At 40.7% G+C, this 72089-nt stretch overlaps 3 protein-coding genes and 3 long non-coding RNA genes across 8 annotated transcripts; 4 read left to right on the forward strand and 2 right to left on the reverse strand.

Annotated features, from left to right (window-relative positions):
* Nucleotides 1-3777: 3777 nt before the first annotated feature.
* Nucleotides 3778-23650, forward strand: hells (helicase, lymphoid specific). Of its 2 annotated transcripts, none has more exons than XM_030442337.1 (23): nucleotides 3778-4121; nucleotides 4632-4729; nucleotides 5177-5295; nucleotides 5529-5651; nucleotides 6910-6951; nucleotides 7047-7074; nucleotides 7590-7651; nucleotides 7740-7781; nucleotides 7967-8194; nucleotides 9040-9222; nucleotides 10180-10317; nucleotides 10572-10768; nucleotides 15447-15540; nucleotides 15757-15918; nucleotides 17451-17593; nucleotides 17685-17829; nucleotides 21021-21104; nucleotides 21540-21659; nucleotides 21903-22019; nucleotides 22119-22278; nucleotides 22453-22549; nucleotides 22680-22756; nucleotides 22922-23650. In XM_030442337.1, exons 1-23 carry the CDS (start codon nucleotides 4114-4116, stop codon nucleotides 23008-23010), a joined length of 2556 nt encoding a protein of 851 aa, XP_030298197.1. In that variant the 5' UTR covers nucleotides 3778-4113; the 3' UTR covers nucleotides 23011-23650. The 2 variants fall into 2 exon arrangements, with proteins under 2 accessions (XP_030298197.1, XP_030298198.1); XM_030442338.1 differs by having other exon boundaries at nucleotides 3780-4121; nucleotides 7593-7651.
* Nucleotides 23651-26309: 2659 nt separating this feature from the next.
* calhm3 (calcium homeostasis modulator 3) lies at nucleotides 26310-34087 on the forward strand. Of its 2 annotated transcripts, none has more exons than XM_030442444.1 (4): nucleotides 26310-26605; nucleotides 28123-28250; nucleotides 28356-28483; nucleotides 32899-34087. In XM_030442444.1, the coding sequence occupies exons 1-4, from the start codon at nucleotides 26319-26321 to the stop codon at nucleotides 33346-33348; spliced, it is 993 nt and encodes a 330-aa protein (XP_030298304.1). In that variant the 5' UTR covers nucleotides 26310-26318; the 3' UTR covers nucleotides 33349-34087. The 2 variants fall into 2 exon arrangements, with proteins under 2 accessions (XP_030298304.1, XP_030298305.1); XM_030442445.1 differs by having other exon boundaries at nucleotides 32995-34087.
* LOC115596948 (uncharacterized) lies at nucleotides 26482-31986 on the reverse strand. The gene is made up of 4 exons (XR_003986980.1): nucleotides 31918-31986; nucleotides 28127-28254; nucleotides 26696-26736; nucleotides 26482-26595 (listed from the first exon to the last, which is right to left on the reverse strand). It is a non-coding gene; the product is annotated as an uncharacterized LOC115596948 (long non-coding RNA).
* Nucleotides 34088-51632: 17545 nt separating the features above from the next.
* On the forward strand, nucleotides 51633-52560 carry LOC115596932 (uncharacterized). The gene is made up of 3 exons (XR_003986976.1): nucleotides 51633-52009; nucleotides 52080-52172; nucleotides 52426-52560. It is a non-coding gene; the product is annotated as an uncharacterized LOC115596932 (long non-coding RNA).
* Nucleotides 51731-52771, reverse strand: LOC115596933 (uncharacterized). The gene is made up of 2 exons (XR_003986977.1): nucleotides 52731-52771; nucleotides 51731-52650 (listed from the first exon to the last, which is right to left on the reverse strand). It is a non-coding gene; the product is annotated as an uncharacterized LOC115596933 (long non-coding RNA).
* A 3998-nt stretch (nucleotides 52772-56769) lies between these two features.
* LOC115596781 (zinc finger BED domain-containing protein 5-like) lies at nucleotides 56770-58068 on the forward strand. The gene has a single exon (XM_030442194.1). It carries the CDS (start codon nucleotides 56770-56772, stop codon nucleotides 58066-58068), a length of 1299 nt encoding a protein of 432 aa, XP_030298054.1.
* Nucleotides 58069-72089: the final 14021 nt, after the last annotated feature.

Raw genomic sequence — 72089 nt, forward strand, 5'->3', positions numbered from 1 at the left:
TGTGCGATCAGTTTGTTCTCCAACTTATATGGCTGCAGCTTCTCCAGCAGCAGTGTCTCGAGTCCCGCCGCAGTTCTGTCCACTAACGGGGAGAAAGTGAGGAATCTTTCCACCACCATGGAGGCTTCAGTGATGTACCTGAGCACAATCACGCACTGGTTTACACAGGCCACATCTGTTGTCTCGTCAGCTTGCACAGCCACAAAAGATGCCTGCGATATTTCAACCGCCAGTTTTTGTCCATAAATCTCTAACATACGCAACTCGTTTTGGCTGGTCTTGGATGTGTACTTTGCAACCTGTGTGTTTGACAGGTGATCGGCTAATTGGCTGTCTAAAAAAGAGAACTGGTCGACGAGGTCCAGAAACACGCCCCGCTGGAGTGAAGTGGGAGATTCGTCTGACCCCCACAGAGCAAGCTCGTGTCCCCTACAAAATTTAATACAGTCCACAATCCTTGACAGTGAATGTCTGTTTTTTTTTACCAGCTCATTGTGTCTCTGTACAGCGATGCGGTGACCCTCATTAAGCTGACAGGCGATGTTTACTTTCCCCAGCAATGACAACTTTACGGCATTTCCAATGTGGCTCGTGCTGCATACATGTTTCCTTATTTTGTCAGACAAATGTTTCAAATCCACAATTCCTTGTTGGGTCCAAGCCGTGTCTCCTCCAAACAGCAAACATGGGAAACAGAAAAGTGAATTTCTCGCTACACTTGCCGTTAGCCAGTCCGTTCGCTGAAACCATGTCACACAAAAGTTACGATTTTGCCGTTTGTCCTTTTGTGTTATTTTTACATCGTTTGGATGATGTGCTCCCAATCTCTTCACTTCTAACTTTTCCTCCAAAGACATTAAAGAAAACTGATTAGAAAGTGAATAATCCACTTCGTTCATGTTCATGCTAATGCCTGCCATATTTCAGTTGCTCTCTTCATGCTCTCCAACTTCTACTACGAACTAGAACTGCGCTGTGACAGGTTGAAGGTCACTGTACTGTTGCTACCCCGCTGTGATAGGTCGAAGGTCACTGTACTGTTGCTACCCCGCTGTGATAGGTCGAAGGTCACTGTACTGTTGCTACCCCGCTGTGATAGGTCGAAGGTCACTGTACTGTTACTACCGCGCTGTGATTGGCCGAAGGTCAGCCTTTGGGCTGAATTAATTTAGCCCAAATGGGCAGCATATTAAGGGGGCGTGGCAGGGCACCTGTCAATCAAACGTCAATGGAAGCTTACCCTACTGAGTTTGGGCTGAATGAATTTAGCCCAAATGGGGGCGTGTCACGACACCTGTCAATCAAAAGTGAATGGAAGCTTGCTACTGTGCTTGGGCTGAATACATTTAGCCCATTCACAGGAAAAAACCCAAGATATATCATATATCCTGGGTTTTTTCTGCCACTTTTTGGTGCTGTTGTTGCTTTAGGTTCAACCAAAATTTAAAACAAATATGTTCGAAGGTTTTTAATAATATTTTTTCATTTTTACTGTAGAAGGTAGGGAGGGCTTAGCCCTGTTAGCCCATACATACCAGCCGCCCCTGCATGGAGGAGATACCTGCAACTGGCTCCTGCAGCCAGACCGGAGTGGAGGTCCTTCTACAAGCCTCCACTCTCAAAAAGACATGCAGATATTCACTGGAGAGTCCTCCATGGGGTCATAGCAGTGAACTCCTTTGTGTCCACTATAAATCCGGCAGTAGAGGACAAGTGCCCCTATTGCGACCAAAGAGAGACTGTGTTTCACTGTTTTTATGAGTGTCTTCGTCTTTTACCCTTGTTTCTGTTTTTACAAACTGTTTTTACCAAATGTGGAGAGGTTTTTACCAAGCAGCTTTTTATTCTGGGTTTTAAATACACACTCCAACACAAGAACAAATGCCAGCTTTTAAACTTTGTTTTAGGGCAGGCCAAGATGGTGGTGTATTTTAGCCGGAGGAGAAAAGTGGAGGATGGTTTTATTGTTGAACCTGTCACTGTGTGTATCAATATGATGAAGTCCAGACTCCTCATTGATTTGAACTATTTCAAAGCAGCAGGAGATCTGGACTCTTTCCAGCAGGTTTGGTGTTTTAATCAGGCCCTGTGTTCTGTGGAAAACCACACACTGCAGTTTGGAGATGTGCTCATATGAATTAAGTATTTATTTATTCATTCATTCATTCATTCATTTATTTATTTACTCTAAAAGATGATGGAAATGTTTGAATATAATATATGCAGATGATTTTTTGAAAAAACAACGAAAAAATAAAGTTGATTAAAAAATCAAAAAAATCCCCCTCTCTCTCTCTCTCTCTGAGCGTTGGAGTGAGTGTGCTGTGAGCGTGAGCGGAGCGATCGATCAGCTGTTTAGCGATTTATGAATGAATGATACACCTTTTTTTAGGTTTACAGTGTACGTGTGTTACAAGTTTGTAGGTGCGTGTGTGTGTGTGTGTGCGCGCGCGTGTGTGTGTTTTCTCGGGTTGGTGCAGTCGGACTAACGCAGTTTCAGGGCGTTCCTGTAACCATGGTAACTCACGGTGCCAGAGGGGAGGGAGACACGCTGAGGCCGTTTACACAGATACACTGCAGACAAAGTCCAGACTATAGTTGTTATTTCACACATGTAGCACACAACAGGAGACTCTCTGTGTCAGACGAGTTCTCACGTGTTGACTAAACTCAAAAACTAATTGATAAAGTAGCAGCGTGACGAGTCCTTGCTAGCTAAGCAGCTAAACGTTAGCGCCGCTCCGTGTTTAGATCCCGCCCTGTGTGGGTCACTACACTGTCATTGGTCAGGCGGGCACACGCTGTTAACGATACCATTGGCTGTAGAGTGTGACAATCTGTCAATAAAGATCAGCCAACACTTGTTCTCCTCCGATCTACATCAATCTCAAAAGTCGTCTCTGTGAAGTTTGAATGACGGAAATCCGTCGTAGCGACGGAGAACTTTAATCCATGTGTCTTTGATGGGAACCTTTCTAGACTACAGAACAAAAACGGGACAAATTGTGTCCCGGGAGAGATTCATGTTTTCCCGGGACAGCTGATAAAAAAAGAGAACAATTCTGGGAAAAACGGGACGGGTGGCAACCCTAGTATGAGGCATGCTTTCAGAAAATGTGTCTAAACAATCGATAAAAACTGTAAAAGATTCCTTAAGGGATGGGAGGGATGCATTTTTGTTTATTCCTGTGGTGCATTTGCTTCATTACAAAATCTGGCTGACTAAAAACGTGCCTTATAAACGAATCCTAGTTTAGGATTAGGATATTCATTGCAATTCTAATGAAATATGACGACCCAATCCTACACATACAAATATGGTAAAACCTTTACCGTCAGCCTACATTCGCGGTAAATATCAGATTAGGGGTGGCACATGTTTCTACTCCCAGGGGTGGCCGTTTTATAAAAAATCCTTTTCTCTGTACAAGAAATGCTCTGCAGTCCGTAATAGTGTTCCTTTGCTTTAGCTTACATAATACTGCGAATCACTTCATATGTTGTGATGTTCTTATTATTTCTACAATAACGCAGTATATGCACTCTAATGATACATCACCATATTCCTAACGCAGTGGTTTCGTCCTAACTGGCGCGAACTCATTAACACCGCCCACAATCAAGCTCCCAGCTGCGTCAAGTGAACCGAATTCACGGAGGAAAACGGCCGACGTAGCGCGATACTGCCTTCAAAATAAAAGGTGATTTCGTCCTCATAAACCGGCTCTCGGGTGTAACGTTCGTTTAAGCCCTTTTAATTTGAAATGCATGTGTCGGCCATACACGTGTTGTGTGTCAGTACTTACCGTCGAGTGGGACACCCTGCCAGCAGCGAGAACTAGTGTGGAGTTGAAACTAGTCTCATTATTCACATTTGCACAGTTTTAGATTAGGCAATATTCGGGGATTTATTGCGATATCTGCTGTCCTTCATTCTCAGAGATTATCTTAATAACCAATAGCCACCTAGTTTGACCAGCTAACGTAAATTTTAGAGTCATAAGTCTGTTTTAATAACCCTTCCTTTGTAACGTTAACTCGTAACAAAAATACCTTTACTATTAACTTTGGTCATTCAAAGTACTCTTGTCGTCCGCTTCGCTGTTGACAACAATGAGCAGGTAAGTTAAACACAATGTTTTACATCACTAAGAAACTGTACGATTTTACAATTTACAATAACTAAATGCTCGACGGGTATCTGTTAGAGAATGGACCAGTATGATAACTCATATCTTAATTTCGATGTTTCATGTTTCATTCACTAACGTCATCTTTACTGTAAATCTATTTTCTGACACGGGCTCACGTTAAATAGGGAAAACCTTGCCCAATCATTGAATTTTAGCTTCACTATGAAAGTTGTCATATAACTTAAGTTCATTGTGTGATATAACATGCCCACCATGATCTCTACGTGTTTTCTGATTGTACAGTAGGCTAACTCTCCCAGGCACAAGACGGTTTAGGTCTTAGTCATGTTGTTGCTAAGTGAGAGCTTTCTAGACCATAACAGCCATCTTTGAAGTTTGAAACATGTGAATGGAGTCAGTCGAGCCTCCAGCAGAGCCAGCGACAAAAACCCACCCGGATTTCCTGGTTTTCCTCTGTATTCTTCCTCATGCTGACAGTGTGAAGGAAGAAACTCGAAGTGCCTCACCTCACTGCCCCAAGCCGGATGAGTCTGAGGAGCCACTGGGCACAGCCATGGAGACTGACGCTGCAAAGGGTCAGTCACAAAGGATCCCACTCCACAGCCCTCAGGGGTCCCAGAGTTTTACTGGGGATTGGCTTGAGCTAATCTGAATAAGATTAATGTTCTGATGCTATCGTGTCATTTAACGTTGAAATAGCGAGGGAATGATTTACGGGAAGATGGCATGTCAAAGGTCATGAAAGTTGATTTCATTTGAAAATACTACTGTTATTTATAGATAGATAGATAGATAGATAGATAGATAGATAGAATTACTTTAATGATCCCAGACAGGGAAATTATTTATGGCAGCACGAAACAGCAAAAAAATAAATCCTATTGAGGTCAGTTTAGCAAAGGTTGTGCATTTGGTATAATTAATCATCAGTGGGAATGTTAATTGTCGTATCACAATCTCCATTTTGACTGAAATTATAAAAAGTTGATTGTGTTGCTCGACTATGACTTATTTCTTTAAAGACGTCTGTGTGAAATCTGAGTATATGACGTCTGAAGTGGTCATCACTAAGGCGATGGAAGCGGAAGAGAAGCAGCTGATGGAGGAAGGGGAGAGGAAAGAAAAGGAGATGATGGAAAAGGTGTGTTGCCTATTAATGCCTCAGAATGTGTGTGTTCTTCTGCCCTTTCCCTTCAAAAAACTGTATTTGTAAAAAAAACTTTAAATTTGACAACTTTGGTGTCATTTGTTAAAAAAAGGGTTTTGTAGGACACCAGCTTCCTCAAATTTAGGGTTTGAAAAAGTGTAATTTCCTTATAGATACGATGAGTATAGTTATTATGTCATTAATATTTGATGTATGCTCACCACAAGGCTCGGGAATCATGGCAGAGGGATTCTCATGACATGCGCTTCAAGAGACTGCAGCATTTGCTTCAGAAGAGCAACATCTACTCTAAATTCCTGCTGACTAAAATGGAGCAACAACAGAAGGAGGTACGCTATGTTTGAACACCACACATAAGACAGTACCTGTGTTGTTTTTGTGATGGGCGATATGTTAAATTCTCAAAACGGCCACCATCAGCCCAACAATCTGCAATTGCTGATGTATTCACACAGGTGTGCACCACTATGTGCAGTGGGTGGGGAATACACCATTCTGCTGATTACAGTACGCTAATACCGAGAGACGCTTAGTTGTTTTGGCTGTTTTTATTATTATCAATAGCCTACGTGTTTTTGTGTACCAATTATTATTTATTTTATTTGAATACATTTCCCTTTACCTTACCCCCTGACATCAGCAGTCTTTAATTTGAAAAGATGATTTCACCTAAACATTATAGACCAAAGTTTAAAGGGATATTCGGGTGTAAGTTTAATCCATGGTCTAACACACCGTGAAACTGTGTTAGACTCCCTCTCGAGAGATAAAGTTTGCAGACCGCTAGCTAACGTAGTTTTAGCATCCTCAGAAACGACAGCACACAACAATACATTGCAGTGAATGGGTCCAAATATAAAACCACCATCAAAAAGCCACAAATAATGCTCAGAACAGCACCAAACTTCAGCAACATTAGAAACAGGGTCCCAGCACATATGTCGAGGCATCAAACATTTGCAATAGTTGCCGTATTTGTCGGCAAATATAAACAAAACTCACCACCCGAGAAGCCTTCCTTGTTGTGGGGAAGCCCTGTGAGTCGATTACCGAGTGCAGGAGAGTTCCGCAGCTCAATGATGATCATTACTGCGGGACTCTGCTGCACTCGGTAATCGACTCACAGGGCTTCCCCACAACAAGGAAGGCTTCTCGGGTGGTGAGATTTGTTTTATCTATTCCAACAAATCCGGCAACTATATCAAATGTTTGAATATCTGAATATCCCTTTAAGGCTACACTTCTAAATCTAAATAAATCCCCTTGAGATCTTTTTGAGCTGTTAGCTATGTTGCCAAGATAGCTTTTATATAAACCAATAGGTTTATACAGCAGTTTGGTTTAGTCAGCATTGACTGCCAACCTTTCTTAGCACTGATCAATTCTGTTCCTCCTCAACTCCTTTCTAATCACAGATTTGGCCCGTTCCTATTTTTGGTGCTTACAGGTTTATTCTTTATTGAGTGAATTTTTAAAGGAGGTGCACCATTAATTTAACAAAATAATCGAGGGTGAGTTGAGCTTATCTCTAAAAGAAGATGGCCCAACCCTAATCACTACTAAAGCTATTTCTGTTAACCATTTCAGGAGAAACTCAGGAAGGTGAAACTTGAAAAGAAAACCAAGAAGGTGAGGAAAATTTTACTGATGACACATTGTAGCTTAGTGTTAAACTACTATCTGAACCTTAATAACTCACCTATATGTATTCTTTTTACATGCAGAACGCACATTGTGCAGAGCCTGAGAAAGGTCAGTACATATTGTAATATTTGTTTTGATTCTACAGCATGAAAAGCTGTTAAAGGAGAACTTCGGAAGTTTTTAACCCATATTTCTGTTGATCGAGGTTACCGAGTGCTGTCATTAGGAAGATAACGAGAACATTTGTCATAATATTTACCAAGTATCAGAACGGCAGCTAAATCGAACACCGATGGGGGCAGACATAACCGATAGTGAAACTTAAGGATGTCTGCCCCCATAGTTTCTCTTTAGATGCCGTCCTGATATCTGGTTGATATTGTGCAAAAAATCCCGTTATTCTTCCTAGTGACAGCACTCGGTAACCTCGATCAACAGGGATATGAGGTAAAAACGGCCGAAGTTCTCCTTCAATAAAGTTTGTCATTATTCCAGTTATACTAACATTAACAAACCGTTTAATTGATTATGGTAAACTGTGGTGATGTAAACTTCAAATCCTAGTGTAGTATGTGTATATATGTATGTGTATGTGTGAAGTTTTTGACTATTTCGTGCTGAAGTAGATAAAAAGAAGAGGAGGAGAGATGACGACTACAAAATAGCAGATGTCATGTCAAAAGAAGTAAGCTCTTGTTTGACTTTTTGTCTGTTCAGCAGATTTCTCATTTACTGCAATGCTCACATTGGTTCTGCCTGATCTTGTCTTCCAGGAAATATTGTCACAGTCTAAGAAAGCAAAGGTGGAGGAAAAGGTAACAGTTCACTGCAGTTTGACTTTATCTCTTCTGAGTGGATGACATGTGAAGACATTTTTAATAATCTAGAAGGTGTAATGGAGGAATGTTTGGACACTTGGATAGATTTTAAATTGTTAGTAGATATTACTGGACATATAACACCTGATTTATACATGTGTATGTCAAACATTTGATTATAGAATGGGGTACTGACACAGAAGAAACTGGAAGCCGAGGATATTGAGAAGATGAGTGATTCTAACCAAGACATCAAGGACCGTCTGTCAGAGAGCGTGCGAGAAAACGCCAAGCATCTCCTGCATCTTCACAGGAAGGTGAATGGCCAGCCGGTCCCTGCCCAGCAGCCACAGCACTTCACTGGTGGGGTCATGAGGTGGTACCAGATCGAAGGCATCGAGTGGCTGAGGGTCAGTAGTGCTTCACCTGCATGGGACTGTGGGGAGAAATTTGTTTTTTTGACAATATGTGATTTGTTAGCTAATACAGCTCTTCAGAATCTTAACAGATTAAAAGTCAAGTTGAGTTTCAGAGATCATCTTGGCCTTTTTAAAATAGTAGTTGACAAAACAGACTCACCTCGAGCTCCATTCAGTAGCTGTTCAAGAGCTTTTGATGTAACAATATATGCATCCCCTCAATTGAGGGGAGTGAGGAACCGGTGATGCGTTGGGCAGTTTTCACCACCCTCTGCAGTGCTTTTCCGTCAGAAAGAGAGCAGTTGCCATACCGTACCGTTACATGGTTGGTGAGGATGCTCTCAATGGCGCAGTTCCTCAGGAAGAAGAGACGCTGGTGTGCCTTCTTGATCAGGGTGGAGGTTTTGAAGGTCCAGAGCTGGTGACACGCTCAACCTCCTGTTGATATGGATGCGGCTGTGTGTGCCATCATTTGACTTTTTGTAGTCCACAATAAGGCTGGGACGATATGGCCAAACGTGTTATCATAATATGTTTTTTTTTATATATTGATCGATGTCGATATTTATCACAATATATATTTAACAATAATAATTATATTGAATTTACAGATCCCAAACTAGAAGGTCAGGGCTCCAGACTACAACCGAATTTTACATTTAGATGGGCATGTGTGACCAGTGAATTTGCTGGTGTTTATTTTTTTTTTTTTTTACATTGGTACGTGGAAGGGGCGAATCTATAAATAGATCATAAAGATGATGATTAGAATATAATTAATGCCTGGCGTTGTTTAGTGTTGAAGTTGCTGCTGAGTTTGTTGTTCCCTCTGTCAGATGCTGTGGGAGAATGGCATCAATGGGATCCTGGCTGATGAGATGGGATTGGGAAAAACCATCCAGTGCATCGCTCATGTTGCCATGATGATAGAAAAGAAGGTGATGGGCCCCTTCCTGGTGGTGGCCCCTCTTTCCACTCTGCCCAACTGGATCAGTGAATTCAAACGCTTCACACCGGAGGTAAGAGAGAATGCATTACTGAGGTGACCTTATCTCATCAGACATGTGGAGGTCTGAATGTCTGACTGTTCTCTGTAACACGTACCAGTCGTTAGTAAAGACCACAGGAATGAAAAAGTTTAAAGCAAGTTTACAGCTGAGTTTCATTAAAGATTTGAAAGGATTTTATTGTTTAGAAAGATGGTCTCACATCAATTACAAATTGATATCTTATAAGGGTGCACTAATCTGGAATTTTGGGTTTTGCAAGAAGCAGTATTGGCCGATAAAGATCAGAAGACCGTTCCTTTACTTGGTCATCAATAGTTGTTAGTTATTAATGGCGTAGTAAAATTGGCATTAAAATGTTGAGAAAATCAATTATTATATTTATTTTATATTGGTTTAAAGAAAGTGGTGTAAAATAAAGTGTTTTGGAAAAATCTATGTCTCATTCTCAGTCTTCTCAGTCTTTGTGCCCTGAAGCCACTACTCCACCACTTGGTCACTGATGTAAAGTTTCTGTAACTCAAAACTCAAAGTACTTTTTCCCCTAAACTGTTCTCAGTTAAAGAACTTCAGTACATTTATTTACTGTAAACTTGTGTTTAAACTGCAGGTCACTGATAAACACTGCATTTCTCTTTAACAGAAACTCTCAATCCTGTGTTTAGCCTGCTGTGTAGTGTCTGCTCAATCAGTCGTTAGCCCAGTCAGCTGTTAGCTCTGTTAGCTCCTATGCTGCAGGGAATCCCAAGTGATAAATTGAACTGACTGCAATGGAGGGTGTGTGTCTATGCTGTTACCATAATTATCTGAAACTTTTTACAACATATATCCGACAATACAATCATGTTTGATCAATCGAAGCACCCTCACTAATACTCAGCTAACCAATTATTTGACCACTAATATCAAGTGTTAATATCTGCTGTAGTGAAGCAGTCTGAGCAGTGTCATGTGTCTTTTGTGTCCCAGGTGTCTGTGCTGCTTTACCACGGCCCAGAGAGAGCCAAACTACTGAAGCAGATCCGCAGGCCTCAGGGGCCCCTCAACATGTGTCCTGTAGTTGTCACCTCCTTTGAAATCGCCATGATTGACAGAAAATTTCTGCAGGTAGGAACCTCGCTCATCCTTTACTAAACAAAGAGATGCTTATTTTGGCCTGCATGTTTTACAGGGATTAGATTATTTGGTATGTGACATTGCAATTGTAGTTCTGTATTCATAGCTGTAGGTAGGGTTTGAAGAAAAAAAACTGCATGGATCGATTTTTTTGTTTTTGTTTGAATAAAGTCTTTTATTCACTCTCATATTCCTGTTCTCACATGTACTGTATAAGAAGCCAGGTGGTCTGCTTTCTGTTCCAGCGCTTCCAGTGGAAGTACCTGATAGTGGACGAAGGCCACAGGATCAAAAACCTCAACTGTCGGCTGGTACGGGAGCTGAAGATGCTGCCCACCGACAACAAGCTGCTGCTGACTGGTACACCACTGCAGAACAACTTGGCTGAGCTCTGGTCCCTCCTCAACTTCCTTCTGCCAGAGGTCTTTGATGACCTCAAGAGGTATGGCGCCATGTGTTCTCTGTACTTACTGATTACTGAGCGCTGATAACAGGACTGCTTCTGCTCCAACACACTGCACCGTCAAAATAATTTTATCTTTTATTTTCATTTATGGATCCAATTATGCACTGACAATCTGTACAGTAATACTAAAATAAGACTGATGATAATAAATGACAAATAGAAAAGTGTCACTCATGGGTCTTCTTTCAAAGGTTGTATCTAAGGGGGCGCTGCTGAGCTTTAATGGAGTAGGATGTGAGTTTGGAAGCTTCTGCCGATTTCGATTAAAAATGTAATTGAGCTGCGCTTTTTGGCCACATATTTAGTCCTGTTTCACTCCGCGGTACTTTTTTGGGAAACCTTAACTCTGGACTGCGTTACATGTCTGGAAAGAACTCTAAAGCTCGCAATACTATTCAGACACAACTGCTAGCAAATGATAAAGCTGCTTCCGATGCTACCATGTCCAAGCTAACAGGTGTGGACGGAGAGATAGCGCACGCACTCACTGAGTGCACCGATGACATCGCCAAGGTGAAAACTACTATCAAATGCCTCACAGCTAACATAGCCAAGCTGGAAAATAAATGTGAAGACTTGGAGTCTAGATGGCGGCATAACAACATTAGGATAGTGGGAGTACCAGAGGGTCCCGACACCAGTACCACTGCTGCTGTAGCCACCTTACTGAGGGAAGCGTTCAATCTGGTAAACGAGCCGCTGCTGGATCGGTCCCACCGGACCCTTCAACCCAAACCCAAGCCCGTTGATCATCCACAAGCCATTGTGTGCAGAATTCATTACCACAGTGACTGTGTTGACATTTTACGCCGCACCAGAGAGCTCCGACAGATTAAAGTCAGAGACATGAACATCTCAGTCTTACCTGACTACACTGCCAAGATGGCTCAGGCTGCATTCAGCGAGGTCATGCGCCAACTTCGTGGCATTGACGGTGCTCGGTATGGTCTGATTCATCCAGCGCGACTTCGCATCACATACAATGTTCAACACCATTGTGGACCACTTTTGGTTATTGTGGAAAACACTGCTGTCTCCTTTGTTCTGTGGTTATATGGGGACTTTGGGTGTATTTGTGTTTAGGGGTTTGTGTTATTTTTATTTAATTTAAATGGTTAATGGTGATATAGATCCAGATGGGTCAGACAGACCTCTCAGATTTATTAGTTGGAATATCAGAGCTATGGGTAATCGTGTTAAGAGATCTAAGGTTTTTACACAATTTTAAACTCTGATATAGTATTCTTACAGGAGACTCACCTTCGTATTAAAGATCACCACAGGTTACATTGCTCTTGGGTAAGTCAAGTCTTCCACTCAAACTTTAATTCAAAAGCTAGAGGAGTGGCCATTTTAATTAACAAAAAAGTCCAGTTCTCATCCATTGACGTTATCGCTGATAAGAATGGCAGATACCTCATAGTTGCTGGTACCCTAATTCCCAAAAAAGTTTTGTTGGTAAATGTATATGCCCCTAACTTCTATGATGTTGAATTTGCTAACAGATTGCTGAGTAACATTCCCTTCTTGAATACTCACCTCCCGATCCTCTGAGGGGATCTAAATTGTGTTTTTGACCAAATCTTGGATCGGTCTAATCATCGTAATCTAACTCAATCTGCTACATCTAAAACATTCTCTGATTTTATCAAACAGAATTGTCTTATTGATTCATGGAGATTTCGTAACCCCTCTATTAAAAAATTCTCTTTCTTCTCCCAGGTCACCATTCATATTCTAGGATTGATTATTTTTGTATTGACAGTACCCTTAATTCATGTGTAAATTCTTCTGACTATTTAGGTATTGTAATATCTGACCATTCACCTTTTTATTACTAGATATTCAACTTTCTACCTATAAACGTAGCCCACCACTTTGGAGATTTAACTCTCTTCTTTTGGTACCGCTACTTTTGTCTGTATTCACTGAATCCATAGAAAGTGGGTCATTACCACCAACTCTGACACAAGCCACTATTGCTCTCCTTCTTAAAAGGGACAAAGATCCAACCTCCTGTGGTTCCTACAGACCATTATCTCTACTTAAAGCTGATGTAAAGGTATTGGCTAAAGTAATTGCATCCCGTTTAAAGAATGTGCTTCCTCGTATTATATCTGAAGAGCAAAATGGTTTTATAAAGGGGCGAAATATAAATTATCGCTGTATGCGGATGATTTGTTATTGTATATAACCGATCCTACACTTTCTATTCCTGCTGTTTTAAGTATTCTGGAGAACTTCAGCAACTTTTGCGGTTATAAATATAATTTTGGGATAAGTGATTGTTTTCCCATTAATACTGCAGCATGTCATCTTCAACAGTCAGATTTACCTTTTCAATTTAGTCCATCAGGGATAAAATACTTAGGTGTTAACGTGACTCATTCTTTATCTAGCCTTGCATCTGCTAATTTCACTCCCCTTATCTCAAAGATTACATCCGATATTCAAAGATGGGGTAACCTCTCCCTTTCATTAATTGGCAAGATCAATGTTGTTTAAATGAATATTTTACCAAGATTTCTGTTTTCATTCCGGTCAATTCCTCTTTTTCTACCAAAACATTTCTTTGACTCATTGGATAAGATCATTTGGTCGTTTATTTGGGGTTGGAAATCACTTAGGGTTTGTAAAACTCCACTGCAGAGATGTAGACTTAGTGGAGGACATGCATTACCTAATTTTCTAACTTACTATTGGGCTGCTCACATCCATAAACTTTGCTACTGGTTAGAATCTCCGAATCCTCTTGGTGTAAATTGGAACTATCATCCTGTAGAGGATCTTCTATACCTGCTCTACTTTATTCCTCTTTACCTTTACCAAACCCTCTCTATATACTAATAATCAAGTGGTTCTTAACACACCCAAGATCTGGTAACTATTTAGACAAAATTTTCAATTTGTAGCTGCATCTTCCTTGGGTCTTTTTAAAACAACCATTTATTTCCTCCATCACTTTCGGACTTGACATTTTCAGTGTGGTATGACAAGGGTACTGCACAATTCAAATGTTTGTATGTAGATGATGTCTTTGATAGTTTTGCTAATTTGTCATCTCGCTATGGCCTCCCTGTTACTCATCTGTTTTGGTATTTTCAGACTCCCAATTTTGTTACTAAGTATTTCCCTAATTTCCCCTCTTTACCTCCAGAACAGCAATGGGAAACCATGCTGTCATTTGCTCCTCATCACAGAGGAATCATATCAAAGTTGTATGATATTATTTTGGCTTTTAGCAATCACTCAAATGCTAAACTTAAGTGAACATGGGAAGAGGAACTTGGAATGCAGATGCAGGAGTGGTCCTGGGAACAGGCCATAGCGAGGATACGATCTACCATCTCTTGCGCTTGTCTTTGTGACGACCCTCCCTGCTCTGTCTCCCTCTTCTGGCATCAGCAGGGTCGTCAGCAGCATTGGCACCACCTTAGCTGTGAGAGTCTGGGTGCTTGTAAATCTCTCCTGGAGCTCAGTAGCAGGCTTGCTCTTCCTTCCAGAGACGCTTTGTTTGGCATTTGGGTTTCTGTACATCCTTCTTACAACATTACACACATTTCTCCACTCATGCATTCACCTACACCACTGATTACATACGCCATGATTAGTTTAGGTTACTTTTTAAAGTTACTTTTTCTTCAATAAATAATTAATTGTCTCATTTGTGCATCTCCTTGCTTTGTCATGGCCGTGCAGCCCGGTTTGTGACAGTCTTGGACTTATCCAATTTAAGGTCTTATGCAGGGTGCATTTCTCTAAGTCTATACTGTCTAAGCTGTATCCAGAAGTGGAAGACAAATGTGATAAATGCCATGGCTCTCCTTGTCACCTTAGCCACATGTTTTTTCTTTGTCCTGACCTGAAAGGTTTCTGGGCAGGTTATTTTACTATAATATCCACTATTCTTAGGTTAAATCTTCAACCTTGTCCTCTAATTGCTATATTTGGAATTCCTGACCCCTCACTTGCACTTAACTCAACACAAAAGGACATTATAGCTTTCACATCTCTACTAGCAAGAGGTTCTTTATTGTTGCACTGGAATTCTGCTAAATATCTGCTGTCTCCCGGTGGCTTAAAGACCTCATGGTTTTTTTTTTAAACTTGAGAAAATTACACGTTGAGAGGATGTAAATTTTTTCCACAAATGGCAACCTTTTATTTCCTATTTCACTAATTTAGAGGTACTACCCGATTGAATGTGTGCCTGTTACTGTAGCACCTTTTGTATTGCATAAATAACCACTAATGTATGTGTTTGTCATGATGAGCTGAGTGGGGGCGTGGGTGAGGGGTTGTTCTTTGTTTATTACACTCTGTACTCTGAAATTTAATTTAATTATCTTGTACATTTTTCCTTGTGTTTTTATTTTGCTTTGTTTTTGTTTTTCAGTTATTATCGTGTTTTATGTGTGTATGTGACTGCACATATGCATATTTGTTTAAAAAAGGTAAAGTGTATCTCTGTGATTGGAAGTATCATACGGTATTTTCTCAATGAAAATATTTTGGGGGAAAAAAATAGGTTGTATTTAAATCAATGGCAGCAATACCACCTGTAGTAGCTACTAGTTGCTTTATGGAGTTTGATGTGGAATCTGTGTTGCTAAATGTTGAGCTTAAATTCATTGCTGACATGTCTTCTGTGCAGCTTTGAGTCATGGTTTGACATCGACACCCTGGGTGAAGCTGAGAATGTGGTGGCTGCTGAACGTGAGCAGAGCATCCTGAGCATGTTGCACCAGGTGAGTCCTCCAAACCATCAGCACACAGTATACTTCTGTATGTGTGTGTGTGTGTGTGTGTGCAGTCAAACATTGATTGATTGACCTCACAATTGTTTTCCTGTCGATCAGTGTGTTTCTTTACAATATAAAAAGACATGAGAAGTACTAGCTTAGTACACACTTGAATTAGCCTCCTGAGTTGAAGTTAATAAATGAACATTTTTCTTGTTTCAGATTCTGACTCCATTCTTGCTGAGGAGGCTGAAGTCAGATGTGACACTGGAGGTTCCTCCTAAGAAGGAGATCATTGTTTATGCTCCTCTGACAGCCAAGCAGGAGATCTTGTACACTGCTGTGGTCAACAAAACCATCGCCAAGGTGTTGGGAAAGGAAAAGGTAACAGCATGATCATCCCGATTTTAAAAAAGAGGGTCTGAGAGGGTCCTCAGAAGTAATGTGTGTGTGCCTTTCTACCAAATTTTGGTGGTCAGACAAGTCCATTTAGAAGTTATGCAGCTTTTTGTTCAGGGCCAATTCCACTGCCACACGCCTTTCAGCCAGCTGCCATGCACAGTTAATCAGCTGTACTTTGGCCCATGAACAAACTTTCCACATAATCTGTCTGTAATACACTATATTCCCAAAAGTATTCACTCACCCATCCAAATAATTGAAATCTGGTGTTCCAATCACTTCCATGGCCACAGGTGTATAAAAGCAAGCAGACTGTATTTTTATGTATGTGTGTGTATATGTATATCTATCTTTCTATCTCTCTCTATCTCTAACTCTATCTCTCTATCGCTCTCTCTCTCTGGCAAAAAATGCATCACATTGTATAAGAAGTATAAACAATAGACTGCACAAGACCGCATCCCAAATTACTTCCATATATATGCACCATCACCAGATGTTAACACGATATCACTTCACGCAGCCGCATTTAGCGTGTTTGTGCTGATAGAATCCCGTGTCTACTGCAGGGTCAATTGACCTGAATGTAAATGTCAGGGATATATATTCCCATTGCACTCAGAAACCGCATCCTTGTGGAAAAGGGGCATAGTAAACTGATACACATACAATCCTGCTCTTTAAACTACATTGTTACATAATCGCCATCAGTAAACGGGTCGCTGCCTGACTCTGTCACTTGCGGGACGGAGGCTGTTTTCTGGGGCAAAGTTTCCTAAGTCTCAGTGGGGAGGGCTGACGATCACGGTGATTTCTATCAACACAACCACTTGAGTGAGTTAAAGGTTTTTGCTGGTGACAGACGCTGTTTTTCGGGCGGAAATGTGACGAAGAGTTGGTAGGACAGGCGGGAGGACAGACGCTGCTCTGCCTACAACTGCGGTATTTTTTTCCTCATATAAGTTACCAATGACAGTTACAGTTACTACGTTACTTTTGTTTGGTCATGTAACGTTAAATGAATCGTAAGATTAGTTGACTGATTGAAAAAATAATTGCTAGATTAATCGTTTGAAAAATAATTGTTTGGGACAGCTCTAATATATATCAGCTATATCAGACTACTGCAGATGTATAGACCGGTGTATGGCTGTTATGTTTAAGTCCACTCTGCATTTCTTGGTAAAACTTTATCTTTATCTATCTTATCTTTTTCAAAAAGATTTTTTTTTTGTGGTTATGTCTCATTCGTAGTTACATCTCTTTCTATATTGCCTTGTTTTAATGTATTTCACTGGAAAAGCAAACACTCTTTGAATTGTGTTATTGAAAGGCGTGATGAGCTCTGCTCAGTGCAGACTTGTCCTCTCTGTGAACTTTCATCAGTGTCCATAGGCAAATAAAAGTCACATAAAGAAAATGACCCATACCATTATTAATTTACCAAATAGACTGTTTCATCACTGTAATAAAGTGCCATTAAAAGCCAAGTGATGGAACTGCTCTTTATTTAGACAGAGGCTCCTGCAGTCTTGACGTCAAGTGGCAGGCCGAAGCGTCGCACTCGAAAGGTGGTGAACTACACAGAAACAGCTGGAGATGCATCACTTGACCTGGAGAAATATCTTGAGATGGTCTACAAGGAGAATGAGCAAAGGTCAAGTGAAATAAACAATAAACAAATCTAAATCAAATATGTGGCTCCTACAGGCTGTGTCCATCTTAACTTTTCCTCATGTCTCCTCCAGCTCCCTTCCAGTGCAGAATATCCAGAGCCCGCTGGACACCCACATCAACCTGAAGCTCCAGAACATTCTCATGCTGCTAAAGAGATGCTGTAACCACCCCTACCTGGTGGAGTACCCCCTCGATCCTGCCACACAGGAGTTCAAGGTAACTTAGTCATCTGTATTTCTAGGCGCTGTTTAACTGTAGAGTTCCCAGTGCTTGTGTTTTTCAGCTGTTATTTGGAGTAGGACTGTTTCAATGTGTTGATTAGGTTTTGGCAGTATCTAGGTGTTACAGTATACCAAGGTAAATAGGAATCTAGAAAGGTTCTTCTTTCTAATGCTGCTTTTCTACCAGAGTGAGCAGGTCTACACAGGTTTTTTGTCAACCCGCTAAAAATTGCCTACTGACCCCATTTCAGCTTCCCAGAGGCAAGACAGCTCGTCTGTGATTGTTTCTTTATGTGATGCATTTCGCATCACATAAAGAAATGCATCACATTGTATAAGAAGTAAAAACAATTGACTGCACAGGACCGCATCCCAAATTACTTCCATATATATGCACCATCACCAGATGTTAACACGATATCACTTTACACAGCCGAATTTAGCGTGTTTGTGCTGATAGAATCCCGTGTCTACTGCAGAGTCAATTGACCTGAACGTAAATGTCAGGCATATAAATTCCTATTGCACTCAGAAACCGTACCAAATTTATGTCATCAGGATCTTTTAATCTGAGATCCAAAGTAATTTGACGAAGAAAATTGTTTTTTCAACTTGCATATTGTAATTTCAAAGAAGAAACAGAAAAACAGCATGCGCAGCAATAATGGCACCCCTCTTTAATATTTGGTTGCTCACCCTTTGGCAGTGATGACAGCCTCCAAACGTTTCTTGCACTTCTCAGCTGGGATTTTCTCCCACTCTTTCTTTGCAAATTGTTCAAGCTCTTGGACGTTTGCAGGTTTCTTTTCCCCAATGGCAGATTTCAGCTCTTACCAAAGATTTTCAATCGGATTGAGATCAGGACTCATTCTTGGCCATTTCTAAAACAGTCCATCTTTTCCTTTTCAACCATTCCTGAGGCTTTTGGATGTTTGCTTTGGGTCTTTGTCTTGCTGGAGGACCCATGATCTTCGACTCAAACTCAGTTTTCTTACACTGGGTAGGACATTTCGCTCTAAAATCTCTTGATAATTCTCAGATTTCATGATTCCTGTGATACGGTCAAGGCCTCCAGTACCAAATGCAGCAAAGCAGCCCCACAACATTATGTATCCTCCACCTTGTTGGTAGCTAGTCCTTTTCTTTGTAGGATTCATTGCGCCGTCTCCAAACAAACTGTTGGTATGCATTGCCAAAAAACTCTGTTTTTGTTTCATCTGTCCACAGAACATTTTCCCAGAAGGATTGCTGATTGTCCAGCTACTCTTTGGCAAAGATTAGTCATTCCTTTTTTGTCTTTTCCTCAGCAATGGTGTCTTCCTTGGCCTTCGCCCATGACGCACTGTTTGGTTTAGTGTGTGGCGTATGGTAGTTGTTGAAACCATGACCCCAGACTGTTCCAGGTTGGCCGTCAGGTCTTTGGATGTTTGACGTGGTGTTTTTTCCACCATTCGCACCAACCTTCGAAGACTTCTCTCATCAATTTTTCTCTTCCCCCCCACCTCCAGGGAGGTTTTTGACAGTTCCATGCTTGGCAAACTTCTTAATAACATTATGCACTGTTGAAACAGGGATACCAAGGTCTTTGGAGATGGCCTTATACCCTTTGGAGGTCTTGTGTTTGCTAATTATCGCACTTCTGATGTCCTCAGAGAGCTCCTTTGTCTTCGCCATTGTGACAAAGGAACAGGGATAACACATAACTTGATAAAACACGGAAGTCATGATTCATTGGCTAATTCATGTCACATGGGCACAGACAATTTATCACAGGTGATTCTCTTTTGTGATTTACCACAGGTGAGTCACAATGTGGCTCCACTCTGATTTACAGCAAAGGGTGCCAATACCAGTTACACAGCAAGCTTTAAGTTTTTCTATTTTTTCCTCCCATTGTTTATTAGTGTGAATGCCTTTAGCATTCACACTATTTACTAGTGTGAATGTTAAAGGCATTCACACTATTGTTCTTCTCGTTTATTATTATTATTCCATACGTTTTTTATGGCACGCTTCTTCTCCTACAAATCTTGAGCTATTGAAACCATTCAAATATCAATATGTTCAGCTTTTCAAGGACATGATGGCGTCTATTTTTCTCGTTTCTATCCATTATACTTTCTGAAATATTCAGCTTTTTCACCCAAAATTTTAACATTGAGGTAAATGGGAAAATCTTCAAATCATCTGCAAAACTCATCGCCTTTCAACCTCTTCTTGTCCCTCATGCTTTGAGCTAGAGACAGTTTTTTAAAATCTTTTATGGTTTTGAAATAATCAGTTTTAGTTTTAAGGGGTTTTAGCCTGTCTTCTCATTTTATAATGGGTGTGTATTGTGTCAGCTAGAGTGTGTGACATCATCGCTAGAGTGGGGAGCAGCTTAAAAAACTGGAGAAAAAATTCTCTTCAGCTTGATTTTTAAGGGGTAGGGTTAGGGTTACTTTATCACATCTTTAACTTGACATAGACAATATATGCATAGAAATGTAGGAAATCTTGATGGCTTTCTGCTGATGGTCTTATTTCAGATGTAGGACTTAGTTTTGGATTTAGAAGTCGAGAGGGACAAGAACTCGAGCAGCTCCCCCATGAGCTGCAATGTTAATTTTGAGGCAAAATTTCTGGAGGAGAGCAGACAGTACCTGATTTATCTCTCGCTTTTCTGCCCTCATTTCTCATTCTAAAGAAATAAACACGATATGAGTACGTTCAGCCATGTCTCCTGGGCTGACAGCAATAAGTGCATTTTTGGTGAAGGGGACATACAATGAATTAACTTGTCACAAGAAAAAAAAAAGACAAACTACAAAATTAACTCAAAATCATGGCAGAAGTAAGTAACTGCGGTGTTCCTTGTGATCTAACCAGCCTATTTTACTCTCTACCCATCTGAATTCAGAGAACAGTCAGTTTGAGATAGCACTGAGGATGATGGAACTGTTGTATGAGTAAGTGAAATTGACAGTCTTGAGAAACTAGCAACTTACTACGAATTTTCTATGAAAAAGTTTGACTGCCTCAGGCAAATGTTGATTTATAATAAAACAGAAGGAAGTTATATTTGAGATTTGGGAATGTTTTTTAGTAGTGGTAGTGATATTAAAGCAGCACGGTTGACATCATGTGAATTGTGTTTTTCGTCTTTTTTCCGTTCCCGTCTTCACAAACTGCGTGTCCTCCTTGCAGATTGATGAGCAGCTGGTGCAGAGCTCTGGGAAGTTTCTCATACTGGACAGCCTGCTGCCTGCACTGAAGGAAAGGGGACATAAGGTGAAACAGCATTCAGAGCCAGAAGTTGAAATTCATCAGCAATGAAAAAGGATTAATTAGGTCTTTTGAAATAACCAGTAGCCACGTTTACTCAGGACTGGGGATCAACCTGACGGCTGCTGACACATTTCTGCTGGTTCAATTGGTTGCGTGTGATGTTGACTATGATAGAAGTCAGTTAATGGCGTGTACGGTTACCTGCTGTTAACACCCATAAAGTATATCCTATGTCATGTTTTGGCTGACTTCAACAATGCTTTTGTCTGATGATGAAACGCTTAACCTATCTCTAACCAACAAATATGGGGGCGCATGAATTTATAACCTGATTGTCAATAGTCCTCTGTACATGCTGTTTGTTGCCTTTGGTTTATTCCATACTAGTATGTTTCTGATGTTTCTGATTTCTATGTGTGGTTGATTGTTGCGGTCCAGGTTCTGATCTTCAGTCAGATGACGTCCATCTTGGATATTTTAATGGATTACTGCTATCTGCGGGGCTTCCAGTACAGCAGACTGGATGGCAGCATGTCATACGCCGACAGGGATGAAAATGTGAGTTAACAAAATGTTTTACATCTAATATATTGTTCAGCATACTGAGCCGGTGACTGTCGGATGGCTGTGTATGTATCAGCTCATTAACAGTGATAGAATGGAGTGTGTGGCTCTCGGGCCTATCTAGAATTAGCAAATAACAAAATGCTGCCTTCAGGGTATTTCTCTGCAGTTTTTCTAATTTGTAATAACTGTGACAAGTCCATGCTGCGGCATCACCAGCTTCTTCTTGTCCCATAGATGACCAAGTTTTCCAAAGATCCAGAGGTGTTCCTGTTCCTGCTGAGCACCAGAGCAGGCGGACTGGGGATCAACCTGACAGCTGCTGATACTGTCATCATCTTCGACAGTGACTGGGTGGGATAACAAACTGAAACCATGTTACCATTCGAGGTGCTTTTCTCTGTGTATTACATTTAGTCAATGTGGTGTCCACCACCCCCACCCCCTTCTCAGAACCCTCAAGCAGACCTGCAGGCCCAGGACCGCTGTCACCGAATCGGGCAAACCAAGCCAGTGGTGGTGTACCGCCTGGTTACAGCAAACACCATCGACCAGAAGATCCTTGAGAGGGCTACAGCCAAAAGGAAGCTAGAGCAGATGGTCATCCACAAGAGTGAGTGGCTGCACTTTCATGGCATACCCTCAGATTCATACACCACAGCAGAAGATTAATACAAACCTGTTTGATCTAATCAGGCACCACAGTTTATAAGCATTAGAGCATGGGTAGTTTGAAATCTGTGCTTAGTGTGAACTTGGAAGATTGCTTCTTTTCTTTCATCCACAGATAAGTTCAAAGGTGGGAGAGCAGAGCTGAACCAAAGTAAAAGCTGCATTGATCTGGATGAGCTGATGGAGCTTCTCAAAGCTAGAGGCACTGAGAAGTAAGAAAGCATCTGCTACTAATACATTTAAATGTTTAGAGAAAATACACGAAAAGTGCAAATTGGTAGGAACTGAACTTGTCGACTGAAATGGAGGGTAACGTTTGGCTCTAACTTTTGTGACTCTCAGGGAAGTGAAAGCATCAAGGGGGAAGGTGATCAGTGAAATGGACCTGGAAGTTTTGCTGGATCGCAGTGACTTAATGGGTGAGAAGACACACAACTCTGCAGCTTTCAGAAGGTCATATAAAAATATATTGTTGTGGGAGACTACATTCTTAGCTGCAAAATGATTGAATGCTGAAGTTGCAATGGTTTTATTTTTAGATTAGTTTTTAGTGTGCTGAAGTGAAGTGTTGTCTGTGTTTTCAGACAAAGGAAGTGAGAGCACGAAGAAAGAGAAGGTGGGCGTCTTCAGGGTGATCGATGACAGAGAGTCATCAGAGGTCACGTTGACCTGAGAGCACTTGAAATCTTCTTTTGAACTTGAGACCAGTTTTCTGCTGCACCGACTGTAGATGGCTTATAACAGCTGTCACTTGTAGTAGATAGTGAAGCTTCCAGTAAGTACTCTGAAACTGCTGTTTGTAGACTGAAAAGTGTATTTTTGTCTTTTACTTTCTTTACTGACATGATAGTCCTGTTGATGAAGCGTTTTGTGTTAAAAATAGTCTGTGTACCCTGTTTAAGATTCAACCTCCATTGGGGTTCTAAAATCTGTCAGTGTCATTGATCATTTTAATGCCAAAAGATAAGGGGGGGAAAAGGATTCAGTTTGTCCAGATGGGTTAGTTCATTTTCTCCTTGCCAGTGGCATTGACATGGTGACTGGGCACTAGAACCTTCCAGCAATACCCAAAACACATTATCTTTATTTCCAATTGTCCTCTGACTGTTAACATGCACATGTATGTGCATCTGTTTAACAAGAAAAAGCTATAGTGACATGATGTAATCGAGTTAGTCCTCTTCAAATTTAAATGTCCATTCGAAACAGATGATCTTTAAATATGTTGTTATCAAAGCACTTTCATGCAGGTTAAGCATTTATTTTCTTTCATGTCTTTTTTTATCTAAATAAACTATGGCCTCATAACTGTATGTTTTTCCCCAGTTTTTTCTAGTTCTCCACTTTCCCTGTGAGCCCATAGTAGGTTCCTGTCAACTTGTTAGTTACTACTGCCTTTGCCAGTTCACTTTGAATTGCATTGGTTCCTTTTGCCAAGATGCAGGTAATTAAGTGTACTCTGATTTTGAAGTGTCCAGTCTTTAGAGCGTGCATGCCAGTTTATATAGTGCAATTAATATGCCGGTCCTTATGTTGCTAACTTGATCCAATTTGACATACTTGTACCCTCAAAAGTAGAATGGTGTCACATTTTGACTGGTTCGATTTACATAATACTTTTTGTTTTGACACATACTGTACAGGTACATAATAACTTTCTGGATGACTCCCAATGATAAAAAAGCCCAAACCTTACTATGAAAATACAACTAGCCCATCACTTGAAAGCAGAGGAGCTGTTTCTTGTACAGGAGCATCCCTTCCCTGAAGTCAAACTACCAGGTTATGAGGGGTGATTGACCTTTGGTAGAATAAAATGACTTGAATAGCCCTGGCTCCATGCATGTGCAGTTAAACTCTGAGTGATTATGCAGACAGTTTGAAGTTAATAACTTTTTTTTCTAATAAAAAATTTGAAGTCCACAGTGCTGATGGCTGCCATCCAGTAATGTGGATTTAAATTCATCCAACATCTGTTCTATTAACCTTATATGACACCCTCAGATTTCTAGCTCTTGCCCAAGATGAAGAATAGTGCTCAGATGTTGCCATTTTTACATTATCCCCGCTGGACAACTTTCTAGAGGTCCACAACACTGACTGCTACAGAGAAGGGATAGAAACCTTGGATCTGCAATCTGCTGGATAAAGTGTATAAATGTAGGAGAGGAACACAGTAATGTGTTAGGTTTGCTTGAGTTGACACCTACCTTCGGCCTGGAACTTTTCAAACACCCATCATACAACAAAAATGCATCCAGTTTCACACTATCTTACTTCCAATTTATTCTGGTGTCAATATGGCCACAAGGGTAAATACACACCTCCTCCTAAACCACACATACTGTACAAGGTGCTCCATCTATGCACTTTTTATTCTGTCTGTATTGGGGCATCATGCAAAAATTATGCATTGCCCTGCCCTGGTTCCTTTTTCTTGCCTTAACACCTCCCTGGAGACATGGCAAATTACAACCTACTTTAAAACCTCCACCATCATCCCTGCCCCCCAAAAAATACAGACCACAGGACATACTATGACATACCTTGCAAATTTTTTTTTTAAATGTTCAACTACAATTAAAGCTGGTTTGTATGTGATAAAGCTACATTTTGGTTATATTTGCTAAAATTGTCATTATGATCTGACGGTAGAATAAGATACAGGTCAGCTGTGTAAAAATCCACTGTCTGTGGCTCCACCCAGTGACCCTAATTTAATTTGCAATAATCCACTGCTCCCAGGTCAATACAACCAATCAGAGCCAAGGGTAGTGTCTGAGAAGTGTCAATCATTGGGCGCATTGAAGTTGAACTCCAGCTGACCTCCTGCAACAGCGAGATCTGCTGGCGACTGCAGGGGTGGGGATACAAACACTGCTATGAAGTTGGACACTCTATACTCCCCGGAGACATGACAAAACATGGCTGTTCTTCCCTTATGATAAGGAAGAGGGAGAAGAGGGAGACTTTTTACTGTGATACTCTGAGTACATTTCAGAGGCTGTACTTTATTACTTTATACTGGAGTAAAGAAGTTAAAACAGTACTTCTAATTTTACTTTTTTTTAAATTTTGTTTATTCATTTATTTTCACCCTTGAGTAAAGAGCCTATTCCTTACTGTAGAAAACATTTTTAATTTCAAAAGTTTAATTGTAGGGCACAAGAGGCCCCCTACTTCACTGTCAAGTCCATTTTCTAGAATTGGCTTCCAACTCTTTGTGATGTCACAAAAACAGATTTTCACTGAGCACAGAGGAACACTTTGCGTAATGAATGAAAAAACAGCTCTCTCGTGTCTAACTGCACATACATCATTCCACAGAATGAAGCTTAAACATTCAACTGTAGGAACAAGAGGAAAAACACAGTACTGACAGTTTGAGCTAATTTGATGATTGTGACAATGTGAAAATCTAGCATCATTAAAAAGTCTGACGGGACACCTATACTCATCAGACAGAATGGGAACAAATCAACAGGTTTGTAAAACTGACTTACCCCTTTGAATCTAATGTTGGCTCATTGAATCTGTCTGAACAACAGTGGTTGTTGATTTATTGTACAGTCTGGTATGCTTGAAAGTTGAGTTTCAGGTCCAGTAATGACACTATACAGCTTAACAGCTCCTTTTCTCTCTGTGAGCCTTTTATGTGAGTGCTGCTTTAACAATGAGGCAGGGTGTGGTCCCCCACGCAGGTGCATTCATACATTCTCATACTCTCCCTGGATCACTGCAGGACTCACTCCAGTACTAGTATCTTCCCACCAAGATGCAGATTGTTGACTGATGCTGCTTCAATTGTTACTTTGTGAGGTAAGGTGAATTGTCTGGATATCAGACTTTATCTGCAGATTTTTTTTCTTAATAGCAGATTTTCACAGAAGCTAAATTTTACTGGCTATCTCCCTAGCAGCAGTTGGATCATCTTGCTGTTTCTACCTCTGCCCTGAACATTACCTACATTCTATTTAAGATATGGAGCGTCTGAAGTTAGTCCTGCAGTACTTCCAGTCCAACTCTGAGTCAATCTCCAATGGGATCTGTATCATCCTGGCCTTGGTCAGTGTCAAGCTCTACACCAGCTTTGACTTTAACTGCCCGTGCCTTCCTCAGTATAACAAACTGTACTCTCTGGGAGTGATGATCGTCCCGCCCATCATTCTGTTCTTCCTGGGGGTCTTGATTAATCGGCATACAGGCGTCATGATGGATGAGTGGATGAGACCCATTGGTAACAGATCCAAAAATCCTGCTGTGGTTAAGTGAGTCAAATATTTACTTACTGTTTCATACAACCATATGAAGAATAATAAATTATCTTTTTTGGATTACATTATGAGTAAATATAGTACCTGTGATGATCAATGGGCACTGCAGGTGAGGCAGGTATAGCCTGTGGGCACAATTATTAATCAATTATTAATTAGTATTTTGACCATATCATCATTTTTATGCATATTTTCTAACTCCAAGCTGTACAAACTTGAGTGCTTAATGGAATTAAGCGTAGCAGGTGATGTGTATCTGTGTAATGAGGGGGGTGCGCCTTAGGAGGTCAACACCCTATATCAAGGTGTGCATAATTATAATGCAGCTTCTTTTCCTCAGGCAAAATGGGCCAAAAAAGAGATTTAACTGACTCTAAAAGTAAAAAAGGGATGCAGAGGAAAAAAGACTAAAATTAACTACCAAGGATTTGAAAAGAATCCAGTGTGCAGCTACCAGGAACCCATTATCTTCCAGGTCTGTCATATTCCATAAATGCAACCTACCTGGGGTACCCAGAAGTACAAGATGTTCAGTGCTCAGAGACATGGCCAAGGTAAGGATGGCTGAAACCCAACCACCACTGAACAAGATACATGAGCTGAAGCGTCTAGACTGGGCCAAGAAATATCTGAAGACAGATTTTTTTTTTAAGGTTTTATGGACTGATGAAATGAGAGTGACTCCTGACGGACCAGATGGATGGGTCCGTGACTAGCCAGTCCTGTCCAGTCCAGTAACGAGCACAGAGCTCCACTTCAAGTCAGACGCCAGCAAGGTGGATGTGGGGTACCTGTATGGGCTGGCATTATTAAAGATGAACTGGTTGGACCTTTTCGACTCAAAAGCAACTGCCAAACCGACTGCCAGTTTTTGGAAGACATTTTCTTCAAGCAGTGGTACAGGAAGAAGTCTGCATCTTTCAAAAAGACAATGATTTTAATGCAAGACAATACTCCATCACATGCATCCAAGTACTCCTCTGTGTGGTTAGCCAGTAAAGGCCTTAAAGATGAAAAAAATACGACATGGCCCCCTTCCTCACCAGACCTTAACCCAATTGAGAACTTGCGGGCCCTTCTTAAACGGGAGATTTACAGTGAAGGAAAACATAACACCTCTTTAAACAGTGTCTGGGAGGCTGTGGTTGCTGCACAAAAAGTTGATCATCAACAGATCAAGAAAGTTTGAGGTTTATTAACATTCTGGATTAACCAAGAGCACTGTAGTTGTTCATTAATAAAAATAATCCTCAAAAATAAGACTTGCCTAATAATCGTGCACACAGTGTAGTATGTAATTAGTCTGACTCACCAGATGTAAGTTCCTTTGCAGGGATTGTTCCACTCTATTGATAGATCTCGCCTCCCCACATATAAAACGATATATACACTGTAACTCCAGTATATACAACACATACGTTGCAGTGATGCCCTCAGTGAGCAGGAGAATGTGATAGACCTAAATATGATGTTTGCGGGTGAAGCTGTATAGTCCCAATATCTTCCTGCAGGTACCTGTTCTCTGCCATGATCCAGAGGGCTCTGCTGGCACCAATGGTGTGGATCCTGGTCACGTTGTTGGATGGAAAGATCTTCATTTGTGCTTTCAGTGTTAGTGTAGACCCTGCACTCTTCTCAGGTATCTGGAAACATAAAAAAAGAAGAAATACATATTCAATGAGTGTTCTAAATACAGTCTACATATGGCAGTATAGTCTATATGATGGATTATGTGTTTTGTCAGGTTTGCCCAACAATACAGGTCTGGATGTGATTAAAATCATGGCCAAAGTGCCCTGCAAGGAGGATATCATCTTCAGGAACAGCTCTTTCCGCAAAGCAGTCTCTCGCTATGTTCGCTGCTATTCACAAGTAAGCTGTTTACTTCAGCATGCATACACATAAAAAACACACAAACATCTATCACAGTTTACTCACTCTCTGCTTCAACTCAACCAATTGTACTTATGCTAGATGTTTGTGTGTATGTATGTATGTATATATGAACGATTGGCATAAGCTTTAAAATGCCTATGGTGACAAAAGTATCATGATTCATCAATTCTGCAATAATCGATGGGTTGAACACTTACGGAAGAAATACAAAATACCCCTTATTTATTTTTTTTAATTAATTATTTATTTACTGCATTGTTGTATGGACTGAGATGAAACAATGGAAAAAAGGGAAGATATAACTCGCTAAAATATTTTCAATCTGTGTAAGTTAAGTAACCAGTGGCGTATCCAGGACATTTTTTACTGGGGTGGCCAAGATGGGACACAAAGCTAGTCTGGGTTGGCCATGGCATTGCGAAGTTTAATGCCATGTACGCAGCCGACCGAGAAAAGATCTTGTAATAATGAGATCCGGATCTCGTAATTATATTAGGATCTCATAATTATGAGATCATACTTTTACAGTAAATACTCCCAGTAATAAACTGAAGGTATCACGAAGGTATCCGGATTTCAAATTAAAGGACGACATGAGAAAAAACAACAACAAAAAACATTGTTTCCATAAGTAGTTCAATATTCATAAACTGCTGGACTTAGCACTTCCTAGACTGCTTGCATGCAAAACATGGAGTACTTTTACTGTGTACTTTTCGCATAATCCTGTGTCAAAGTCCTTAACAGAGAAAAAGAATAAGGATATTTCGCCCAACTTTTATGTGTCATTAAAAAAACTTATTTTCCATAAGTAGACCAAGATTCATATATTGCTGAACTAAGTACTTCCTAGAATACTTGTGTAACTATAATGAAGTACTTCTACTGTGTACTATTTAGGTAATCCTCTGTCAAAATCCTTATCCTCATATGCTTCATGGGTCTGACTGCGAGACTGCAGTCTGACCCACACAGTCACTACCAGCAGCTCTTCAGAGCGGCTTCAGTACGATTACCGTAAATGTTATTAGATTTCGCGCACTAGAAAAAAACGGTGCGGCTGATTTGACCAAGCAAACGCGAACCACGGCTGGCTTGACCACAGTCAATGAGTCCTTTCCTCATCTCATAATTATGAGATACTTTCTTGTAATTACGAGACCCTTTCTCATACTTACGAGATCCTGATCTCGTAATTACGAGATAAGGTGTGTAATTCTTTTAAATCCAGTGAATAGAATGCGATTCCGTATCACTGTGTCTGTCCTCCTATTTCATTAACGACCGTTGGCTGACCATTACTGTGTTAGCTAAAAATGTTAAACTGGCCCTAATACAGCTGATCAGCTATCATCAGTAATTAACAGCATTTCTCCTGTTTGACGAACTTGACCAACTACCTATCAGATCTGGGGTGGCCAATGAGTTTCAGGGGTGTTGTTGAAGTTCAATTACATTTCTTTGGTCAATTCGAACCTGATCCAGCTGCTCCTTTACCACTTTTGATGAGCATTTGGGATCATTGTTCTATTGGAACACCCAACTGCACCCAAGAGCCAATCATCTGGCGGATGACTTTAGGTTTTCCTGAAAACATTAAGATAATCCTCCTTCTTCATTATTCCATTTACTTTGTTTAGAGCAGCAGATCCACTGGCAGCAAATCAGCCCCACAGTATAATACTGCACTATGCCTGACAGTAGGTATGGTGTTCATTGGGTTAAAGGCCTCACTTTCTCTTTCCAAAACCGGTTGCTGCTCATTGTGGCCAAACAACAACATTTTTTGTTTCATGTGATCAGAGTTTTTCTCCAGATGGTATTTTCTTTGTCCATGTGATCAGCAGCAAACATCGGTGGAGCTTTAAGGTGCCCTGTCTCGACCAAAGGGTTTTTTCTTGCACTGCAGCCTCCAGCTCATGTTGATGTCAAACACACTTGAGTGTGGACACTGACAGCTGTCTTCAAGCAGCTTCTAATTCATTACAGACTTGCTTTTTAGTGACATCTTGAGCATCCTGACCAGTTTTCTCACAGTAGCAGGTGAAAGTTCGTGTTTAGTTTATACTTGCAAACAGTTGTTTGTACAGTTGATCTTGGGACCTGTAACTACTTTGAAATGGCTCCAAGTGACTTTCCTGACTTGCTCAAATCAATAATGAACTCTTTCAGATCAATGCTGAGCTCCTTTCACTTTCCCATTGTAGTGTCTCTAATGGCTCGATGTAATTGGTGTATCAAACATGCCCTATTTAATGGGCCCAGAAAAGTCACCAGCTGTTATCAATCAGAATTACTCTGAAGACATTAAAGCCATTCTACAAAGAGAATTTGATTGTTCATGTTACCTTTCATCCAGCAGATATGGTCACATTTTCAGAAGTCCTTCAACTTCACCATCAAAAGTCATGACTGTTTTTTGTCAAGGTAGTTTGTGTTCCATCACAGGAAATGAGAGTTGTAGAAATCATTGGAAATCAAGACTGCCATGATGTAAATGTTTTTTCCAAATGTGTGTAAACTTTTGACCATGATGTTGTTATGCTTTGTGAAAAGGTTAGGACCCAAATGCAGAAACACATGGGAGGCAGGCAGGATTATGAAACAAAAAGTGAGCTTCAATTACTAAAACTGAAATAACCCAAAGAAAGCAAGAAGCCCCCCGATTGCCTTTGAGTGCCCTCCTGTGATGTTTTCTGGTTTTTATTCATGGCGTTGTGTTTCTACTTTATTCCTTGTGTTCTTCCTTTTTTAAGGTTGCTTGTGTAATAGTGAATCATTAATATTTACTGCCCTGCCTTGGCCACACAATGAAAGAAAAATCAAGCTTTTGATAACTTTTTATTTGCAAATTGTTAAGATTTTCATGACAAAATTTGAAGTCATTCAGGTAAGAGCTATAGGAAGATGCACATGCAAATCAGCAAAAATGAGCAGAGAACTTCAAAATAGCTGCATTCCTGTCATGACATCAAGAAAGATTTTTGTAGATGTAAGTGTGATAATTTTTACTGTACTGTTACTGTGCCACCACAGCCAGGCCCTTCAATGAAAAACTCAAAATGTGAGTGTCATCAACGTCTTAAAGCGAAACTCTCGCCAAAAAGCAACTGAGGCTTTATTTGGGATTGAATATGAGTCAAACCTTCATGTGAAAGCATAATTAGGACGAAAGAGGCACTTTTAAGATTTACCGTAGTTTCGGTTTTGGGCACGTTAATTTTGAACGGGAGTGCATGGGGCAGGACATGCTAGCATCAAAATCGCTATTTTTAGAACACTAAGAAGGCTCGATACAACATGAAACTTTGCTCGTAGCATCACTAGGGTCTCTACTCATGAACTAGAGCATTGAGAACATTGTTTGTGTACACAGAGTTTATGAAAAAGAAGGTTTTTGAACTACTCACGTAAGCTGATTCAGCTCCTGCGCATTGCCGTCATGGCAGGCAAAAAGTGTCGATCCCCTGAGTGCGGCCTGACAGGCAGGCTGAGGAGCGGTTCACCATTACTCTCCTGCCTGTCAGGTCGCACTTTCACATGAAGGGTTGACTCATATTCGATCCCAAAGAAAGCCTTGGTTGCTTTTTGGCGAGAGTTTCACTTTAAGTCTGATTTCACTATGTTTGAGGCAGATTTTGTCATCTTGCCAGGAAAAGTACATCCCTACTTAAAAAAAGGTGATGTAAATGCTATGACTGTAACAAAATATTGGCATGTAAATGTTTTTAGGCCAGGACTCTTACCAAATCTGTGAAATTTCAGGCAGGTTCAACCATGTACAGTGGAATTCTGCAAATTTCTTTTTCTTGGTGAACTATCAACATTTGTTGCGCTGCCACGGCCACGCCTTTTAATGAACACTTTTAATAATGGAAAGTCATTGCAAAGGTGTTTAGATTGCCGTGACAAAATCTGGTAAAATTTCGATCTGGTAAAAGCTCTAGGAGGATTTTGTGTAAGTACAATATCTGCAAGTATGAACACTAAATACAAATTGACTGACTTCCTGTTTTGGTGACAGGTTAAGGCCATGGCAAAAACTGACTTTTTAGAAGGTCATGTGCAATACACAAATGTACCAAATTTCCCACAAGTCGGTGAAACTTGCCCTCAGGAATGCTCTTTAGGGGTACATCCCTGGGCACAGGCTCTTAATAAACTGTACCAAGGGTCTACATTCACTTTCACATTAAATGGCTCAGACTGCATTATTAGAGTTATTCCTAATGGAACTGCTGTTAGACTGGTCAGCCGATCACCCATCCTCCACATGTGGGGGTATCAGCAACAGTTTGTGTTATTGAATTATAGCTGCAGGCTTGTCACTGCACCAAATGACTGATAGCTTTTGTTGTTTTTGTGTGGCTAAATTTCCTCGTCCTGTCTAGGCAGTCGGTTGGTCCATCCTCCTCTTCCTGATTGTACTAGGAGCAATAGGACGTCTCATCAAGCCCTGTTTTGATGATCATGCCACCTTCTTGCAGACTCGTTACTGGAGTAACTACCTCGACGTGGAACAGAAGCTCTTCGATGAAACTTGTGTCCTGCATGCCCGTGATTTTGCCCGCAAATGTGTGGTGCAGTTCTTTGAAGACATGAGAGAGGATACTGTACTCCATCTTCCCCACCCACCTTTCATCGCAAACTCCCGAGAGGCATGGGAGGAAGAAGAAGAGGAGCGACTACATGGGATATCAAAGCAGGACCAGATGGACCAGTTGCTCAATAAGTGGTACTACAGTAAACCTGAACTGGATGTCACCAGGATCGCCCACAGACCTAGGACATGTGTGACCTGGGAGGACCGTGATGGGAAGACTTTGTACTCTGATGTCTAGGACACTCAGTAGTGTATAGCTGTGAGATAAATTATGTAATGATTATCTGTTCACTGACATTAAGTAAAAGCAGCATGTCAGATTCTGGTTACCTCAGTGTAGCAGTAAACTTGGCTAAAGCTAGACTGATGTCTGTTCTCAAAGGTCCCGTTTCTAAAGATTCTGAACTTTTAATTGCATCTTCTAATCTTCATGCAGCAAATGGAGAAATAAATGTCACCACAAGACCTAATTATGAACTTTTGGTGAACAGTTGCTTGTATATCAGTGAAGACAGTAACCCCGGTCTCTGTTCACAGATGGTCGCTCGTTTCAGATGTGATTGATCTTCTTAACCTTTCTCTAAAAGTCTCCCAACTCCTGCATGTTGACCTTTGACCTCTTCTCAGAGGATGCTGTGAGCAGTATTTATGTTTAGTTGTCTATTCTTAATGTCTCTGGCTGTTTCACTGATGTATTTTTTTGCTAACCCTATTACCACACAGGATCATGATAAGGCAAGCTGTCTGTGGACCAAGACCAAAGCCAGTTATATATGGCCTAGGAAGGGATCATAGGTCATCAGCACCACTCAACCAAGCCTCTAGGGAGGGTGCCATGCTTTAATACATATCCTGTGATGCAATGCAGCTGAAGGAGACTTTTTCTTTAAGCTTACATTGTGAAAGTAGCATTTGTTATACACTGTATACATTTTTTTGATCATCATTCGGTCTAATAAAAATTGGTACGTTCAGAAGAGCTGCATGATTAAATCATTTTGTCTCTATTCAAGTTAGCCGTGTGTTTAACCAGAAGTTAGCCGACTTTGGTGCACATGCTCTATGGGCTGCACAACATGGACGATCCACGTACTTCCATACCTGGAGAATCAAGCTTCTTTTTGGCTTCATGTGTCTTTTAACACAGACAGTGGTGGTGATGACTACATTTCCTACACTGAATGTTTAAGAGATGGGAAACTCACGACACAACTTGACATATTTCATACCAGTAAATATGCACAGATGTGTTTTATGTGCATATATGTGTGTGTTAAGAGCAGCATGCACATTTTGTATCCAGTACAGATAAACTGAAGTGTCTAAATCACTATACTCTTTAAGTTTCCATGATGATGGAGCTTTTTTGCTTGATTCTCTTCAGCCCCTAAGTTGGTCTTAGGGGCAGTTTATGTTGCAAGGGTCATTTGACTATGTTGGGGTTTTGGCCAGCTGGTTTTGCATACAGGTTGTTGACATGGAGATCACCTACACAGAACGATGGAAACATGCAAATAGTCATTTAGATATACTAGGTGTTCCTCATAGTAACAAACACACAGACAGTGACGGACTGGGAACAAAAAACGGCCCTGGCATTTTCACCCACCAGCGGCCCACTAGTAACAACAATCATGGCGATCAATCATTACATCATCTGTAACGCTGCAGTTTCTCGTCGGGCATCAATGAAGTATTTCTGATTCTGAATCATATATTATGAAGTCAGTTATTTAAACTTAAATTTAATTAAACAAGTTGACAGTGTGGTAAAAAGATGTCACATTTACGTATCAGGATGTGGTTATAGACACAGATTAAATATTTAACTGCCATGTATCATCACAGTAACAGCGTAACATACATTAGCAGCTATAAACACTCGTAAAAACATTATAAAAATACATATTGTGGTTTGGTGCGGACCTGTACACTGAACATATAAGGAGTAGTTTATAGTGATCAGAGAACGTTACAGATGTTGTTTTTGGTTCCTATCTGTTTCCTGAATATATCCTTGTGTGTGAATGTTTAAATGAGAGGCATTAACTTATGGCACTTTGTAGAAGTGAGCTTTATCATGTTCACTTCATTGACTCGTATTAGTTCATGGGGCTGGCCTGCCTCCTCCAATATAGCGGCGACGTTGACGTACGGTCCAGCGCTCAATGAGGCGTCTATGTATATATGTCTATATATGTCTATGGTGCGACCCACAGCCGGGGAGTTTCCAAACCAGGAAACAGCTGATCACAGCAGTCAGTCCATCATTTCATACGCAGACATTAAGATGAGCAGCTGGACAGCTGCTGAGATCCAGGAGATGCTAGCATCTCCTCGGTCTCTGTAGCTGTTTGGTTGTGTTAGCGTTTTGTTGTAGAAGCAAGCTAGGATCGGTCGCTACTTTCAAATTAAAAGCCCACCCCTAAGGAAACAGTTCTAAACTCCAATGTGGTGCAATGTAAAGCTCTTATTTTGAAGACAAATTTGTTGTCCTTGTTCACAGACCAACTTCGAGCTTCATGTCACGTCACCTGTTTACGCCTACCTCAGAGGCAGCTTTTGGAAAATGAGAAATATTAAGTTACGCCTCTGTTTTAGAAGGACAGGTCGGCACATTGCCGCCCTTGACTTGGAGCATATGTGCCACCTTTTCTATCGAAAAAGGGCAATTGACAGGTGGCTGTGTGTGTAACGTTAGATCGTGCTGCACTGCTCGATGCTAGGCTCGGTTTAGCATCGATGCTAGGCTTGGTTTGGCGTCTGTTCCCGTACAAGTTACGAGATTACACAGACCCTAAACCTATCGTAAACAGTTCAGAAGTAATGTAATGTTCTGTAAAACACGTTTGAGAGGGTGCAGGCATTGAAACAGTACGAGGCCTAGTCGGACATTGTTTGTCCTTGCCTCATGTCGCCTGTGAGCTAACTCTCGGCTCATTAGTCCATTTAGCTCGAAGCTATCATACCTGTCGCTACAAAAGCCTGAAATACTAAAAAAGAAGACCGGCTACAACAGATATTCCAAAAGGTCACTGCACAATGCACGGGAAAAGGCTTTTGGACACATGGCTGGTTCACACAGAAGCTAACTTCGGTTGCTAGCCGCCGCTCGGTTACGAATAAAAGCAAAGACCAGCTATCTGTAACAATACACGATGCAGCGACAAAATCAAATGTTTAACATGCAATTGATAAACGTATAATGTCTCACCAAACACAGTTTCATATTAAATTAGAGTACTTTTCGTAACTGACCTTTTACACGTGTCTGACTCCGTCTCTCGTCCTCGTCAACTGCCACTGCCAAGTTTTCTCTTGCGCATGCGTGGGAAACCACTAGGTGCGTTAACTATGCGAGGAAAAATAGTTCCTACATGGATGCTAGAATCACAAACATTTCAGCCCACATTGCCAATATACATGATACTACATTGTTTTCTTTAATTCACAAACATATTTCCATAATTTCGAATACACTTTAACATTCGCGTGCGTTAATATGTTGGTCATTTCAGCCCCTCAGATAGACGTCAAATCAACCTGCTGGACCGACGTTGATTAGACGTGAAACAGACGTCGAAATGTTTGCTGGGAAACGTCCCGACATGACTGGATATCTTCATCTTGACACAGCAGTAGGTAGAGGAAATAATTCTTGACAGTGTTTTTTAGAGATCGTATTCCCCCTAATGTTATCATGTCGAAAAACAGTCGAATTAAAGTCACAACATGACGCGACGTCGATTAGACGTCTTCATCTAGACGCAGGTCGAGAAAAAAATTTCTGGCAGTATTTATTTAGTTAAACCGCTCTAAAATGCATATTTATGTAGTTCATATTTGCCCTGATATTATTTTATCATGTTGAAAAACAGTCGAATTAAAGTCACGACGTGACACGACGTCGATTGGACGTCTTCATCTCGACGCAGGTCGAGAAAATGTTTGCTGGGAAAGAACAGGCACTTTTGATAGCCCTGGTGATAGTAAACGTAAATTCCCAAGCTATAAACAACTACACCCCAATACATAAAACACATTAATAAATCATCAGAGCCAGCCGCTCCATAATACAAACGTGTCTTACCGTCACGCAGTCATCCATGTCTACCTCTTCATCCTCCTCTTGCTCATATTCCTCACTGTCTTGTCTTACTCCCTGGTGTGCTGGTGCTAGCAGTATTAGCGCTAGTGTTAGCTGAAGCTGCACTTGATTTTAAAAACAAATCAGTCGGTTTCGATTCAGTCTTGAAATTCCCAGAAGGCATTGCTTCATTTTAACTTTTGCAAACAACTATTCAAATAAAAAAATGCAGGTAGATTTGTTTTATTTCAAACCATGCACGTTTTTGAACATCTGAATAAGACATTTCGCTACAAAACAATACAGAATGATATAAAAGTTTGTGACTGTAGAAGGTAACCGTGACTGTGATATAGAGACTCGTATGTGGCATATAAATACTGATTAGATCATATAATATTTAGTATATTGGATTAAAAGAAGTTTGGTTTCCCTCTGACTTTAAAACTTTATTGACGCTCGAAACTGCTGGGAGAAATGAGCTTGGGACCATTCTGTGACTTATCGGCTGGCCCGAATGGCATATGAGCGTCCCTGGCCATTCATTTGTGGCCGCCCCGCTATATTCATTTATTTAGCCTATTTATTCATTTGCGGCCGCGGCCGCCTATTGATGCAGCCGCTCCGCTTTATATTTATTCATTTATTTGTTTATTTGTGACCAGGCGGCCGCAGTGGCATTTGCCCACATTGCCCAATGGCCAGTCCGTCCCTGGGCGGAAGCCTCTAGTGCCCTTGCAAATGCACAAGTCCTCCTCTACCACATTATCTTTCTTACACCTTTCCCATCAGATGTAACAAGTTCTCTGATTGGTAACTGTGATCTGGCATGTCATACATCTACAGATGACTTACCAGATGAAAATAACCAATCAGAGAGCTTGTTACATCCCAGGGCTAATTTGCATTGTTTTACCTTGTTTTACCAGCTCAATGTTCAAAGTGTCACAGAGAGGCTAAAAGGAGAGGCTAAATGACTTAGCAAATGGAATTGCTAATAGGAAAAGGAAAAGCAGCGGGTAAATGGAAATTCAGATAGAAAAAGGAAATCAACCCTAACCTTATTCCATCATATATTTATGAATTCATTCAAATATTTTTAATTAATGTACTTATTAACTGGTTAATGTTGTTTTTGTAAATCCCTTTTAATTGGAACTTTGTCTGGATGGATTAATATTTCATCTGAAAATTCCATTTAAAATCCATCTTTTTATTACCCATTAAAATATCAAAAAATTAATTACTCTGTAATTTAGTTTGTTTCTTAAAGCGAAACTCTCGCCAAAAAGCAACCAAGGCTTTATTTGGGATTGAATATGAGTCAAACCTTTGTGTAAAAGCATAATTACGGCGAAAGAGGCACTTTTAAGATTTACCGTAGTTTCGGTTTTGGGCCCGTTAATTTTGAACGGGAGAGCTAGGGGCATGACAGGCTAGCATCAAAATCGCTATTTTTAGAACACTAAGAAGGCTAGACACAACATGAAACTTTGCTCCTAGTATCACCAGGGTCTCTACTCATGAACACGAGCATTGAGAACATTGTTTGTGTACACAGAGATTATGAAAAAGAAGGTTTTTGAACTACTCACGTTAGCTGCTGCACCTCCTTCTTAGAGCCTTCTTAGTATTCTAAAAATAGCGATTTTGATGCTAGCGTGTCATGCCCCTAGCTCTCCCGTTCAAAATTAACGTGCCCAAAACCAAAACTACGGTAAATCTTAAAAGTGCCTCTTTCAATCCCAAATAAAGCCTCGGTTGCTTTTTGGCGAGAGTTTCGCTTTAATAATGAATAGGGTGGCTGTAGCTTAGCAGGTAGAGCAGGTCGGCTAGTGATCGGAAGGTTGCTGGTTGAAATCCCGGCTCCTCCGGGCTGAACCAAGCTGCTTGCGAAGTGTCCTTGAGCAAGATATTGAACCCCAAATTGCTCCTGATGTGCAGTTGCCATCAGTGAGGCCTGCGGTGAGCTGGTGACTTGTTCAGGGTGTAAACAGCTTCGCCAAGAGACAGCTGGGATTGGCTCCATGCAACAAACCCTGCGACCCCTTGCAAAAGGGATAAAGCAGTTACAGATGATGACATGACATAATTAATACATGAATTGATAAACTAATTTATTTATGCCTATTTGTATCATACAATTAGTTATGCTTTATTTATATTTTGTGACATTTGTGGTCCTCTACACTAGATAAGCCTTTGAGTCCTCTAAGTAAAGCAGTAAGTAAGAATTGATGCTGCATGCTGCACATCAGGAGAACTGAAGAGTAAGGACCAAAGATCTTATAGCTCAGGAGGATGTTACATGTCAATTGTTAATGATGGTAGCCGGGTTCTGGTAGTTGCTGGAACAGTGATGTTTGCTGGATACAGGTAGGTGGAGGGGCAGTGATGCTGGCTTTGTCCTGAAACACTTTCAGCTCTTCTGGGGTTGCTTGATGTTGAACCTATAGGCCACTGTTCTTTTTCACCTTGTTGGTTTGGCTCTTGCTTCCAAGATGGCCATCTATTAAGTGTTGTTTTTTTCCTGTCATTTTGTTTTTTTTTTTTTTTTTTATTCAATCCGCAACCTCAACCTAATAGCTTTGGAAGCTCTATGAGGGAGGAACCAGTTTTTGTCGTAAACAGTTCCTCGATGTGGTGAATGACATCACAGGCTTCTTGGGAGGGGTGGCAACTTGACTTCTCTTGGTTTTTGCATTGTTTTTCCTGTTCTGTTCTCTGGTTTTAATTTAAAAAATCTTAAACTTCCCAGTGGTGTGGTATTTGAAAGTGCAAATGTACTGTTTGAATATGATTACCTCACATATTTTTTTGTTATCAAAATCTTTGTAGGTGGTTAAATTGCTCCTTCTGAATTTAGAATAGAATAGAATAGAACAGAATTACTTTATTGATCCCAATTTAGCCACCCATGCTTTTCTCCTGTCTCTGTCTTTGGGGAAGCCATACATGCACACGCCTTTCTCCCAGTGATCAGAGCATCCCCATGCAGCACAGCACACCTGGTGAAGACTGTATTCAAGGACAACACAGCAGGAAGGACACAAACAGCTTGACGTGCTGATCTGTTTGACTGTGGAGCCAGAGCGGTGACTTTAAAATTTGGCATCCAAAAAAAAAATTGGCATTGAAAACAAAACAGTACTGAAAAAGGAAACATTGTCATTGAAACATTTGATTTGAAAACAGTTGTATTGGCACTGAAACAAGTATTGGCACTGAAAAAAGAAAGTAATTCAAATAATTCAATTAATTTTTTACAATGTCAGTTTTTTTTCAGTGTCACTGATTTTCAGTTTCAACTTTCTGTCACTGTTTTGGCGTCGAGAGGGAGGGGCCTGAGGGGAGGGGCAAGTAGAGCGTGGTTTGCATATCATTTGAGAAGGTAATGGCAGCAGCCTGCGGGAAGGTGGGGCTGGACGGTCCAGCCATAAGACACCATGTACGATCCGTGTGCCGGCCGTCTCTGGGCAACACAGAGTCCAACTACCTCGCAGACTTTTCTTCAAGCTCTCTCCTGATGTGTCCAAGTCTCTGTGTATCTGGTTCTGTCCCGCAGCTCCCGAGCTCCGGTCTCTATGCGTATGGAGTGTGGTGGTAGTACCGGGGCGCCGAGCACAGAGCATTAGCCACAGTTAGCACAACAGTAGAACAGCCTGTTGCTCCTGAGCCGGGGCTGCAGCGCCGACAGCAGCGCTCTGGTCTGCTCCCCGAGCTCTGTGCCACCGCACACAAGTGACAAGTGAAGAAAAAATCTGAAGATTGTCATTGAAAAATACAAAAAAATCCCAATAAAATGATAAGATTTTCGGATTTGAATTATTTGAATTACTTTATTTTTTCAGTGCCAATGCTTGTTTCAATGCCAATACAACTGTTTTCAAATCAAATGTTTCAATGACAATGTTTCCTTTTCAGTACTGGTTTTGTTTTCAATGCCAATTTTTTTTTTGGATGCCAAATTTTAAAGTCACTGTTCTGGCTCCATATTTGACTTCTTTAAATACTGTTTTTAAGGAATTCATTGTAGTATTAAATGCATTGGGAAAATCAAGACTGTGTGATTTATTATGCATCAATGAGTAGAGTAAGTTTGGGATAAGTAAGAATAGTTAACAAATAGAGATAGAATTCCATTTATTTGCAATGAATTCAAATCAAAATTTATCAATTTATCAATCAATTATTTGCCATGGATTTCCTATTAGAACACAGTTATCATCATAATGCTGCTGTGAATCCAGACTTGTCAGTCACCTGTTAGCCTCACTCAAGTCTGAAAGTAAAAAAAATAAACAGAATATATTACGATTTTATTGCTGTCAACGACTGTACAGGTTTACTAAACTTAACGGAGTTCAAAGCAATTAACACAAGCGCATAAACATTTTGCAAAGCATTTATTGACCATTATTTACCGATTATCGTGGTTTTCCTGTTGTTTTCTATTGTCCGCTAAGCACTTCCTGGAACTTTTGGAGGGCTACATGGACCGAGGGTTCGGCCAGCGCGTTTTCTCTTACACAGTAGGCGTTTAAAGTGACCAATCAGAAAGGAGGGGGGGTTGCGGGGCCTACTATTCAATGCCCGCCCCCAGAGTGCCAAAACTCAGCAGAGTCGAGCGGGCAGGAGGCAAAGAGGGAGACAGCAAGCGCGTAGAGAGTGACCCTGAGCGCGCAGAGAGTGACCGAGAGCGCTCAGAGAGTGGTCTTATGCGCGCTGATTATGGTTTTATTTTACTTTTTTTTAATAATTTTTTTTTTCCAATCTTTATTTAAATTTATCACCAATGACAAACAAACAATACTGAACATGGGGTACATATATTCGACTCAATTAGAGGACCCAAAGGCTTTGTGGAGAAAATAAATAAATAGAAAAATATAAATGGATAAATAAAAAATCACAATGAGGATCTCAAGGCTCTGTAGAGAGCTACAGTCCGGATGGCCTTCCTGTTCATTAGTCCTGTTAGTGTATCAAAGTATATCCTCATTTCATTTTTAAATTGGTGTATATTGGGTTTTCTTTCAGTCCATTTGCATTTGTGTACATAAAATCGTAAAAATAAGGTTTAACAGAAATACATGACTTTGGTCCATAACCTTTTTCTCAAAGTAAAAAATAACATCCCTTTTTTGCAAGTTGATCTTAATCCCACATAGTGATTCAAACATATTTTCAACATCAATCCAGAAGAACTTTACATAGATACAATCATAAAATAAATGTACAATCGTTTCTGTCTCAATTTTACAGAATACACAGGAATCAGAGAGATCAGGTCTGTATTTTTTGAGAAAATGGTTTGTTGGGTAAATTAGGTGTATCATTTTATAGTGAACATCATTCACTTTATTGTTGATCAAATATTTTTTTTAGTAAATCCATACCAATTTCCAGTTAATTCCATCAAAAAGACCATTCCAATAACTTTTGGCATGAGAATTAATAGAGCATTGCAACATATGTCTAAACAATTTATTATTGCATTTTTTTATCTTTAATATTGATGCCATTCAGCAGGATATCAGTCTTCAACATTGGTTGTTCATTAAACACATTGCTGCCTTGTAATAGTCTTAAGAAGCATGTTGGTATCGCATCAAACACTATACAATATTCTCGTGCCGGTATTGGAATACCGAAGGTCTTTAAAAATTCTGCGTATGAAAGTAATTGACCATTCTCGTTGAGCAATTGTGATATGAACAGAATCTTGTTTCTTACCCAATTATCAAAAAAGATTGATTTATTTTTATATCTGATGTTTTTATTATTCCAAATTAAGTGTTTGTGGGGAGAGAAATTATGTTTGTAATATAAGAAGCCAACATAAAAGCGCCTGCCTGTGAAAATTAGATAGCCGAATCGGGAGTTTATCTATGTCAAAATCACGTTTGAGAAGAAATTCTATACCACCTTTTTTTTTCAAAGATAAGATTGGGAAATAAGTACCATAATTTATCTTTATTTTGGATGTAATGTTTAATCCAGTTCACTTTAAAGACTATGTTAGATAAATGAAAGTCCAGCGTATTTAATCCTCCTTGACAGTCTCAATTACATAACACACTACTGTTTAGGTAGTGAGACTTGTTTTTCCATAGAAAGTTGAATAAGGTCGAATCTATTTTTTTTTTTCAATTGAGTTGGGTACATCTAATTCTTTCGCTGGATAAACAAGATGTGATAAACCTTCAGTTTTGGACAAAAGTACCCGACCTTTGAGTGATAAATCCCTCATGAGCCACATGTTAAATTTATTTAAAATTTTTGGAATAAGGGGTTGGAAGTTTGACTCTATTCTGTTTGTTTGATTTTTACAAATATTTATTCCTAAATATGTTACTTCCTATTAACAGGAATACCTTCAATTTCCGCTGAATGAATATTGCCATCTTTAAGAGGAAAAAGGGTGCACTTTTTAATATTTAGAGTTAGACCTGTCACTTTAGAGAACAGATTAAGACAATTTATGATTTTCTTAATCTGCATTTCGTCCTTTAAAAAGATAGCAGTATCATCAGCCAGCTGGCAACATTTAATTTCTTTACCTAAAATTTGAATACCTTGAAAGGAATCATTATATATATGTAGGGCAATTGTTTGCATGACCAAAAGAAACAAAAAAGGAGCTGCTGGATCTCCTTGTTTTATACCCTGAGAGATGTTGAACCTGTGAGTGGTCCCCCATGGAAGTTTAACTGAGCTGTTGCACTCACTATATAAAGTTTGTATTGCCCTTTTAAAGTACTGACCAAACCCAAAAAAATCTAACACTTCCGATAGCACCTCATGCTTTACAGTGTCAAAAGCTTTATATATGTCTATGAATAATATGTAACTGTTGTCTGCGATGTATTCTTTGTAGTCAGTCAAATCTAAGATCAAACGAATATTGTTGCTTATGTGTCTGCCTTGCATAAAACCAGACTGACCATCGTCTATAAGTGTGTCTAAACAAAATTTTAATCTTTCTGCAAAGATGTGAGACAATAACTTTGCGTCATTGTTAATTAAAGGAGTCATCACCTGGTTTTTTACATATCCAGTCCCTCTTGGATCGCTTTGGATCAATTCTTAAAACTTATTAGAAAAAAATAAAAAAAAATAAATCAAACATAGAGCTTGTTTTGACACTTTTTCATACCGCGACTTTCTCTCGGGAGATTATGCGCGAGGTTTTGACCGGTCCGGATGTGCATTGTATTAATATGTAATGAGGCGCGTGTTGATTGGCCGCAGGAAGGACAGAGCCGGAATGGGGGGCGAGCCTGCATGCACACAGACTCCAAAACATAAACAGCCCCCTGTCATGGCGCACACACTAAATGACGAACCTTACGGAATTCAGGCATTTATGTACGAGCCAGAGTCGGAAACCGAATGGGAGAGTGAAGAGGCAGAGACGGTGGAAGATACACGTTTACAGCAGGATGTCTCTGAATGGTAAATTCTTTTTTTTTTCCTTCTTACTTTTCACACTCGTGTTTTACATGTAAGACCTGAGTTTTAATGCTGGCGGTCACGATGTATGGCGTGAAAATGACAGAGAAATAAGCAGATTCGGCGTGCTCACTCTGGCTGAGGACGGCTGTGAGCCGATGCATATGCAAGTAGCCTCCTGTGGTAACGTCACCACAGGAGCAGAGTCAAAATCTCGTGCTTTAGGAACGCGCACTACTGTGCGCTATTCCTGTTCGGAAAAACAGCCAAAGCGAAAAAAATAAGCCACTTTCAAACTCCAGCTTTTCAGGCAAGTTTCAACAGAGGTCAAACACCAATATGCATGATTTAACGAGAGAAATTGCGATTTCCGGGTGATGACTCCTTTAAAGTTATTGGTCTCCAGTTCTCAATCTGTAGTCGATTTTTATTGGGTTTAGGTATCAAGGTGATTAGGCCTTGGCACATTGTTGCAGGGAGCTTACCGACTTCTATGGCCTCCTTAAAGAAATATAATAAAAATTCAGAAATGTGGTCTTGGAATGCCTTATAAAACTTGCTGGTAAGTCCATCGTTCCCTGGGGATTTATTATCTTTTAAGCATCTAATATTATTTTCAATTTCTCTCAGGGATAAATCTTGATCACAAACATTTTTTTGCGTTTGGTCAATGCGTTGTGCCTTGTTATATATAGAAGAAAAAAAATGAGATGGGCTATAAATGTCATTTGGTTCAGAATATAAGTTTTTATAAAACTCCTTCACAGCTATAGAAATTTTTTGAGGGTTTTCAGAGATCTGCTGATCAACTTTGAGTTTATACATGTTATTCACAGAAGCATTTCTTTTTTCTAGATTATGAAAATATTTGGGTTTTTTTTCACTGTGTTCCATCCATTTCTGTCTGGAACGGATAAATGCACCACGTGCCATATTTTGATATATATTGTCCAAAGCAGATTGTAGCTCAGCTAACCTGTTGATTTCAATCTGAGAGAGTGTGTAATTTTCATAAATAGAAATTATATCCTTTAAAATTTTCTCTTGTTTAATTCTTTTTTCCTTAGCCAATTCCTTTCCCCTTTTAATTGCCATGTTACGAATCAAGAATTTTGTATATTCCCAGTGTTTGCCTTATATTTTCTCTTCTTGAGCTTTCTTCCAATTATCATGTATGATTTCTATGACTTTTTCTTTGAAAGACTTATCACACAAAAGCATATTGTTTAACTTCCAGTAGTCAGAGTTACCTTTAACTGGAAGGTTCCTTATATACAATGTCAGAGAAACAATTTTGTGATCCGTGAGTACTGAAGGTTCTATTTTGGTTTCCTTTACTTTATCTATTAAATCATTTGAAATAAGCCAAAAGTCAATCCTGGATCTCTTTGATAAATCTTTGTTATTCCAAGTGAACTGGATTTGAGACGGGTTCCTTAATCTCCATATATCACAGCAGTTTAATTGTAAACATAGGTCGTTAAACTCTCCACATGTGCTTCTTAAAGGTCTTTGTGGGTGACAGTCAATTATGGGATCATTAATGCAATTCCAGTCACCTCCCAATATCAATTTAGCATTCATGAAGGAGTTTAACAAGACAGTGATTCTTCTTCAAATTCTTCAAAGAGGATTGTGTTTCTATGACTGCTATTGTACCCATATATATTTCCCAGAATGAAAATGTAATTCATAAATTCAATAACTAAAATTAACCATCTTCCAGAGTTATGAGCAATGTTTTTGAGGATTTTTCCTTGAAAGGAGCCTTTCAATATAGCTACACCAGCAGAATTACTGTTTCCATAAGCCATCCAAATATTATCACCCCATTGATTTTTCCAAAAATTGAAGTCTGCAGCTAATGCATGCGTTTCTTGTAGAAAATAAAAATCTGCTTTCAAGCTTTTACAAAACAAAAAAACAGCCTTCCTCTTAGTCTGTTCTCGAATACCCCTCACATTAAATGAACAAAATGACAAAGACATATGAAACAAAAAACACTAGGTTATCTAGATGTTGAGTTCTGAGTTCATCATCATTTTAACTTTTTCTTTGTTTTAGATGTTAAACATGTATTACTATTTCACACTCTAATTTCTATGCCATCAATGATGGCTTTGGCCCCTACAAAGAATGCTTTTTTCCCCTGCTTACGTGCCTCTTCGATTTGTGGCTACAGCTTGTTGCGTATTTCTTTGTCTTTTGTAGTTAGATCTTCTCTGAATTTCAGTTTCTTAGCCTTGAGAAAGCCAGAGTCCTTTGCAGCTTTCCACAATATTATTTTCGTCGATCTGCATTTGAATCTTGTTAACGCCTGTCGAGTTTTGCCGCTCTCTTTTCTTCCAATCCTATGGCTCACATCGATGTGGAAGTGTAGGTCTACTCCGGTGTCCGGGATGACTGCTCTGCAGACGTCTACCATGCGCTGTTTAACGTCCTCACCTTCCTGCTCCGTCAGACCGGACAGCCTCAGGTTCCGTCTCCTGTGATAGCGCTCCATGTCGTTTATCTTGTCTTCCGCGGTCGTTATTCTTTTCTGATGAACGTCGCCGGCTTGCTTGACCGTTGTAACATCCGCTTTCACGTCTAGGACTTCTTTAAAAAGGAACTCTGACGTCTCCTTAAGGCCCTCAATGGTGTCAGTATTTTTCTTTATCAGTAATGCAAGACTGTCTGCGTTTTCATTTATCTTTTCCGCCACCAACCTCACAATGTTGTCTTGTAGTTCGGAGAGTGTCGCTTCAATTTTGCCATTCTTTGTAACTGGGGTACGTGGGTACACCCACCTCCATCTCGGAGCCACCGGCATAAGAGTGCATATCTCCTATCTTCACAACTTTTATGTCGTTTTCGGTTGAATCTTCAATGAATGAAAGCGACTTGCATGCCTTGTTACCTTGATTTCTGTGTCTTTTCTCCGCCATTATTATAAAGCCGTCAACTACCGTGTAAAGGTCCACTTCTTCCTGCATGAGTTGAAATTTCAAATTGATGGCAAAGTTGAATAAAACGTCAAAGTCAGTCCACGGTTGCTTATTCTACCAAAGGGCGACAAGAATAACAGCTGGCAACTGTTCTGAATGAGCAAAGTCCACTTTTAGGGTGAGAAAATCATTTCTATCGGTTAGTGAAAAAGTTCTCCATACACCTCGGCCGCCATCTTGCGCGCCCTCCTGATTATGGTTTTATGCGCGCCGATATTGGCACTGAAATGACGCCATAAGGGAACCCATTTGGGTCATTTTGGGGACAAGACCTACAGTTGACTGCAGCCAGGTTAGGTGAGTTATGGGAGAGAAGCAGGGAGCCAGGTCAACTCCTCTTTTAGTCTATTGGATAATATACCAAAGTGACCAATTAGAGGAAGTGGGTGTGTACTGGAAAAGGGACTCTAAAGGCCCGTGCAGTAAGAGAAGGTTAGAGGTGGCACTTTTAGATTTTCTTAAGATCGCAGGCTCAATAGGAAGTCTGATAGGGCAGAGGGCGAAGCATTTTGGCATTGCTTTTTCCATAGATTTCAGAATATCAGAAAGCGGCCGCTTCTGATTAGGACGCAGGGGTTGAGATCTGTTTCAATAAAAATTGCTCTATCATTCCACCCAGCCTTTCCTCAGCAGAATTTTTTATCATCAAACTACACGCCGACACTTTTGAGGAGGTGCCTGATGCTGTGTCACTCTGCTGGTGGTGAAATATTTGAAAAGTGCATCTGAAGAGAAAAGAGAAGTATATGTGAATCCACTGGATGTTACATTTTGATAGAAAAAAAACAGATGCTTGATGTGTGCTATACATAAGACTAATATAGACTAATAATGAAAATGTGATGAGATTCATTCAACTTTATTGTCATTGCAATACAATTCAGTCTAACCAGAGAACAGTGCAGTGTATATATATATATTTTGCCTATGAATGATAGCTAAGGTGTGGAGTATTAACAGTAATACACTTTAACACCGTTGTAAACTTTAACAAACAAACGGTGACACAACAAACCAAAGGCTTACAACGACCCTATTACAAAGGGGATGGAAAACTAATAGCATTTTAACTGACATACAAACAGGAAGATACCTGTAAAATAACACCTGAACAGGCCTAACGTTAACTTTCCAAACGTCCCTGATGAATTAAGGTGGAGTAACATTAACACACATCGACTCAGCTATTTATTGATTATTAAACAATGCTGCTATCGTCCGAAGTAAGCTAGCAAGCTAACACTCTGCTCCAACAACGGTAACTACGATCAATAAACTATTAATTTCCTTTCACTTCATCACATTGACGTTAGTGTACCTGTCCAGCATGTGCACACATAAGGCCCAAAGGGTGCTTGAGCCCCTGCCCTTTTTGCCTTGTATTATAAAGTGCCCTTTTTGTGTGTTTTTTCATGAAAACAGAAAATCCTGTTCTGTAAAGATATGTCACAAAAACGGCAGAATAAAAATGCCACCTAAAGCCGCTTCTCTGTCCGCTGTGGCTCCGCTCTGTCTCTCTCTCTACGAACGGTCGCTACTTTAAAATTAAAAGCCCCCCGCTAAGAACCCAGTTCTAAACACCAATGGGGTGCAATGTAAAGCTCTTATTTTGGAGAGAGAGTGAGAGAGAGAGAGAGAGAGAGAGGCCGCTGCCTCATGGAGAACTCCACCACGCACGTAGATGAGACGTGACAGTGGAGCGACTTGAACCTTTGTGAGTTATAAATCCATTAACATAATGTTACCCTCGGTTCGGAAAATGAGGCAGAACTCCAGTATAAAGTTTTAAAACAACACTTGTTTCTTTATTCATACAAAAGTTAGGCTCAAATCCATTTATTTATTTATTGGCACATGTAAAAGAATTGTTGCGAGCAACAATGACTAAAACATCTCCCCTAAAGATCAGGTTCACAGCCGGCCTGGCTCCCTCTGGCTTACTGCCATAATAATGTTACACACGCACCTGGCAGTAACTATAACACGGCACCTCTACAGAGCAACCATAACCACTGCACACACTCAAAATACAACTCCTGCCGGTGTACACAGCAAACCCCTAAGCCCCTCGGTTTAAGGCAGGCTGAGCACCCTTGGAGACTTAAAGCTGACTGCTTAACCAGAGGGGTATTGCACAAAACTAGGATAAGGGATTAAGCCGGGATATCTTGGTTATCCTGGCTCAATTTATCCGTGGTCCAGTTGCACAAAAGCAGGATAGGGGGCAGTAGGATATGTTATGGTATAAGTTACCATGGAGATTTATTCTGTGGAGCTAGCCTGCTCCAGACCAGGCTAACAGCCAGGCTAAGATTAATCCTAGTGATTCACCTGTATTTCCACCGTCAATCCTGTGAGGAATTAATGGGCGCGTTCTAGTTGACCTTCTGCTGCCTGATCAGCGAGATCTGCTGGCGGCAGCAGGGGCGGGGATACAAACGCTGCTATGAAGTCGGACACTCTCTCTTCCCGTAGACGCGACGTGACCTGGCTGAGCTTGCGGTGTTTGCCTTTTTCGTCAGGGAAGAAGTGGAGGAAATTGAAATTCCATTAATGTTTGAGGAAAATCAACAACGACTGCGATCAGTTTTCTTACCTGATGCTATGGGAACTTTGCTGGCCTTTTTCTCATATTAATCTCCTTTGGAAATTATTCAATCAGAGATGTTCAAAGTAGTAGCTAACTAAAACATTTGAGCTGAGGGAATAGAGCAGTGGAACTGCTGCTGTGTTGCATGCAGACAACCGGGGATCAAGACCCGTGTCAAGCCTGTATTTTTGCAGAGGATGTATTCATCTGATTATGTGTATGACAGACAGTTCATATTTAGAGACAACAGAATGTGACAGCTTTGTCACAATAACAACTTCAAATTTGGATACTTTGTAATTGCTTCACTTCAAACGGTCACACAGTGGCTCATCAAGAGTATGAAGAGCCTAAATGTTGTCTTACTGTAAATGATCATGTTCTGTTTTCCTTGTAATGTCACCATTAAATACATTTGAACTTTGTCTATCTGGTACATTATAGTAAGTCTTGCCTAATAACAATACAGTACAATTACAACAGTTACTCATTATTATGATGACAACTTTGCTTATGTGCATGATTATATCACAGCTGAGGGGAATTTGCTGACTACATTTAACAAATAAGCATAACATAAGATGATGCATTTTCTCATAGCAACATTTTTCACAATGAATGAAATACATTTCAGTGAATGAATGAAATACAATAATCAGAACAAATGACTGAATCAGATGCCTTGTCCCGCTGCACCATCTCATCACACGCAGAATAGCTCAGGACAATTCTTTGTATTGTTAATGTGACGGGAACAGAAAGGGTTAATTAATAAGAGTGGATAGAACAGATAACACTGGACACAGCAGTTAACCACTTCTCCATCATCACCCTAAGCTGACAGAACTGAGCAGTTTATTGACGACATCTTTCAGGGTTGTTGTGTTACATGAAGGATTTTATAGGTTTATTCATGTTGACTATCCCATAGGTGCAGCCACACGGCTGCTACTGATCTGAAAGTATTTGATATTTGAGTAGAAAAGAGGCAGAGGCCCTATGGATATGGAAATTCATCGAAACACACGTCGTATACGTCACCGTAGATGAGAGCCAATTAGGGCAAAGTCCTGACGTCATGAAGGTGGGTCTGGGGTCGCGCAGTACCTGGAGAGCAACTGCGCGAATGCTCTGCAGCAGCCTCGCTCCCGCGATAACTTAAGGTCATGTGACATCAGATGCGGAGCAGAAACCACTCCCATCCAGGTCATCGTGGACACATTTTACCCAGCATGCATCACGATTTAGGCAGCGCTGCTTGATCTTGAACTCACCTAATGTGTTTTACAGCATGTCCATGGTCTTTCTAAGTATGTTGCATCATTTTAATTATCCTGCATTAAAATATTACATATATATATTGTCATTTTTCATTTCATTTAAATCTGTTGGCTGTTTGTAATCGCAACAATCTTTTTATATTTATTCAAGTGGTAGTATTATTACTTGGGCCAAGTGTTAAATTGCTATGTAATGAAGACTGCTTGCCAAATTGCCATCAGAGATTTCATAAATATGTTTTATTGCAGTAATTGAGATTACAAAACACAGCTGATGAAGTTGCAAAGGTGTTTTCAATGAAATCTGTGACACACACACACAAGATTTTTTGCAAGTGGGAGCTTCCTTTATTCTGTTGGGGATGTAGAGAACCTCAATAAAGGAACCATTTGCTGCACAATAAGACGTGTTTGTCTGGAGCTGAAGTCATTCAACATATTCATCACCTTCCCTGGCCACAGAAGACCCCTCCACATCAAGGAGTTTTACAAGATTGCAGGTAACCTCAATTTCAACGTGCAACCATTAGTTTCTAATTTGATCAGTCACAGTTGGAAACTATTTTACAGCTGGATTGCACACACATCAGGATCAAACGCCCCTCAGGAGAACATGAGGGAGATTACATTAACAGGACATCCTTCCACAGCATCAATGTTCGGGTAAGAGTGATTTGTGGTTACTATGACCTACATAAATTAATTCTGTGCATTAAATGACCTTAATAGGTTACAACTTAACATTTCAGCTGATCTGTGATGCTGACTGCCAATTTAGAGGCAAAGTGTCCTGGCTCAGTGCATGACTCCAGAGTCTTATTGTTTTATTATACTTTATTTGTACTGTAAGCACCTTGGACATCATGAGTGTTTAACTCTGCCGTCTAGTTTTCTAAATGATATCTTGCATCATCAGGCGAATTCTCTGGTGTGCTGCTGGGAGACAAAGGCTATGCCTGCGAGTCATTCCTCTCGACTCCCCTTGCGGACCCCCAAACCCCACCACAGCAGGCCTACAACCATCCACACAGCAAGACAAGGGCTCAAATCGAGATGACCTTCGGCCTTCTGAAATCTCGGTTTCAGTGCCTGCACCACCTGAGGGTTTATTTGGCAGTCATTTCTCTTGGTTGCTTGGATCCTGGAATAGAGAGAGCAAAAGCAACAAAGATTAAAACACTGTATTGCAGTTATGGTTACGGTGTGCACTGAAATACTCACTTCTCTTTCTAGTTTCTGGACTTCCAGGTCCAGTTTCCCTGAGTGTCCCGCGTTTGAGCTCAAGCTCCAGCTCCATTTCTTGGAGCTATCTCTTCTTGAATTTGATTTTAATGTCTGCCAGCTCTATCTGTTCCTCCGGGTTCTGACAGTTTGTGAAGTATGTAAAAGAAATGTCAATTAGCTTAGCAGGTTTTGTGCATAATGTAGATTTACTTTAGCCAATACTCACAATGTTACCAGGCTGCTTAGGAGACTGTGCAGCATCTGGGTCCTGTTACACATATATTTTCTATTAGCACCACATCACTGACTTCATACTTTATGGACTAAATAAGCAGAATATTTCCATAAAATTGACATACCGCAAGCCTTCTGGAGTCCAGTGACATGGTCTCCTCATCTGCAGAAGTGCATTCTGCAGCTGCAGATGTGCCTTCCCCCTGCCATATACATACATACATACATACATACATACATACATGTATTGAGAGAACTTGAATTAAGATTTCACAGGACATACCAACCCTGTGATTTGAATACAATGTACTAACCGGATCATCTTCTGGCGCCAAGAGTGTAACTGTGTTCCCAGACACTGTGAGGAGTCAGACAGTATAATATATTTATTTGACTGTGTTCCATGTGCAGTAGTACTGCAATATGTAACTTGGATGAAGCGGACACTGGCCTCCCTTTATTTAAATGGAGTGCCAGCTCCTCCGCTGGGGTCGTATCCTGGCTTGGTGGGCCGCCCCGGTGCCATTTAACTGCTACAGTCATACAGACATTCAGCATGTCAACAGACACCTAATCTATTCACCTCATTTGTTCACTGTTATGTAAAGTCACCAGCCTGCAAAATGTTCTTGTATTTAATTTGAACTTGCTGCCAGGTCATTTTATAGCCAGACAAGTTTGTTCTTTATGAAGGAGAGAAAGATAAAATAGATACAAACATAACATGAGAAAAATAGATTAAACGATACACGTTGTGGATAATCGTTTGCACTTAATCATACTCTACATTTCCTGAGTAACATGCAAAGTGTACAACAGTTGATTAGTGGACTTTAAAAGTATCTCCTTTAGTCCTTTAATTGTAGCCTAATGATGACAGTTCCAGTGGAGCACTGTTTATTAATTGTACAGTTTTGAACTACTTACGCATTAAGCCGGTCCGCTGTTGTCTGTCAGGCTTTCTCTCATTCTTTAATTATGGCACTGGTGATGCCTTTTTTTCTTATAATGTCTTCCACCTCTTCACAGACCTCCATCAGGAGCTGTTGTTCAGCAGCCGTGAGATATGAAGCGCGACTCTTATCCACGTTCCCATCGGTGATTCTGTGAGCGATCGCGAGGTCTATTTAAGTATGCCGTGAACACGCACTTATCCCGACTATCTACACCTGGCTTGACATAGCCGCGCCTTTTCATCCTGGCTTGGCAAACGTGCAACCAATTAAGCCAGGATGCGCCGAGCAGACTAGATCAAGCCGCGCTTGCTCAGTTATCCTGGATTTCTTTATCCTACTTTTGTGCAATACCCCTCTGGTCAATAGGTGGGAGAGTGGTCAAAACAAACAAAAATAAATGACGGCTCAGCTGAACAGCTCCACTCTGTGTTATCTTAACACAAGGCCATACAAAGGAGCGCAATCCCGCTCAGCGATAGCTGCTCAACTGAACACATCAACCAAACAAACAAATAAGAGGAAAAGGAACAGCAGTCAGGCCATACACCGCTGCTCCTCATGCACCTACAACACAAAACAAATACTATTCACCAACAACATATAGCAAGCCAGCAGTGCAACATACAAGCTATAAAACATCTTATAATATTAAAACACAAACTACAATGGAAGCAACACATACCATACGACTGTCACAGGGTGCACACACCGATCTGCCCGACAATCGTCGGCTCGCTTCCCTCCTGCAACTGTTTTAGTGGCACAAACATGCAACATGGTCAGCATTAACATATGCACACATACACACAACCTGCCGAGTGAACAGTGGACACTCTTTTTATTCATAGAGATAAACATACCTCCTGGAACAGCTCCTAACAGAATCAGCAGTGCCCTCACAATGCTCCTCACCAGCCTGCAGCAAATTAGCTGGTGAGATTCCAGACAAACAGCAACCCATCTGCCTGATAAGGGCATCCTTAAATCTGCCTGTCCTAATTTATAACCCAGACCTCCTCTGGCGGCTACAATAACTTCCTTGTGGGGGCTAACAAGTCGCCTTTCACTTATTCAACGTGCTTAAATATGAGTCATATTTCAGAAGAGTGTCCATTTGTGCTTGTTAAACTAACTGCTTGTTAATGAGAGTTAAGAATAATCTGACAGCTGCCTGTGTCAGCTGTTTATCTGCCACAAATCTTAAACTTCTTCCAGATATTGAGTTCACTGTGACTTTGCTGTTGTAAACATTGCTGTTCCTACTAACAGTCACAGTAGTCATTTCTTGGTTTTGTCACATTTTTAGATGTGTAGCCTGTATTTCTAGTTTGCACTTACCCTCCAATAAATAGCCTAATAATAAACCAGTGTTTGATTGCTTTTTAAGTATTGCAGCTGAATTGCATGTCTACCAAACCTCATGATAATGTGAATAAACTCATGTTGACAATAATTTGTTGACACAAAAGAAATGGCAGTTGCATATCACTCACAGCTACACAGGATACACAGCTAAGTAGTTAGCTTTCTATAAGTACTTTGTTTACTAATTTTAAGTTAATCTACATATTGTGTTATTAAGGCCTGAAAAAGATTTTGGAGCGTGCTATGCGCATGCACATACTTCCCTTTTCTGACTTTGAGCCCCTGCCCCTTGTAACGTGGTCGGTGCAGGGGAAGGTTATGGTCCGCTTTCAGTGGTTGGCTCAGACGACATGGCAGGCAACATGTGGGATTTCCGCACATACTTTTATTCCACTGTAACTTACAGACCATACCAAGCCAGGTCGCTGCGGCACTAGTTATCACACGCATACATGCCTTGACCGACATAGGCCGAGGATCCTACACCTATACATCACAATATAAAATTAAATAAAAGGGTGGTCTTCACTCCGCTGGTGGCATTGCTACGCATGGTGGAGCGGAAGCACATCAACTCTTCTTCTAGGTACAGGTTACATTATCCACTTAACAAAAGGAGGCTACTAACCTTCAATAACTCCGACTGTTACATATTTCCTCCCTGGTGAACATAAGGCTGTCCTCAGCCGTACACAGCATGACAAGTATCCAAGCTTCACTTAACATTTCGTAATACATTAGTCCATAAAAAGTGAATTGTAATACTCCAGACAAGCGGTACACAGCAGAAGACGTAACCAAGCTACACTTAGTATTTCGTAATACATTACTTCAGTGGTTCCCAAAGTGGATCATTCATCCATTGCCGGGGGGGCGTGGTACTGCGACTCGGCTAAATGAATGAAGCATGCTTGCACACTGCTAGCAAAACATGGACAAGTTTTTGACTGGGCTCCCACCTAAACGTAAAGCAGATGATGAACCGTCACCCGATGTGCTCCCAAAACAAGGCAAGGCAAAGACAAGAAAATATGATGAGACATATCTCGCCTTTGGATTCACCTGTACAACGGTGGCTAATGAAGAGAGACCACAATGTGTTGTGTGTCTCAAAATACTAGCCTGTGACAGTTTGAAGCCAAACAAGCTAAGGCGCCACTTGGAGACAATACACCCGGAGCACAAAGACAAGTCAGTTGACTTTTTCAGAAAAAAACTCATAAACTGCCGTGCTCAACAGTGTCGCTTTACTAAAGCTGCATCCGTGGCCGCAAATGCCCAACTCGCTTCGTATAAAGTTGCATACCGAGTGGCACAATGTAAAAAGCCGCACACAATAGCTGAAGAATTAATACTTCCCTGTGCTATGGACATGGTTTCAACTATGCTTGACACATGATGACACAGCAGCCAGCAAGCTGAGGGCGATCCCTCTGTCCGACAATACCATTGCCAGGCGCATTTATGATATTTCAAAGGACATGGAGGAGCAGCTTAATGATAAGGTGCGCGACACCCGCTTTGCGCTGCAGATGGATGAAGCAACTGACAGTAACAGAGACGGTTTACTGATAACGTACGTCAGATTCATTGATGAAGATGATTTGAGGGAGGAACTGCTTTTCTGCAAAAAAATTCTTGGCAGAGCCACTGCAGAAGAACTGTTTAAAATCATTGACACTTACTTGAAAGAGGCCAATCTGAAATGGGAGGACTGTGTGGGCATCTGCACAGACGGGGCTCAGGCTATGGCTGGGAAACGTGGAGGGCTACAAGCGCTCATCAAGCGCGTCTCCCCAAATGTGCAGTGGACACACTGCATGATACAACGTGAGGCGCTGGCGTCTAAACAGCTGAGTCCTGAGCTGAACGATGTAATGACCGACGTCATTGCCACAGTCAACTACATCAAAACACGACCGGTCAAATCGCGGATATTTTCAGCACTATGCAATGAAATGGGCTCCGACCATACAGCTGTTCTGTTTCACAGCGAGTCCCGATGGCTGTCACGTGGGAAGGTGCTGTCCAGGGTCTTCGAACTGCGAGATGAAATCTGCATCTTTTTGGAGGAAGAGGGCAGCGATTTTGCCCAAAAGTTTAAATGTAACAAGTTCCTCATGAAACTTGCATACCTCAGTGACATGTTTCTGAAACTCAATGAAGTGAATTTGCAGATGCAGGGCAAAAACACACACCTTCCACATCTGGCAGATAAAATCACATCATTCATCAGAAAACTTGAGATGTGGCAGCAGCGAGTGAAAAATGGAAATATTGACTCATTTGAGAACTTGAAATCATTCATTGAAGTCAACAAGCTGCAGAACACAGTGATCCCATGCATGGAAGCACACTTCTCTGCCCTTCAGAAACATTTCCAGAGATATTTTCCGGTGCAGGATCCCAAAGAACATGACTGGATCCGTGACCCCTTCAGTGCAACACCACCTGCCGACTTCAGCACAGCTGAGGAGGAACAGTTTGTTGATGTCACCTCTGATTCAACAATGAGGCTGCAGTTTAAGTCAAAGACACTGGCTGCATTTTGGATTGGAGCAGAGATAGATTACCCACTGCTAGGTAAAAGAGCCCTGACCATTCTTCTTCCTTTTGCCACATCCTACCTATGTGAGATAGGTTTTTCTGCAGTGGCCTCAATCAAGACAAAATACAGATCAAAGCTGGACATTGAAAATGAACTCAGAGTGGCAGTCTCACAACTGCAGCCCAGATTTGAGAAGATGTGCTGCATGAAGCAAGCCCACACCAGTCACTGAAAAGATGTGGGGGTTAAAGGTGTAATTTTTGCACAACAAATCTTTAGTTTTTTGTTTTTTGTTTTTTTTTACCTTTCAGGGAATTTGTCATGTTTTAAAACAAATTTTTTTTGCACAGAGAGGCAATTTTTGAAATTTTTGTCAGCAATATTGAATACTGTTACACAGTTTAAAAAAACCTGTTACTCTGAAAATAATTACAATGTTAAAGGTGTTTTATTATCTTATTATTTATTTGTTATTCCAAATGAGGATGTAGTTTATTGCATATCACTTTTATTTGTTTAAAAGAAAGTAGCAGTTTGTGTTAATTACAACGTATGAAATAAACTGCAATGGAGTTTGAAAACCAAATATTTGTTTGCATATCCCCTGGGGAGGGGGGGGGGGGGACGACGAAGAAAATGTTCTCACAGCCAAAGGGGGGCCCAGCAGAGAAAGTTTGGGAACCACTGCATTACTTCATAAAAAGTTAGCCATAACACACAGGACAAGTTATACCCAGCAGAAGACCAAACCAAACTACACTTAGCATTTTGTGATACATCACTTAATGGAAAGTTAGCTGTAACACACAGGTTAATAAAACACACTCAGCACACCGATATACATATCAGTTGACAGAGTACAAAAACAAAAAGTTATGCCATATCTCAAAATACAAGGTGCAAAAGTGTGCAGCAAAATCCCACTTTTTCTTTGCTTACAACAAACCACTTCAGTGAAAAACTAACCAGTGGCAAACATAGAAGGCAAGATACACGATAAACACAACAAATGCAAAAAAAATATCTAAACTCTGTATTGCATTGTTTATCTGTTAGTCATATAAACCAGATTACTTAACAACCCAACTGTCTATATCAGGTCAAGTCTCTCCTCTGCAGCATCCAGCTTCTTCTGACTGTCCCCCAGTGAGACGTCAGTCTTCTTGGGAGGGAACAGGGGGAAGCTTATGGAGCCAGAACGGTGACTTTAAAATTTGGCATCCAAAAAAAAATTGTCATTGAAAACAAAACCAGTACTGAAAAAAGAAACATTGTCATTGGAACATTTGTATTGGCATTGAAACAAGTATTGGCACTGAAAAAAGAAAGTAATTCAAATCATTCAAATCCGAAAATCTTATCATTTTATTTTATTTGTATTTTTTTTGTATTTTTCGATGACAATCTTCAGATTTATTCTTCATGTCACTTTTTTTTCAGTGACAGATTTTTTTACAATATCAGTTTTTTTTCAGTGTCACTGATTTTCAGTTTCAACTTTATGTCACTGTTTTGGCGTCGAGAGGGAGGGGCCTGAGGGGAGGGGCAAGTTTTTCGGATTTGAATGATTTGAATTACTTTCTTTTTTCAGTGCCAATACTTGTTTCAATGCCAATACAACTGTTTTCAATACAAATGTTTCAATGACAATGTTTCTTTTTTCAGTACTGGTTTTGTTTTCAATGCCAATTTTTTTTTTGGATGCCAAATTTTAAAGTCACCGTTCTGGCTCCATAGAAGCTGACCTTAGTATGTGGGGCTGGGGTGGCCAGGATGACCTCAAAGGCCTGGCCTGAGGCCCTTTTGTCGAGCTCCTTAACCCGGGTATCTTCAGCAGGCGCCATCTTTAGAGTGCACTTCACAAAGCTAGTCCGCAGTGAAAAGAATTCTCAAGTCCAGACTGAACGCGGAGGTCGTTCGTTTTCTTCTTAATGTCCAGTTAATAAGGAAAGCAACAGAAAGCACAAACATCCAGCGCTGCCAACGCTTGGTACTCCAGTAACGTAACTCCAGCGTTCACCGCCACAGTTAGCTTGAGGAGAAGTTAGCTTCCAACACGGCACGGTTGCAGCCAGGAAAACTGTCACTCACACGAAGGCAGGCCGGTCACCCTCTATAATCATGTGCACATCCCTGGTACCTGTATCTTCTTTATGTCTTCCTCTTCTTTCCTTCTTTTCCTTTACTGGGCGCTGGATGGTTTCAGTATTTTGGACCTTGTAGTTCCGCTACAGTATCAGTAAATCTCTCTTTGTCTTGAGGTCTAGGTCGGGTCAGATTCAAGCAGCTCGCCTCTCGACCCACCCCCCTCACAGAGGACAGGTACAGTGCAACAAGCCAGGAACCCAGAAAAAAGGCCTCTATGTTATTTAATAGTCTTTGCTATGACGTTATGTTGCTGTGGGCTTATATAATATTTCGAAATAATAGTAGTAATGGCACTTGTAAAAATTATATATATTCTTTATTTTTTATTATAATTATTTTTTTCTCCCCCCGTTTGCAGATGACGGGGCCCCTAGCATTTTCCTATACTGCCTATGCCCAGGGCCTTCAATAGGACCACATGTAGCATGTAGGATGTAGTAAAAAATTAAACATGAACACAAATAATAGTCAGAGCCCTGTCACATGGATGTTGAGCATATTGAAGGTTTATTTGCCCTTACTGGCTTCACAACACACAAAGGAAATTCCAGAAAAACAGTCATTCAAAGCTGGCTATCATGACATCACTTATATAAAAAAAAAACTAAATGAAACTAGAAATCACACATTCACATACTTCATATATTTTTTTACCTGGAATTAATGTAAAATGTCTAGAATAATCATTAGCTACTGTTCAACAACTAAAGATGGATCAAATGATAATCCTAGGGATGCACCGAATATTCGGCCACCAAAAATTTTCGTCCGAAAATAACCCACAAGCGCTTTTCCGTTTTTCTGCCGAAATACTTCGATCACAGAAAGATGTGATGACGCAAACAAAAACCGCGGCCAGCACACGCTTGTTGGATAAGCGCCAATATGTGTGCTGTGTGGACACAGGGGCGAAAATCCCATTTCATAGTTGGGGGGGACAATAAACAGTAAAATTTTAGAGAATAATTCCGGGGGGGGGGGGGGGGGGGGGGGGGGGGTAAAAGTTATAGCCTGTCTTTTATACAGCATCTTTTACTGCAATTTGACGCTTAGTCTCTCTATCTCTCCAACAGGCAGGCAGAAGACATTTCTTAGCACCTGTATCTTGCTCATACTTCCACATGTAGCTCAGTTCCGCCCCAGAGGAGCCAGGATTCGACACACACACACACACACACACACACACACACACACACACACACACACACACACACCTTATTCCCCCCATGATCACTCATAGCTATTAGTTAAGCCACTTTAGGAAACTAAGCATTTTGTGGCTCTAGAAGTGGAAAAAACCTGTTTGGCAGCTGGTTTGTAATCAAATGTGTGATAATATTTCTTTACGTTTCAGACAAAGTGTGACTTCCAGGAAGACTAAATTTTTACATATATTTACTCATATTTACATTATGACATGTCATAATGTAAATATGAGCATTAGAGCTCCATAACTCCTATAGACTAGCAGGAAGGGCCCTCATATTTTGAGGTACCCCTACCCGAGGTAGAACAAAACACCACAATGTTTTTTTAAATCTTCAGGGTCTCCCATTCATGAAATGGATTGTTGTGAACTTTCATTTTGGGGCAAAAAGGATGAAATCATTGAATAAAATGATGCATTTCATAAACTCAGAAAGAGCAGATTGAGATCTCCCCAGAGGGTGCAAGGGCCATGTAATGCTGTCTTACTTTTAAAGGGAGACTCAGATCCTACTCAAATTTCGTATGTCAGTAGTCAGGTATCTATTGCATATGTATCAACAAAAGTTATGTTTATAGTTAATTTACTATTTAGTGATACAATAGGTGGAAATCATAAACATTTGTGAAGTAACATTTTACTTTATGTATTTAAAATAAAAGGGGTTTCAAGTAAAATTTCTTCTCAGTTAAGATTGTCTAGCCCTGCCTGAAGGAAATGTATTAATTCTTGAGTGTTTGTTGGGGGTATGGAACCCACAATAACCTCTGAAAGGCAATGTGGTTATGAGCAAAATAGAGAACCATACACAATTGCGCCAAGAAATGTTTGGTTGTTTTTCCATGTGTCTCCCTCGACAATTTTGATGCTCATAAATGCCAAGCACATCTAGACACAACCTAGAAGGTTGAGATGTGTATATTGCAGTACTTTCAACATCTTAAACCTGAGTATTATGAGTGGCAAGCTATGAAACTTTGCAAAATACATGCCAGTGTACATAGCTGAAATGAAAACTCTTGAGAAAAGCCAACCAGATTCCTACAAATTCATGAAAGATGGAGGGTTTGTGGTGCGACGTTCAGCCAAGAGGAACTTTAACTGCGTAGCCACAGATCAAGCTCTTGAACAAACCATAAACAGGGAAGGAAAAAGTCAAGAGGGCATTGTTGGCTTAACTCTACGAAAGGGAGCTTTGAAAAGGTGGCTAAAGTGAGTACTGTGATGCTATGACCTAGCTCTGTGATGGAGCAGCACATGCACCAAAATCCCACAAAGAGCACGGAGCAGCCCGAATGGACAGGGATGAAAGGGATATTGTACAGAATATGGAGTTTATGCAAGACAGACAGAACCCCTTCGATTTGGAGAAAGTTCCTGCTAAGCTAATCAATATTGCAAGTGGACAGGTGGCATCACAACAGGTGACAAAGTATCTCTCAAGCTTTCTGGAAGATGGGGAAAGTGAAGTGCAGATTTCATTGATGAACGCCTAAAGAGTTTCTGCGACCCCGAGAAAAGAACAAAAATGGCAACCTTTAAAGATATTAAAGCAAGCATTGCAAGCAGTAAATCTAAACAGCTTCACATGGATTCAGATGTACTCTTCAGGAGGCTCCTGATGTGTCATTGGAAAGTGTGATGTCTCTACAAGTTGGCTGCTGTCCCACCATCTCTCTTCTATGATGATGGGGCGCTGAGAAAATCCACAAAAGCAGTCCTTGCAAAGAAGCTGGAGTCCGTAGTAGGAGTGATGCAGGAGCAGCCTGAAATTATAGAGAAATCTGCTTACATCATTGATGGCATGGCTATGCTACAAAGTCTCTACGATGACACGAGACTTTCAGTGACCTAGCAGAATGCATTCTGAAGAAGATATTGTCACTGCCAAATAGGAAACAAGAAATAAAATGTGTGGTCATGGTATTTGACAGGTATGACAACCCACAGTCAAAGACATGGAGAGGCAACGGAGAGGTGCAACTGATGGCATACTACACATGTTCACATATGTTCATCACTGCAGCCTCACAGAAAATGCACTCTGATGACTTCATCATCTTGGCAGGTGGATTTGAGAAAGGTGAGGAGGTGAAGAGTGTTTGCAAAGCAGGTGTCAGCATTTTGACACTGTACAGTGATCAGGAGGAGGCTGACACAAGAATGGTGTTGCATGCCATACATCTTTCAGAATCATATTCTCGCATCATTGTTAGGTGTGATGACACAGATGTGGAAGTACTGCTGATTTATTATGCAAGCAAAGGAATGTTTGGCTCGTCCATAGTGTACATGCATGCAGGCCATGGAATGAGAAAGAGATATGTCCCCATCAACACCATATCACAAAAACTTGGAAAAGACATGTCAAGCTGTCTTCCAGCATGTCACACACTCACTGGCTGCGACACAACAAGCAGTTTATACTGGATAGGAAAGAATACAGCGTTTACCAAGCTGAAGACTTATCTCAGTGAGCTCAAAGATCTGACCCATTTTGGACTCCCTCCATGCTTGGAAGCCTCTTTGCCAGTAGCAAGAGAATATGCACTCCTGCTTTATGGAAAAAAGAAAAAAGAAAATGGACGGATGTGCACTACGTTGGATGAACAGAGGTTCATACTTGCATCATTTACAGATGCAGCCTCTGCAAATCTGCTGCCAACAGAGAATGCATTTGAACAACATGTACAAAGAGCAATGTCCAGACAGCAATATGGTGCCACAGTCACATCCCTAAACCGCTGTTATGGAGTCCTGTTGGCAAGGGATGGATAGTCAGCAATGGAGCAATAAAACCAGTCGTGTTATCAAAATCCCCAGCACCTATGGAGGTGAGACACATTGCCCATTTGTACTGCAAAGATCCCAGCTGTGGAGAGAGTGGAAAGTGCCAGTGCCTCTAAGTTGGTCTTCCCTGTACAGAGTTCTGCACCTGCTGTGCAGAATGTCAAAATGTGTCACCAAAAGTGTCTGATGAACCTGACATTTGACATACCAGTATTACTTCATCCATTCAGCACTTACACAAGCTGTATATGTCCACACACCCACACACACTTCTCTCAACTGTTTGATTGTTCACCCGTTCTTTGTTGTGCCTATGAAATTAAGTAAAAGCATTGTGAGTGGCACTACAAATATCAAATGAATTATTTTTATCGTTGTTATTACACATTTAGACTTTTTCATTGTAGTTTTCCAATCTTAAGCTTTGATTTATATTGAAGATACTGATTTCAATGTGTTATTGTTTCAATAAAATCATTCTATTTAAAGCTTGTGTCTCTATTGTGTTAGTGGCTTGTAATTTTAGATTAACTTGACTTTGTTACACACATTCTGACTTCATAGTTATGTAGTACAATCAACAGTTTTTTTCTTCTCCAAGTATGATGACCATTAGAGTGACCATTCTTAACTTATAGGCTATTATAACACCCATCACTCACTCGAAATGACCTGATTTGGCTGTTTTTAGAGAAGAGGTTTGTCTAAAGAGATCTTATTTTCAATAAAACTGTACTAGGTATCTCCATACAACCAGTGGGTATTGTTCAACAACATCTTAGTGGATGCAATAATAGTGCATTTGAAAGGAATGTATGATTTTCTGTTAAATGAGAGAGAAAAGTGAAGGAGTCTCCCTTTCCTATTACCACAAAAATGCAATTCCCGCCTAAATTACAGCTATGTTTTCAGGTTCATTTTTCAGGATTTTTTTAAAGTGAATTAATTTCTGACTGGTGATGTAGGACATACACCTAGTTCAAAGCTCAGCAAATATTAATAGGAAAAGAGTGAGCATTCTCAAGTGATTGGCTTTTTTGTCATCTTTCCATTATGCGGACTGGCCTAATTTGTCTTTTTTACAGATATTGGGGTAGTTCTAATACCCCCAAACACAAATTTTGCCCCAAAATAAAAGTTCACAACATCCCATTTCATGAATAGGAAACCCTGAAGATTGAAAAAACAAAAACAAAAAAACAGTTGTGTTTTGTTCTACCTCAGGTATGGGTATCTAAAAAACTAAAGCTTGTTTGAGGACTTGCAGCTAGACTACTAGGTCGTGTGACATATTGGCTCAGAATCAGTGTAGGACAGTAGATCTAAGCTTGCTCTATGACACACCATTTTTTTTATTACATTTGAACACATTTAATATTTTTTATGAAATTTTAATGTATTTTATACTGTAAATGGGCATTAGAGCTCAATAACTCCCCAGTCATGTGACTTATTGCCTCAAAATCAAAACAGGATGGTAGGGCTAAGCTTGCTCTATGACACACACACCTCTTTATTGCATTGGAACACATTTAATATTTTTTAATACATGTCAAAATGTGAATATGAGCATTATAGCTCAATAACTCCTAGGTCATGTGACCCATTGGCTCAAAGTCAACACAGGAAGGTAGATTTGGGCTTGCTTTATTGCATTTTACTTGCCCTTATAATTCTAATTTTTAATGTCTTTCTCATATAACACTGACATTTTATTTTGAAAACCGGAAGTTCCCACGCGCTCTTGTAAGTTAGCGCTGGCTTTCCCTATGGGCTTTCCCAATTGCTTCTGTGCGTTTGCCATAAAGTCTGTAATAAGGGCGCACTTAAAATGTCCAAGAATTTGGAGACTGTTGGAGACTGTTGGAGACAAACACCGCTTTCGCTAGCTCTTAGCCATTAGCTACATGGTAGTAACTGTAACAACACATAGAACAAACTAACATTCAGATACACCAACCATTCTGAAACGTCCTGCTGCAGCCGCAGAGTCTGTACTTCTTCAGGAGCCTCTCCTTCTGGGTCAGATTCTGGGTCAAACTGGTATAGTTGAACAAAAGCATCTCGAGAGGCCATAGTGTTACATCCGCCATAAAACATTAGCACATGCTACGGCTAGCGTAAGAGGCATCCTCTCCCTGAGAGGGGCATGTAGCAGGTGTGGCGGGGTAAGAGTGTAGGTGGAAGGCCACCAAGATCTGACTGCCTGACAAAGCCACCTGGGGAATTTCACCCCAGGAAAAGACCTCTATTACATACTGGAAAACAAGTTCGTTCAACTGAGATAAGACAGACGTGATTCCGAAGTAAAGAAACATTTATTAATTGAACTGAAATAATGAATAAATGAAAAATATCTGGAGAAGTGGTTTAATTACTCAAATCATGAAAATAACAATTTTATTTAAGTATTTCTTTGTAAATACAGTAATATAATGTCTTTTTGAAACACATTCCAAATTCAACAAAAAGAGTGGACTGAAGCCAGCTAAAGGGAGGCAGCCTACTTAAGGATGTGCTCCAGGAGTGCAACAACTTACCCAACACGTGTGCTCAAGGCAATCGACAATCACTTGAAACTGCATCACTGCAAACTGTGTCGGTGAACTTCAACACTACAAACAGTGAGGTCACCACTCTACTGGGCCTAGCCTCCACTATGAGCTGACTAATGCCACCAAAAAGGAAAAAAGGGAAAAAGAAATACTACAAACAATTCAATGAAGGCAAAACTAAAGTAAAGCAAAACAGCTGACAATAACCTATAAATTCAAAAAAAGGGTGAGTTAGTGATAAAACAAGTGGCATTTCAGTTATCCTGCTTAGTTAAAATTACATACCTTTATAAAAAAGGTGTACAGGCTAACCCACGCTTATCAATGAGCATCCACAACATTGGAGGCAAACTATAAAAGAATTCAGGTTTGTTAGTACTTCACAGGTACCTCATGTACCAGCTTTTAACATACCTTCATTCACTAGTTGATGCAGACACCAGTATGACCAGGCAAGAGAGAACAGAGAACAGCTCAGACAGAGAGGAGCCCACATGATAACCAGGAAGAGACAAAGACAGCAATGAGGACACAGGTGCCTTAAATGCCCTCAGACTAATCAGGAAGGGGATGGGCAGAGGAGTTGGGAGGGGTTGGCCTGAACACCAGGGTGTGTTCAAGAGCCAACAGCCTAATCAGTCCTTGCAGAAAATTTGATCAGTTTTTTTGTGATTGTTGCGGGCAAAAATCCTTGATTATGTGGCACGTTTTCTTAAAAAATGCAATGGAATATGCGGGATATTTATGCAATTTTATGCGATGAAATTGCGGGAACTTGCAAAAATTGCGGTTTGATAATAAAAAGAGAGAAAAAAAGGGATTGCCCCAACACCCTGTTCTCACTAGGCTACTACCTTTAATGTAAAGAGTCATTTCTTATTACTTCCTATGATAAGCAGCATACTACATGACAGAACGTGCTGGGAATATTTAAGTTATTGTTTTATTTCAGACCTTAATAAATACATGGCTCAAACTTACAAAATTGATGAGTCAAACAAGTTCTGTAGCTTTACAAAAGGAAGATGCTACAACTTCTGTAAAAATGAATAAAGAAAATATAAAAAAATAAAATGTGTGTTTCCTGTTTTACAGAGGTAGCTGTACAAAAACAGACATCTTCTGTTAAAATAAGTGCTTCCAGTGCACAAAGTGCAATCTCTTACTGTACCGTACATTTACATACTACTAATATACTTACAACTGTAGGGTTTTTAAAAAACTAGTATGATTTTTTGTTGGCAAATGAGACTGATTTGCGGGCTTCATCATGGCTTCATCACGGGGTTTGCAGCTTTTTGATGATGTTCACGTCGCGTAATTACGTCACTTCATAACGTTCCCATGGCAACAGGGAAAAAGGCTGCCCTTGTGTGAAGCAAACGCAACATTTTTCAACTTTCTGCTGAGATATATGTGACTTTTTTGCAACAAAAATGTGGGGATTATGAAATCATGCAAGCCCCGCATATTTTACTCAGAAATCGGCAATTTATGCGGAAAAAGTGAGGCGTATTTGAAAAAATGCGGCCCCTGCATAAATATGCGGACTTTGGCTGATTATGCATTGAATTATGCGATCGCATAATCACGTTTTTCTGGAGGGACTGCCTAATTAACATGAGGAAACACTGGTTTCCCCATCACACAGGCAAGGCAGGTTTTGACAGATGGAGCTCATTAGCATTTAAAGGTGCAGCCACAGAAACAGCCTGCTCTCAGTAGAGCTCACTTAAGCAACTTTTAGACAGCTGAAATTCAGGACCACGGATGGGATTTGGCCAATGCATTTGGAATACAGTGTTGTTGGACCTCTGACAGCTGTGTAAAATTGATGAAAAACAATATAATATGGGACCTTTAATTATTAATTATAATTTAATGCCCATTTGAATATAGATATAGATAATGTCCACTGCAGGAAATGTAGCTTTTTTTACTGAGAAGTTCTCCCAACACATTAAATGACTGTGTAAGAATAGCTTTGTGACACCACATTGAAAAATAATGATTTGGAATACAATTACCTACAACCAGTATATGCATAAATTGAATAGACCATAAACTTGTGCTGCACATGTTGATGTGAATATATAAAGAGTAGCTCTCACTCACACAACAATAATAGTAGCGATGACAGTTACCATATCAACAAAAAATAATAATGGGGTTTGCATTTCAGAAAATGAACAGTGTAAATATAAGGTCACCTATGCGCCTGCTCCTGTGACCTCGTTTTATTTTGATGTCAAGACTTATTCAACCAGCTATCCACTGGTCGTAGAAGGCTTTTGCTTGTCCAGTGGAGTCGAAATAAATGGATTCTCCTTCAAAGGTGATACACAGGCTCGAAGGGTATGACAGTCCAAAGTCCCTTTTCCTGTACAGCTTCTGTTTAATGTCATTAAAAGCCACTCTCTTTATAGCCAGGGTCTCACTCATGTCCTGGTACACTCTCAGAGTCACATTACGGTACTTTAACTCGTTTATGGCCCATCTTAATATTTTTTCCTTAAAAGAAGCACACAATGAAAGACCTGGACTTGAGAGATCCTCTTCCTGATATCAGGGTTAGAGTGTGATGTGCGAGGTCAAGTAAGGCAATTCTGAAGGGCTTTTATGTAGACAACCTTGACGTCAGAGGAGGTAGCAAGGGCCCTTATTGAACAACTACAGCAGGTACTAGCACGTACTAGCAGACAGAGTAGGCTTTGAGCTGCAGCAGTTGGCAAGTAACCAGCCCACAGCCATCTCTCACCTACCATCAGAGGACCGGTCAGACAGTGCGGATCTGTGGATCATACAGGGCCAGCACAACACCCAAGAAACCATTCTTTTGGCTACCCAGACACCACCATGCCTACAATATACAGAGTCCTTGCTTGCCCTTGCATGGAAGCCCCAAGCAATCAGAAGGAGGTGCATAATTTATGTGATGCCTCAGAGTGGGAATATGGTTCAGTGGTGTATCTCTGGACAAAGAGAAGTGGAGGTTTATTCCTCACAGCCTGTACCAGGTTAGCCCCAAAGAAGAAACAATGTATCCGTAACCTGGAGCTGTGTGCAGCGCTAACAGGGGAACAGTTGGTGTGGAGTTGACCATTCGCATTCATCACTTCACTCTTTGGACAGACTCCACCACTGTGCTGAGCTGGCTACAATCAGACTCCTGCAGATTCAAAGTGTTCATGGGCACCCGTGTTGCTGAGTTTCAGGATCTCACTGACAGAGAGTCATGGCGCTACATGGACTCAGCCCGTAACCCTGCTGACGCCGTCACATGTGGAAAGCCACTCTCAGAACTGACCCCACAGAGCCAGTGGAGTCAAGGTCCATCTTTTCTCCGTGATAGTTTGGACCAGTGGCCAGAAACGCCACAACCACAACCAGCTCCCACCGGTGGCGAGGAAAGGAAAGCAGTAGTGATGGGAACGGCAGTTCTTTTTACTGTACTGAATCACTAGAATCCGTTCATTAAAATGATTTGTTCAAAAGATTCGTTCACCGAATCATTCAGTGCTCTCCAACTCCCTGAACTGATAAGCAGCTAAACGATCCGTCATTCAGTTCATTAATCAGCCCTGGGGTTCACGTTCACTTGCTGAGGGACGGTCTATTTATGGACTATAGTACACAATCATTCGCGGGAGACGCAGCGCTGCTTTGAGTGGTATACATGCACTAAAATTATTACACGGTGAAAGTGTCCTCTGTGCACAGTAAAATCAATTAACATGATGCTACCCGGATGTTAGCAACACAGCGCTAATTTTAGCAGTACGGTTACTTTACGTGAATCAACTCCTCTGCCCTGAGTGAGTGAGTGACTAGAACACTGCACTTTCGGCACAGTAAGTGAACGAGAATCACATCCTCAGCGACGCGAATCATGAGTTAGTGACAGCGCGAACGTGATTCACGTCCTGGCGTCCCTCGTTTGCAAACGACCTGCTGAGGACGTGAATCGCGTTTGCACTGTCACTTGAATCAGCATGAACGTGAACAACCTGCTGAGGACGTGAATCATGTTCGCGCCGTTACTGAATCAGCGTGAACGTGAATCACATTTGCGAACGTGACGGCAGGACATGAATTACGTTACCTGCTGAGAATCACGTTTGTGAACGTGAGTGACTTTTACTGTGCAGTAAAATCACTTAACATGATGCTACACGGATGTAAGCAACACAGCGCTAATTTTAGCAGTACGGTTACTGAACGTGAATCAACTCCTCTGCCCTGAGTGAGTGGGTGAGTGACACAGCGCCACTTTCGGCACAGTACGTGAACGAGAATCACGTCCTCAGCGACAGTTCTCTGTATGAGTCGCGGCAGTTCCACTCCCGGCCGGCATGCTTGTGGCTGAGCTCAAGTGAACTGAGAAAGGAACGAATCAGTTCATGAAGTGATTCCATTCACATCGTTCACTCAAAAGATTTGTTCGTTTGAACGACACGTTCGTGACCGACACAACACTAGAAAGCAGCCTTTTGTAGTCTCACCACAGTATCCTCACTCTCAAGCTCATTAGTGCCTGACAGTTTAAAAACACCACTCACAGCATATGAATACCATGAAGCAGAAAACAGCCTCCTACAGCAGGGCGCAACAGGATTGTTTCTCAGCAGACCTCCAACAGCTAAGGGCAAGTAAACCATTGTCAAGCAGCAGTTGTCTTCTCACCCTGTCTTCAGTGCTAGATGATGCCGCACAGCTGATTCGTGTGTGCGGCCATCTTCGCCGCACCCCCTTCCTTGACACAGAGACTATTCATCCTGTGGTGATTGAGCCCACGCACAAAGTCACCCAGTTAGTCACCCAAGCCTTCGACCAGCAACTAAGCCATCCAGATGCAGAGCAAGTATTTGCTGAAATACGGCGGAGATAGTGGGTTCTTCAGGGATGGGAGGCCATCAAACACAGCCAACCACAATGTACAGAGTGCAGGAATTGGCTTGGCAAGCCAGAAGTACCAGAAATGGCCGACCTGCCAGACTTTGGCTACTTAAGCCACTTTTCCACTCAACAGGGGTTGATTGTTTTGGTCCTTACTTTATCAAAGTAGGACAAAGAAATGAGAAGAGATGGGGGATTATATTCAAATGCCTGACAACACTACTAAGCCTGACAACCAATTTCAGAGGAGTATAGAGAGAGTTAAAGGAAACCTTTACCTTCCTCCAGCCAGAGCTTCAAATCCATCTTGCCCCGCAGCAGATCAGATTCTCCTTCAATCCACCAAACGCACCCTACTTTGGTGGCTGCTGGGAGAGAGAGATTAGATCCCTCAAACAAGCCCTCAGAGGAGATGGAGTGGAGGAGATCCTCAACTCCAAGCCATTAGGATATATTTCCTTTAGCTGTTGATGACCCTGACCCTGTCACTCCAAACATCTTGCTTATGGCGTGGCCTGATGCATTCCTGCCACAAGTGGTGCACCCATAATCAAAGATCCTCAGCAGAAGGAGATCGAGGCACAGTCAGCTACTCTTAGACCATTTCTGGAAGCACTTTATCAAGTATTATCTTCCTGGTCTGCAAGCATGGCAGAA

This window comes from Sparus aurata, chromosome 15 (assembly GCF_900880675.1).
Source record: "Sparus aurata chromosome 15, fSpaAur1.1, whole genome shotgun sequence".
Taxonomy (NCBI): Eukaryota; Metazoa; Chordata; class Actinopteri; order Spariformes; family Sparidae; genus Sparus; species Sparus aurata.

Excerpts from the sequence above, each read along its gene's own strand:
- LOC115596781 (XM_030442194.1), top strand. The coding sequence starts at position 56,770 with ATGGAGGAGCAGCTTAATGATAAGGTGCGCGACACCCGCTTTGCGCTG.
- calhm3 (XM_030442444.1), top strand. The coding sequence starts at position 26,319 with ATGGAGCGTCTGAAGTTAGTCCTGCAGTACTTCCAGTCCAACTCTGAG. Across the intron at positions 26,606-28,122 it reads AAAAATCCTGCTGTGGTTAA|GTACCTGTTCTCTGCCATGA; the intron begins GTGAGTCAAATA and ends ATCTTCCTGCAG. Across the intron at positions 28,484-32,898 it reads ATGTTCGCTGCTATTCACAA|GCAGTCGGTTGGTCCATCCT; the intron begins GTAAGCTGTTTA and ends CGTCCTGTCTAG.
- hells (XM_030442337.1), top strand. Across the intron at positions 15,541-15,756 it reads TCCTGAGCATGTTGCACCAG|ATTCTGACTCCATTCTTGCT; the intron begins GTGAGTCCTCCA and ends TTCTTGTTTCAG. Across the intron at positions 22,757-22,921 it reads GGATCGCAGTGACTTAATGG|ACAAAGGAAGTGAGAGCACG; the intron begins GTGAGAAGACAC and ends CTGTGTTTTCAG.